The sequence below is a fragment of the Corapipo altera genome, unplaced genomic scaffold, assembly GCF_003945725.1.
Source record: "Corapipo altera isolate COAL_440 unplaced genomic scaffold, ASM394572v1 23, whole genome shotgun sequence".
Taxonomy (NCBI): domain Eukaryota; kingdom Metazoa; phylum Chordata; class Aves; order Passeriformes; family Pipridae; genus Corapipo; species Corapipo altera.
Window position 1 is genome coordinate 363,121 of NW_020884878.1, and position 71,460 is coordinate 434,580.

General features: G+C 41.5%; 2 protein-coding genes and 1 long non-coding RNA gene across 12 annotated transcripts in view; 1 reads left to right on the forward strand and 2 right to left on the reverse strand.

Annotated features, from left to right (window-relative positions):
- Window positions 1-21,460: 21,460 nt before the first annotated feature.
- LOC113944612 lies at window positions 21,461-27,128 on the reverse strand. The gene is made up of 3 exons (XR_003526730.1): window positions 26,994-27,128; window positions 25,434-25,468; window positions 21,461-22,367 (listed from the first exon to the last, which is right to left on the reverse strand). It is a non-coding gene; the product is annotated as an uncharacterized LOC113944612 (long non-coding RNA).
- Window positions 27,129-37,977: 10,849 nt separating this feature from the next.
- PCNX4 (pecanex 4) lies at window positions 37,978-54,586 on the forward strand. 9 transcript variants are annotated; one of them, XM_027637974.1, is made up of 13 exons: window positions 37,978-38,564; window positions 39,029-39,191; window positions 41,121-41,173; window positions 41,815-42,541; window positions 44,182-44,361; window positions 44,450-44,964; window positions 45,784-45,884; window positions 46,033-46,155; window positions 46,396-46,759; window positions 49,943-50,046; window positions 50,500-51,536; window positions 52,068-52,254; window positions 52,607-54,586. In XM_027637974.1, the coding sequence occupies exons 4-13, from the start codon at window positions 41,853-41,855 to the stop codon at window positions 52,856-52,858; spliced, it is 3,552 nt and encodes a 1,183-aa protein (XP_027493775.1). In that variant the 5' UTR covers window positions 37,978-38,564; window positions 39,029-39,191; window positions 41,121-41,173; window positions 41,815-41,852; the 3' UTR covers window positions 52,859-54,586. The 9 variants fall into 9 exon arrangements, with proteins under 9 accessions (XP_027493775.1, XP_027493774.1, XP_027493778.1 ...); XM_027637973.1 differs by lacking the exon at window positions 39,029-39,191; XM_027637977.1 differs by lacking the exons at window positions 39,029-39,191; window positions 41,121-41,173 and adding an exon at window positions 41,210-41,314.
- A 1,866-nt stretch (window positions 54,587-56,452) lies between these two features.
- Window positions 56,453-71,460, reverse strand: part of DHRS7 (dehydrogenase/reductase 7) — an 18,233-nt gene continuing 3,225 nt past the window's right edge. The window contains exons 1-7 of one of the 2 annotated variants that reach the window (XM_027637967.1): window positions 70,650-70,695; window positions 69,658-69,810; window positions 63,942-64,048; window positions 63,385-63,624; window positions 59,008-59,130; window positions 57,383-57,598; window positions 56,453-56,666 (exon numbers count right to left, since the gene is read on the reverse strand). In XM_027637967.1, coding sequence (XP_027493768.1) covers window positions 56,631-56,666; window positions 57,383-57,598; window positions 59,008-59,130; window positions 63,385-63,624; window positions 63,942-64,048; window positions 69,658-69,810; window positions 70,650-70,680 — 906 coding nt within the window. In that variant the 5' untranslated portion in view covers window positions 70,681-70,695 and the 3' untranslated portion in view covers window positions 56,453-56,630. Of the gene's footprint in view, window positions 56,667-57,382; window positions 57,599-59,007; window positions 59,131-63,384; window positions 63,625-63,941; window positions 64,049-69,657; window positions 69,811-70,649; window positions 70,696-71,460 lie in introns of those variants that run through there. The other variant, XM_027637966.1, reaches the window with a different exon arrangement.

Below are 71,460 nucleotides of genomic sequence, written 5' to 3' on the forward strand. Positions count from 1 at the left end.
CCCATCAAATTTCTGCTGACATTTTTAGCTTTCATTTTCAGAAATCTGTGCTTCTAACAACTGTTTAATTCTCAGCACTATCATTTTTCCTATTTTTCATTCGCTTCTTCTGTAGTGGAATAAAAGGGCCACCGAGTAGGACTCACGAATACTTGCTTTAATCTGTAAACTTAAAGGGGTGAAAATTTATTTTAGTGTAAATGGAACAGTGTGTATCCACAAAGCATTTAGTGCTTGACTTTCTGTGTCTTTAAACATCTCCTAAATAGCCTTCCCATTTTTTTGATCAAGTTTTTGTGTCGCTCATTTTGCTCATGCCTGCTTTCAGCACACAAAAAATTTCCTTTTTAAGACACCAAGGCTGTGCAATGCACTTGCTTATGAAATAGACCTGCTTGTTCTTTTAAAGGCAAGACCAAGTCCTAAATCTACTTGCTTCATTTAAGGATTCCAGGAATCCTAAATGTTCTGGAAGTGTTTCAAAGGAGAGTGTCAGTGAAGCTTCAAGAATACTGAGCAATTTTTTAAAGACCAAGGACGTTGGTGGCAAGGGTAGTGACAGAGCCAGAGTGATCCAGGAAATTGCAGCCAGCTACTTTGCATTCTCCTTGTGATCAGCAGAGATTGGCCCTGTGAATTTTTCATTAGAAAATTCAGTAGCTATGCTTAGTTTATTTACTCTGCCAATTCGGAACGCAACATTTTTCCAGATGTCACAAAAGTATAATGTTGAAACACGTTGAAACATTCATTCTTCCAGTAAATTTATAAACATAAATTCAGCAACACAGTTTTCTAATACTGACCCTTCAAATATACCCTGCCCTAAAATTTAGAGGCTTAGGCATATTGCATGTCCAAAGCCAAATGAGCTTTGTGCATATTAAACTCTCTACACTAATCCATTTCTTGTGATCAGGCAGGATTAAAATTTCACAGAGTTCTACTAAATACCCATATGAAAAACAGATTGCAAGAATAGAGCCAGTAGGTCTGATTTCAAGCCAGCAAACTTTGAGTACAACCCTTTGAGCATTATGTCTCATCTTGAAAGACCACCTAAAATTATGAAGTAATTAAGCGGTCAGTGATGAGCAGCAGGACTGAGGGAAATTGGTTTGTCTTAGGGAAGAGCCTTGTCTTTGGGTTATGCAGTGCTTAATTAGGTGTGAACTCTCAGAGTTTCTCAGATCAATCAGGACAGGTCTCTCCTGGATCCTCAAGTGTTGTGCATTGTAGCTGAGCCGATATTGCAGCTGTTCCTTAACTGGGATCATCGGTTTGTAACTCTAATTCAGCTGCTCACTTTCATAGAATTTGTGTGAAGTCAGGGAGTGCTGGTCTGAAAAATTGGGCCAAAACTCATCAAAAGGTTTAAAAATCAGTGGTAAGGCTAGCAGATGGATATAGAGACGGCACAATCCCATTAGCCTTGTTTCCTTAGGAAAGGGACCTAGCAAAAGGCCACAAGACCCAGTGGAGGAAGATCCAAGGTCGTCCTAACCTGTTCTGATCCATCAGCTGAAATCATGTTAATCTGCCCAGTATGAAAGGTTAAAAGCTCCTCTGTCAGTTCAATTTGTTATTGGAATACAGAATAGCTAGAGGAAAACACGTTTCTGCTGATAACTGTAGCATTTCATTCTGTGTACATTAGGGAATTCATGTTTAGAAAAATTGCCAGGAAAATTAATGCTTTAGCATATGTCATAAATGTTTTGTGACATCAGAGAGAAGGGATTCATAAAGGGTACAATAAACACTTCGGGAAAATAAAATAATACAGCCAGAAAATGCTCTTCAGTTATCACCAAAGCCAACCTAATGGTACTGATTATTTAAGTGATTTTTGTAGAGACAACCTAGATACAATACTGGATTTGGGTCCCTACAATACAATTTTAATGTTTTGATTGGGACTCTGATCTTTTCTCAGCTCTACAATGATTGTTAACACATCACAGTATTATGGAAAATAGAGAGTCATAGTCATACAGATTATAGACAGGATCCCTGACAGCCCTTGCAGGAAGCTTGCTGCCATGTCCCCAAAGTCAGAGCCTTTCTAAGAAACACATTTCACAGCAAGGACAGCAAAATACATGTTTGGTATTGACATTTATTTGTTTCTGCTCATATTTGTCTTTTTTTGCTTAATTCAGAGCTCTGGATCTGGTATTAGCAGACCAGTTTAGAGATGTCTGCAGCATGAATTTACAGAACAACAATCTCCTGTCTTTCAGTGATTTAATCTTCTTCCTAATGCCAAGGGGGGTTTGTGACACAGTCTTCTATTTTTTTTTTGTAATAATACTAATGATAAACTAATTTTCTTTGATGGAAAATGGTCTTTAATCTCCCTTAATACCCTGTTGTTTGTGGGTTTTTGTAACAAGAGCAATCAATCAGCACCAAGCTGATTGCAGCCACAGTTTCCATTTTACGGTAGTGTTGCAGTAATCTGATCCAAAATCAGTGAATTGCACCAAACTTTTTTAAACTGCCCAATCATCTGTCTAAAGATCAAACTCCCGAATCAGAAAAATGTAATTGGCAGTTTTGCTAATGTGTTAGCAGAGGAACACTCTGTTTGATTAATCACGTTTCCTCTTTACATGTATTATGGCTGAGCTACAGTCAGATTGAATCAATAGTGCCTGGACAAAAGCCCCCAAATCAGGGAACAAAGAGGCAGCAGCTGTACTGAGGGGTGGCCTTGTGGCTACAGACAGCAAGGATGTGCCAAAGGAAGCTTTTAAAACATACTTTTATTTCTCCTGTACTCCACTGAGTAGGAAGGAGGTGCCTTCAGTGTCAGCAGCTTTGCATCTCCCTTTTTTACCTCCTCCCAGCTTGAAGAAACCCAGTACATTGGTGTTCTTGTTTGTTTGTTTGCTTGTTTTGCACACAATGTGGTACGTTTGGCATCATCTTGTTGGCTTTTCTTAGCTGAGTTCTTTGTGAGCAACTTGTTAGGCCACTTCTTCATCAAAGCAACTATGCCAGGCTGCTGCCATCTGCTCTTTGGACCTTATTGGTGGTCAGGCTACACGGAAATGTTTTCACCTTCCTGTAAAGAATTTAATTCTGAGCAAGGGAGCCACCTGCCTGTCTCTGCTGGTTTGATCTGGGAGAGTGTGTACATGTATCTCTGATCAGATTGATCATTGATATTCTGTTTTCATTCTTAAATTTGTACAGCGTTACACAACAAAATTCTAGGAATATATTCAGACAGTGAGAAATATATTGAGATAGTATTTCAGTCCCTTGAGCCTGACCTGTGAAAATTCAGCTGTCTTGCAGCTGTATATGTATAATGTTCTGATGGCAGTCACAACCCCTTGTTAGAATCATTGAGTTCAGTCAGTTCAGATTACTGCACCTTTTATAAGCATAAAGAAGGCTTTTCTATGTTCATCCAGAGTTCTTCTGCAGCGCTGTGTGTAGTCTGAGCAATCATTCATCCTGCCATTGAACCTCCTTTCCTTTGCTCATTTCATAAGTGATATTCTTTTCATCATCCTCTGAAGAAGACAGTTGTACTCCTTTCTTCTTCTTTTTGCCATCAACATTAGATCAGCCTGTGTCCTAAAAAGCATTTTCAAATCACCTTTCAGTTTACATTTCTCATCTGTGCACTTTTTCAGGACTGAAACTTCCTGGACCTGTCAGGACTCATTTACTCATTTCTGCATATATAAAGCAACATCCATTGTCAAATTCAGTTTTGTCTTCTCAGACAAGTCTTGCAAAGTCACCATGCAAGAATTCCCTCTATACATTGAATTCCCTCTATACATTGGTCAAGTTTTGTAGAAACAGCAGAGACAGAGCATGGGAGAATCCCTCAGAACCTTGTTACCGTGTGCATCCTTCTCAAGACTTCACCCAGCTCTTCTTGCCTTCATGTTCAGCACCTGGAGCGTGGGAAAAACGTGAATTTGTTTTCAGATTTTCTGGGGGAAAGGGACATTGGCAGAAGAACACATAGAAAAGGGATGTCTGTGAATTCATCATAATGTCATAAATTTCTGTGCTCATTTTGCTTATCTGCTTCCTCATGGGACATGAACATTCTTTGCACAGACTGGGGGTTCAGAAATTACTTGAGTAGGAATGCCCCTCTTGATCATGGGAGGGGATTTTTTTTTTACTCCAATGCCTTCCAGCTTCGTCTCCTTTTCTTTTTTAAATAATGAGAGATTTTACCTTTCCTGAATGCCCCTGAAACTTGGCTGATGATCCCAAATATTAGTGTAAGTCAACATAAATATTCCACGATGTTTCTCAGACTGCTTTTTTGAATGTGACCTACTCAGAGTCACTGATTAGAACATGTCAGATTCTTGCTCAGTAGCTGCTACTTAACAACTTAAAAGTCAACACTGAAATGGAAATTATTTTATTATTACTGTGTGATATGAATAAGACTGGTTTTTTTACCCCCAAAATGCAGCACAAAAGTATTTAGCAAACAATTATGCTTCATTTCAGGTTTATTGGTAATGCTACCATCTTCAGTTAGTAATGATGCAGTGACATCGTCAAGATTACTTCTGCCATTGATACACTTTCAAACTGTTTCTCACTGTCCCCTTTTCTGCATTGGCTCTTTTCATCAGTTTTTGGAAGCTTTTACTTCTTATTTTCCATTCTTTTTGCCCTCTTCTCTATTTTTCAATTTCCTACTAAGTTGGTACTGTCTTCTTAACAGCTGTTGACTTCTTCCTCGGTTGTGAGATATTCTAGGAACAAAAATGTTCTTAAGCACTCTCCAGAACCTCTTGACAGTGTCTCCAGAAATTGAATTAGTTCTTAATTTTTGCAGCTTTGTGAGATAAGCCTGCATAAAGCATAGAGTATGCATAGTACATATTTACACATCTTAACACAAATTAATATTGCATATTAACAAACAGTTTGGATATTGTTTTGTTTGCAATGTATGAATGTAATCAATTCTTGTCCACTACCTGCTCAGCAGTCACCAATATTTAAGGGGTTTGTGGAAACTGAGGTTGCCAAGGCCATTGTTTCATTAGCTGGGACAAAAGGAAGAAGCAAAGTTAAAATGAGGTCTCTTGTTTTTTCTTCTCTTTATTATTAATCTATTCACCCATGCTACCTAATTACAGGTCAGGCATAACAGAAAGGAAGTTTTGACAAGGAGATTAAGGGAAGAATGCTTGTGGATTTATTCTGTCATTCAAGTGTTGTGAGAACACACACAAAGGTCACCTTATCAGTCCCTTCCAACCCAAACTATTCCATGAGCCCATGATAAGTATTTTACTAAATTAAACAGCAGTTAAAAGACGTTTTCTCTTCATGTCCTCTGACTTCTGTGAGCAGAGGAGTGGGTTTATTTATTTGCTTGATTTTCATTGTCTGGATCCCAAAAATTCAACCCAGCTTCAACAGAGTGGAGGGGTATATATTTCCACCTCCAAGTAATAGATTTGTTTCATTTTTCAACACATTTCTTTTATCATATACAGGTTTAATTCCTGTGAAACCTGCTGCAGTGATTGGTGATGTTGCAGTCATACCTATGTACTCTTCATAATTAAATATATAAGAAATACCTATGATGATGACAGACCTAGGTTTTGTTTCTCAAGATGCCCACATTTTACTTAGGAAGATTTTTTGCTTTAAATGGAGATGATAGATAAGTAGATAGATAGATAGATAGATAGACAGACAGATAGATAGATAGATAGATAGATAGATAGACAGATGAAATCAAACACACTGTCTCACACTGTCTTCCACTGTCACTGAAGTGGTCCAAAACAATGCACAGAAGGTGGCACTTAGTTGCCATGTGGGGTTAAACCATGACAATATGTCACGTGGAACAGAAGGAGCAGAAATAACCATATTTTCACAAGGTATTTTTGTCAGATATTTTTTTATACAAGTTTCAGAGGAACCTAATTCTCTTACCTGTTAATGTTACTACATAATACAGGTTTCCAGCAGTGCCGTGTCAATGTTTGAAACTGTATTTTCAAGGTGCAATACTGTTAAAGCTTCTCTGTCCAACTATCATTAAATGGGGATCCAATGTATCTTCTTTACGACAGTCACCTACATAATTATTTTCAGCTGCAATTTGATAATGCAAGAACATATTGTCTTGTCTATCTAAAGATACTAAAGATACTCTCTCATCCAATCTGTATCCACTGGAAATACTTTCAACAGGTAATAGTCTTCATTTATTGCTTTTATTGCTGGTTTGTTTTAGCTCTCACTGTCCTTTCTCATCAAAGTACTTGTGGTTCAGTCCTGCCTATCCCCATCCTTCTTGCTGAGAGGTCGTGTCTTACCTATGCCTTGAGATGCAATTGTGTACCTTGAGCTACTGGTCATCAACATCCTTTTTGCCATATTTCTACCTTTGCCACTCCTGTTGAGAAGGGGTCCCCCTGGACAAGCTACCTTGTTGTTCTCCTCCAGATCTTGCCCTGAAATCCCCACTGACAGTGAAACCAAAAGAAAGCTTCCCAACAGCTGGGCATCTGCTGTGATCACTGCCTGTCACACTGACCAATTTCATTGCTCATTTTCTTGTGCTCACCCATCTGTCAGTCTGTCTGCATTCATTGGGTGTCTCTCATCTCATTTTACAGTACAAATTCACTGGAATGGAGATTTTTAGTAGGATTCACTGTTAGGTTTCCCAAACACAAGAATAACAACAAGAGCAAGGAGTCAGAGAGGAGGCCAGCCCAGCACGTGTCTCCTATGAACAGAAGGGTCATTGTCTCTGTAGCCTCGTTTATCACTAAGACCCCACTGAATGAAAGAGTTTATTGTCCCACTGCAGACCTGTGTGTTCTCTATCACAGCATGAAACTTCTCTGGAGATTTGTTTGATGAACTGAATTCCTTCCTGCCAGCTCAAAAGCTGGCAATATTCGTTTTAACCACCGATTTCCACAGGAGAGGAAACAGAGTAACAAGGAGATCTAGAGTGTGTTGCCACTCTTGTGTTCTGCAAGCCAGTTCTCTCCTTATGTCTCAGTTTCACATTTATGAAGCACAGAAACAGTTCTTTTACACATCTGAAACACAAGTACTAAGGATGATGACAAGAACCTGTATAATCAGTTTTATTCTCACATCCTCATGAACCTGTTCGGCTTTTCCTCACACCTCTTTGCTTTATAGATAAAGCTGATGCCAATATAAGATATATCTGTATCTACAGATATAAATACAAGCTGAAAGAGGGCAGGTTTAGATTGGACATTAGGAAGAAAATCTCCCCTGTGAGGGTGAAGGCACTGGCACAGGTTGCCCAGAGAAGCTGTGGATGCCCCTTCCCTGGAAGTGTTCAAGGCCAGGTTGGATGGGGCTTGGAGCAGCCTGGTCTAGTGGGAGGTATCACTCCCATAGCAGAGGGTTGGAAGTAGATGGTCTTTAAGGTCCCTTCCAACCCAAACCATTCTTGGATTCTGTGATTCTGTGATAAGAAGCTCTACCAGTAGGCACCTGCATCACAAGGATATTCTACCCCAATTGTCTCCTTAAATTTTTTACAGCCAGGATGCTGTCATCATGCCCAACCACATCTAAACTGTTGCTGAGCTGCAAACACTACTTGCAGCACCGAACCTCTTTTGCTAATATCTTATACTTCTCACACCTATGGGTTTTTGTCCTTATTGAATCCTTGTATAAATTTCTTGGCATAAATATTTTACTATCTAAATAAAGCCCTTAAGTAGGATACTACCTTCTAGGTCCTGCCAGAATAAATGCTATCATTCAATACTATCTTCACTGCTTTGCCAAATCTCAGTGTTCACATTGATAGCAGGTTGCTGCTGAAACCAGGTAGGTTAAAATTCATGTACACTCAGGTTCTGTTTCAGAACTTCATCTGTCAAAAATGTGTTATCACAGATCTCTGTCTGGCTACATTAATATTTCTGTTCTCAAACTCGGGGCCTTCATAAGCTGGTGAAACACATTTTCCCACTTGAAACCACAATGCCTGTATACAGAGTTCAAAGTACTTTTGGATTGAGTCAATTCACGTGTAAATGTTCTATTTCAAAACTGACCTGTGCTTTTATTCATTGGACATCACTTAAATAAAAACATGGCAGAATAAACAGAAGCATGTCAAGACTATATCTTCAGACAAATATCTGGTTTATATTCAGGTTCAATGAAGATGTTATACCTCATTAGCTACAACAGAACTGAGCCATTTTCTCATTAGATCATCCAAGTGGAACAACACAAAAGATTTTTCAAGTTTGTCAGTTGCATTTTAGTTGTGCTTTTTAAAGTGCTTGTTCGAAAGCAAGAATTGAAACCGTATGGTGTTGCTTAAGCTTAAAAAGTGCTTTTGATCTTAAACTTCAAAAGAGATTTTCCCAGCATTAAGTAGGCTGGCACTTTATTCGGTACTGGTTTAGGTAGACACCAGAACACTCTGTACATAATAATATTTTCTTGTTTCATGCTATTGATTAAATCTCTTTTAATGTTGTCACTGCTAAATTTGAGACGATTTACAGTTCTTTACTCACAAGAAGTTGATCATTACTCTTTATATTACTGCAAAGCCAAAAAGATATTTCTATCATGAAGACTAAGATATAAACTCTTAATTTTATTTTTTTTCTTGTCTTATGAAGTGTTTTCCAGTTGCAAACTCTCCAGAGGACTCCGGATTTCCTGAATTGACAGCAAACTTTACAAGACATAACCCTCTCAGAAGAACACATGGGAAGCTGAATGAAAACAGTAAGCATTTATTGGGCTCTGATCTTATATTTGGCCAGGAATTTGGAGAGCCTCTACCGAATAAGTCAAATGAAAGTGAACATAAACACATGGGATTACGAATTCCTGAATACTTGACACAGTTACAGCCCTTCATGCTATACTCCTTCATCACCCATCCCCATCCCTGGAAGTGTTCAAGGCCAGGTTGGATGGGCTTGGAGCAACCTGGGCTAGTGGAAGGTGTCCCTGCCCATGGTAGGGGTTTGGAACTGGATGGTCTTTAAGGTCCCTTCCAACCCAGACCATTCTAGGATTCTATGATATTCCTGACACTTAACATAATTATACTCCTTCATGCTGCATATTACATGGTCACATAGAGCATTTTTAACATGGACATCTTTGTCTTTCCTGGATATCTTGCAAATCCGTAACTTTTACACAACATCCCGAGAGCTGGCAAATGTTTTCCTGGAGGAATACATGTCTTTGTCAGTTCTTCACCTTTGGATAGATATTCAGATTCAGTATGAACCACTGACAGAAGAATTAGCCTTTCAGTGCTTCCAAAAGCTTTGGTTTTTTGTTTGTTTTTTTTTGTTGTTGTTCGGGTTCTTTCTTAATTTATTAACCAATTTCAGACTGTAAATTAAAGTTTTAACTGCGATAGGAACTGAAAAGAAGTGATGTAACATTGTTCTGGAGAGGAAAATTAAGAAGAAAAGAAGAAGGAGTGCAGTACTTGGTGACTGGCAGCTGGGGAGGCCGTGTAGGGATAATATCCATGTGCACTTTGTGTTACAGATAAGCCTAAGAACACGGGAATTACAACAAATAATCTTTGAAGCATCCATGCAGAAAGAGCTCTTGGGCAAGCCAAAGGAGCAGCAACTAATCTTCTAAACCATTTGGTGCATCACAGTGCTGCTCCTGCTTGAACCAGCCAACTGCACCAGGGCCACACAGAAAATCCAGGCAGGTGAGGCTCCTTCCAGCCCAAAACACTCTGGTTTCTTTCCATTTTGGGGTTTTTTTGGTGGGTAGGGGCTACAGGCAAAGCACTTCTCTTCAAACATTACTTTTCTTTCTCTGTTTTCTTTATCTCAGTTTCCAGATCCGCCGAAGATGTGTTTTGTCTCTTTCTTCTGATAAAACTTGTAGTGCATTTAAGAAAATATTTAAATGACAATTTAAAATTTTGAAATTAAAATGATGACTGTACTATAAAATGGAACCAGCTGTTTAACTGAAATAAGCTCATATCTTCCAAATCCACGCTTAATCCTGTTCTATCCCTAACTCAAGACTTTGCTTCGTTTGTTTGTTTGTTTTCTCTTGCATGGAGTCTGGTTTTGCTTAGTAATTAAAAATATTAAGTATGGAAGCAGAAATGCAAGGGTAAAGCTGTTACTGTCATTAAATATATCTAATAATTATGATATAAACAGCAATATCTTGCTATTACTGACTGTCAACAGCTGCAATGAGACAGTGTGTGACTGAATGCTACACCAACTTCTTAACACACCAAATACTTCTCCACAACAGGGAAGTGAACAAACCTGGAACTTGGACTTTTACATTTCCATCTTGATTATTAATATTTACTCCCTAAAGAGATTCCCTCAAAATCAGCTGTGTAAGCCAGTGAGCTGATTCTTTCTGGAATCAGTCTGCATAGTTGCTTTTTGTGTAAGATTAATCTCAAAAAAGCGATTTTTCTCAGGCATTTTTCGTACATTATTCCATCTATACACCATGGTATAACCTGTGAATTTTCCTTGCTAGAAAGATGTTTAAAAGCTGCAGGTCATATTTGCCAATGAAAAAGTGCTAATTAAGGGCTTGTTCCCAAAGGTATTTCTCCACAACCATCTTCAGACAGTATTTATTTACATAAGCACAGTGGTGATGGGAGCAGTTTCCAAAGGAACACGTATTTCTGGTGACTGGTACCACCAAACCTCTAGAGAGGAAACACTTTAAATAAACCTTATTTAAACAAAGCAGTCCTGTGCTGACTCAGATGTGGCAGATGAGAAAGCAGTGGTCAGAGGAAGCGATGTTACTCAGCGTGACCAATTTATACAGAACTCAATTCCCCACAGCCTTGACCTCAGGTGGTCTCTTCACAGGGCTGGGTTCTATCTTTCCTTGATCCTGGTACAGGTACTTCTCTCAAGTATTTAAAATGTGGGCTTTTCTGGCTTAAAGTTCTGTAGGACTTTTTCCCTATGTTGTAGATTGATCCTCACACATTAAAAAAAACCCCAACATATGAATTTTGAAGTAGATGAGCTGATGTAGGAACCATCCTCTATCAGCAGTAGCTTTATTTGAATTTCCTCACATGGCACATGTGCTCTTTGATCTTCTCCCATATCTCTCAGCCTGCTGTAACATTACAACACTGTGCTCAGTGTCTGGGTGTTTCCACTTTAACTGTGCTTTTTATTAAATCCAGCACGCTAAAATTAGGAGAACACCACAAAGGCACCTAGAGAGTAAAAAAACCACCAAAAAACCCCACCAGAAATGTTTGCCTTTGATTAAGCAACACTAGTCACATCAGGTAAAGTGATGTTTCAGGACAATTCAGACCTTTTTTAACTTTTCCCCTCTTGGCATGTCTTCAGGCAGAGATAAACCTATTCAGGTGTCTTAACAGCCTAATTCTTACCTTGCCATGGTTAAATTTATTTGAAGTACTATGTTCCCTACAGTTCTTAACTGAAATTATATTTGTAGCGTCTTTCAGTATTTTACAGTTGCTTCTGATGTTTACTTACTAATTTCTATTTTAATTTTGGGTTTTTTTAATAATGATAAATCTTGCACACAACCCTAAAGTAAAAATTAAACAAGAATGTTGTTATGTAATACTTTTCATAATTTCTCTTTATAGGATCTGTCTTTAAGCAGTACTTATTTTTTGTACTCCTGATACATCAAAGTAGGAAGACTACAGTAATCATTTAAGCTAAATTTACACTTTCATTCCATCCCCAGAAACCAAACAAACCCATGCATTTCTCTTTTATTCTTTGATAGTCACAGAGTTATTTTGCATGGTAATGCAAGTTCAACTGTGACTGTGTATTCTCTGTAGGGAGGGAGATCCCAGTTTTCTGAGTCCAAAAAGTTTTCAGGTTGCTTCTGGTCTTTTGCCCACTCTCTTCCAGTGCCCAAAGTCAATTCAGTGTCCTTTGCTCCATTGATACTCAAAGTACCATGCAGCCATGAGGTTTCCTAGGACAGGAAGCATCCAATTAACAACTTTATGCTACTAGCATAAAACACTTGGAAATATCACATGAAAATTAGCAGTGGAAGCCACAGCAGGAGTGGTTGATGGATGCATCCTAAGAAAGTCACCCTTTGGAGTTTACTGAATTTTTATCCTAGGTTTATGTGTGACCTAATTAACTATAACACATGTATATTATTTGAATTAGTAACTTAAATTTACTGCAGACTAATTTATACAAGTGCATTCTATGTATAATATATAGATTTCCCTTGAAAGTTTGAAGTGCATGTATTTTTCCTTTGCCATGATCAGAAGAAGAAACAACTCACATGGGAAGGCTAAGCTCATTGTACTTCAAAAAGTAACAAATGGATTTGCTTGAATTTCCTCATTCTATTAGAGAGATGGAAATGAGCTGTTTAATGTACAAAGGCATGCACTGTTTAATGTACAAGAGAAGGAGTCTGGATCCTTGCTCAATATGGAAAACAACTTTGTTTTACCACTGGAGTCTTCCCTGCTTAAAAGAGAACGTCATGTGTGTCCGACTTTCTGAATATTAAGACCTTCCAGGTTTCGTTTTGTTCAGTTTTAAATATTTTAGTTGTGAAGTATATTTCAATAGAAGGCAAATTCTAGCAAAAAGAGATGTTTTTTTAAAAGGATAATTTGGACTCAAATGGAAACACCTGTGTTTGAAGAGTGTTGGGGTTTTATCCTTCAATGACACCAAGCAGTAGTCTTGGAGTAAGTCATTCCACCCACCTGCTGCCTGTAGATGAGAGTGATAATGAGATAATATGTTATTACCTGACATGTTCTTTCAGGTCACCTTCTGGGACACATGTGCTCAAGTACCAGGTCAGTGCTGGTTTCATGTTATCACAACTGGAACAGGGTTAAAAGCTTTCTCTTTACCCAGAGAAACCAAAACATTAGAGTGCAGCTAAAAGATGCAACGGGATGTTTATGAACCACTAAGGGCACATTTCCCTGCTTGTTACTTGTGAATGACCTGTTCCTATGGGGAATATGATGGTTGATTTTCAGTAGAATTAGAACTAGTAAGATATTGAGGCCTTGAAGGGCTATCAGAGCAACACCTGGGTATGTTTATAAATCTGATCCTAAGGGAATTCAGTATTTCACAGAATCGTAGAATCACAGAATGGTTTGGGTTGGAAGGTTCCAACCTCGCTGCCATGGGCAGGGACACCTTCCACTGAACCAGGCTGCTCAGAGCCTCATCCAGCCTGGCCTTGATCACTTCCAGGGATGGGGCATCCACAGCTTCTCTGGGCAACCTGTGCCAGGGCCTCAGCACTCTCACAGTTATTAATTGCTTCCTAATATCTAATCCAACCCTGCCCTCCTTCAGCTTAAGGTCATTCCCCCTCATCTGTTTACTACATGCCCTTGTAAACAGTTCCTCTTCAAATTTCTTGTAGCCCCTTTAGGTACTGAAAATTTCATCTTCTTTGTAAACAATCTCTTCTTTATAAAACAAAAAAAGTTCTAAAAATACTTGTAGAGGGATGTACTGAAGTAGATGGTGAAACCTTGGCTTGTCTGCATTAGCAGTAGAGCTCCAAGTTAATTAAGCAAAGTTCTGATTTCATCCGTGAAGGGAACATTATAAAGTTATTGTCATGGGGGTACATGATAGTACTGAATGTCATGTTACTAATGTATTAAATACATATTATTATGATTATTGCTTCTCTAAATTCATGGATTTTTTAAAAACACAGTCTCTGTGGTTTGATGTGGAATTGTTTCCAGCATCCCCACCTAAATCAACCCTAAGAGTCAAAAGAACTGCAAAAATTAGAGAAATTCTAGAGGAAAAAAAAAATCTTCCTGATGATTGCTCCACAGACTTAAGTGGTGTTACCAAAGGGAGAATTTGGGCATTTGTACTTTCATTTTAATACAGTGATTGTGAATGTATAATGAATAAGCAATATCAATTATGTAATGAAATTATTTAATTCAGTGAAGCAACCATTTATGCATACACAGAATACCTGTGAGGCACAGAGATCCCTTTGGTTTGTTCTATTTTCACTCACCCTGGTAGAAATCAGCAATAAAATCTCAGAATTTAGTTTACAGTAAGTCTAAACTAATATTATTTCCTCTGATTTGCACTGGAAAAACGAGAAGGCAGAATTTGATCCCCCCAATTTTACTACATAGTCAGTTGGTCTATTTTCCAAGAGCTTCATGATCTTAATTTCTCATATTTACTGAACTGGGAAAATACCATGTGAATTTTCATGCAAAGGTGAGGAAGAAAGAAAAACATTGCTACACACCAGCTCAAGGTTTTATGCTGGTACATTCACTGTGCAAGATCTTCTTTTGCTGTTCAGAAACAGTTTAATCACAAAAATTGCCACTTTGTTACACTAGATGATTCTTGACTCTATCTGCAGAGCCTTTCTCAGATATATATATGTGTGTGAACTGACAGAAGGAAGGTCAATGAAACTACATCAGAATGTAATTATGGACTTTATTATTCCACTATTTAAAAAAAATAAATTTCACTTTTCAAATTATTTTTTTTTTTAAAATAGTGTTTGGGGTACAGTGTATAGGATTATGGGGGGGGTTAACAAATATACTGGTATACAAAGCTATAAGTTTGTATCTGCTGATTTCTAATAAAATTATAAGTAGTTTAAAAGCAAACATTGATAACTTACTTTGTTATAAAGTTCCTAGAAGTTCTTAGTTCTTAGAAAACTTTAGAGGACTATCTCTAAAATAAAAGCTTGCTTCTAGGCGTGATAAATATTTCATAGCATTCCCTTCGCCTATCAGGTCAAATTAAATTACTAGTGGAATTATTGAGAGGGTTTTTTAATTTAATAATTTGAGTTCCCATGCTAATTTGGAAGCCATCATCAAATTTCTTTGGATTATATTATTTAATTTTTACAATTCAGATAACGTGCTCAATTTATTCGAATTAAGTTTTGTTTCTCCTAAGTGACTTGAACCAGGGGTTGGTATTAATTCTACTTACAAGTAGCTGTAGGCAGGAAGTGTGAAGATTGGTACCAGAGCAGACACTCCCCTTTCTGGCTGGTGAGTTCTTTGTCTTGTGTGTGGTTTGCAGGGCAGCCACGAGGTGTCTTTGTTGCACCACTGAATTTCTACATCAGGGATACCAACACACGCTAAGAGCACACTGGGGAACAAGGACTCTCCCCTCACTTCAGCCGGGTTATGGCAGATTTGCACCAGATGTTTGGACCCCATTCTTGCAATTTTGGGGTTGTTTTGGTACAGACAACTTGAATCACATTGGTCACTCCTGTGAACAGTCAGGTGTGTTCACTGAGCCAGAAGGACCCAAAAAAGGACACAGTAGTGTCAGGGAAAACAGTTTGTACCTCTAAGGTGAGCCAAAAGGAGGGAGAATCACGAGTGTAGCTGAAGCAGAGGAACAACATAAATCAGAAGACAGTCCCTTATAGTGAACTGGTTTTAAAAATACAAAGTGGAGGAAAAAGAAGAGTAGAACTGCTTGTGCAGCATATGGTATCCATGGCCTTGTGTTACTGATCTCTGCACAAGGTCAGTCGCAGTCCCCTTAGGTAACAATGGGATTTTAAGGCAAGATTTAACAACTGGCCTTAGGTGGGATAAGGGGAGAGGAAAGGGCTGAGTGAGCTCAAATAGTTCTCTGCAGAGATTGCTTGGAGCAGCTCTTTGCTCTTGTGCTGTTTGTGTAATTCTGACCCCTACAGAAAGCCCCTCGTATAATCCTCAGTAGAACTATTCTGTGCCTTAAAGAAGCCAAAGTTTCCTAAAGGTCTTGGAGCTTGGAGCCTGCTGCCTCCACTGCTCTGTCAGCCTGTTCCAGGTGAAGAGCTCTCATCTCTGTAGGCTGCAAAAGCACAATGTGGCAAACATGAAATCTCAAATACGCCTGTACCCCCTATAGCTTGGCTTCTTTTTATTTATCTGAACTTAGCTAGGCTTTAATTCTCTTGAACTTATCTATGCTGCAAAATACTCTTTCAATTTTCCATCTCTGCCTATTGCCAGGGCTTCTTTAAGTGCAGAATTTTATAATGGAAGCCTATTTCTGTTGGGAGAGCTAACTGCACTCCATTTAAACACACTTTCAGTCCCTCCTGGTTTAGCAAAAGAACATTTCCTTTGCAAATAACAGTGTCATCAAAAAAACAGTTAAATGCAGAAGCACCATAAATATACAGGGTACTCACATTATAAAGCTTTTAGAAGAGACGTCTGTGTGTCTAGAAGACAAAGTTACAACACTGGATCTGGTATGTGAGTTCCAGGAAACACAGATTCAAGATGTGAGAAGTTTCTTAGCTCTTGGCTGTTGTTTCCCAAATTAAGTTGAAAGACTGAAAGAAAGGAAATGGTGGGCTTGGCAGTGATGGGTTAGTGGTTGTACTCAATGTCCTTAAAGGTCTTTTCACCCTAAAATATTCTATGATTCTATGTTTTAATAGCATTTTGTTTGTTTTTGATTCACCCTCCTTGCACACAAAGAGTAGCAGTGTGGCAGAGGGGTTGCAGCAGGACACAGACAGAAGCCTTGTGGCTGTGGTCCTATTTCTGTGCTTCTGCCTTATTAAACAGGTATAAAATCCAACGTTATTATAAGATTCTGTAACTGATGTTGGAGCACACAGGATGATGGAGGTTTTCTCACCCCAGCTGACCTGCTTGAGTTCAGGACAAGCAGCTCCACCACAGCCTCTGCAGTGCACAGCATTAGTGGGGTACCACCACCTCTGAAGCTGACAGTGCAGACCAAGACATAAGTGGCCAAACAGCCTGCAGACAGTTCAGCAGGCAAACTATCATTAGCTGACTGACAAGAAAAGGGATAAACCTTCAAGTAAAATCCCAGACAAGGATTTAAAGGCTCGCAACAGGGACATGATCAGTTCTTTGGCTGGGTTCAGCCAGGATTGTCTGCGTTTACTCATCAATCTCTTCTGAGGGAAGAATCTCAGAAGAAACAAAATGTTCTCAGAGCATCATTGTTGAACTTCACTCAGAGCTTACTTCCTGCTGGGAATGGAAGTGTCTCTGCACACAGCAGTAGAGTTTGGGCCCATGAACTGTACTGGGGCTACAGCAGAGTTTTGATCCCATACATGCATTGAAACCAACAAATGCTTTGATAAAAGAATGCAGGAGTGGCCCTCGTTTTTTCTGTGACCCCTGACTCCAAAGAGCAGCAAAGTCTCTCTTTAGTACAAACACATTGTCATCCAGACTTGCTGCATACACTCCCTGTAAGATACAAAATGAGAGCTTAGAGCCTGCAGAGCACAGACAGATCTGCTACAGAGGCCTTGCTTCTCAGCTGTCCCCTGGGCAGAACTGGAAATGCTGGAGTCTGTGTCTATTGCCACCTTCTTTAATTCTGTATAAAGTTGATTGTCAAAAAAAAGCAAACTAAACTTTGACTCTCCCCATCTGTGCATGCACACAGACATTTAGAGAGTCCTGGTACTGCACCATTTCAATAGCTTTTGCCTGCAAAGTGTCACGCTTTTCATCTACCATTTAATTCTCCTAAATGGATGTTACTCTTCTCCCCATTATGGATCTCCATTGCTTCCATGAAACATTATTTGCATAAAAGGAACTGAATAATTGATAGAGGATGTGAGCAAGAGCCAGCAGACAGCTTGGTAGGGGTTTGCTGGTAATCCCAGCGAGTCCAACACGTAGCTCATGGCTCGTTTAATGGGATGGAAGCTGACAGGGTTTCCTTGTAGCTCTGCCACAGAACTCAGCACTGCTGCATGACCTCCTTGTACTCAGCTACTTTGCTTGTTGATCTCACTGCTCTTTCCCTCCATTAACAGGAGAATTCTTAAAGCAAGTGATACAGTCTGCTACAGTCTGCTACAGTCTGTGCTCACGTACACCATCAGACGCTGCTGCAGCCGAGGTCTGGAGCGTTTATTCTACTGCTTTTATAAAATAAAAATTAAATTCATCATATTATTAAAGGCAAAGCCTGGGAATGGTTGTTATTTACAACTTTTTTTTTTATTCTGAATTCAAATCTAAGTTTGATTTCAGGGCTCAGTAGGTTTGGCTTTTCAATATTAAGATTTGGGGTTTTTTTAAACAGTCCTTTAAAACTGTAAAACTCACCCTATGCAGATTTTTTCGCTCCTGTTCTGCAACATAAGTCTTTTACTGAAAGTCTTCTGCATTTTAGATGCCTCCACTTAGTGAGATGACTGTCAGAATGAATATCTAAATTTCTGAAAAGAGAAAAAGCCATAGAAGTAATACATCTTGTAAATAAAACATGTTTGGCAGCTGTCTGAAAAAAAAATCTAAAAATAAACTAAAATCAAATTATTTTTCTTTTAGAGCTTTCCACATTTCTATAAAGTCTGTACTTTTTAATGATAAGCAGTAGTATTAGGAGAGCCTGGAAACAGCTGGAACTATTAGTATTTTGTTTGGTGAGGAGCTGCCTCAGCTGCTCTGACAAGCAAGCTGCCATTTTCAGTGTAATCACTTTTGATTCTAAAGCACTTGCTTTGCTTTTAACTTTGTGCAAATCCCTCTTGATATTTCTCTTTTTAAAGCAGATGCATTTCCATATGTCCATAAAAGTTTCCCTGACAATTCAGCCCAGTGTTCAGAATGACTTCCCTGATTCCTGGTGGGGGACTCGTGAAATGAGGCTGCTTTGTTCATTAAGGATATGCGCACATAATGTAAAACATACTTTATATCCTTGACCACTGCACAGATGTTTTTGTTCTGAAAGGCACTCAAAGTTTCACTGACTTAATTAAGCTTTTTTTTACCAATTTGTAGAGCAATATATTACGAACTCCTCCTATTCCTGATGAATATGCTATTCCGTGGTTCAAATGTTACTCTTAAAGAAAGACTTTACAGTATTCTTTGAAGAGAAATATTTGAGAGTAAAAAATATTTTTTACAACAGAAAATCATGAAAATAACTAATCCAAATACTTCTGTTCATCCTGTAATTTTCTCTCTTCAGAACTGTGCCTGATGTTTTTTTGGAGAAAAGGCTTTCTGCAACAACAAGCCACTGCACAACACATCTTGTTAACGTCTCAATATTTTATTCCTCAAAATGTTTTACACATGCTTTTTCTATTCTTATAAAGACAACTCGCAACAAAATACATATCAGTAGCATTTTTAAATTTCAGTTCTTCTTCCCTCCCATCAATTTGGCTGAAAACAGGTATTTGCAAACACTGGTAGCCTAATTTCTTATGGCCTTTCATTTTTTATGAAGTGTTTTCAAAAGACTTCAATCAACCTTAATGGTGCGTTTTTAGTTAAGGAAACAGAATGGAGAGAAGTCAATTTAAGCTCCCCAATGAACAAGTGTGTACAGAAGAAAAAGCCATAAATGGGTTTAGAAAACAGAGCCAGTACAAGCAAAATGCAGCAAGCAGAGCGCTCAGGGAAGCCAAGATATAATGGAAAGAGTAAAATACTGCAGAGCTTTTTAAACTATATACAATTGGAACAATGGGCTGGACCCAGACATCCATGTTAAACTGTTAGGAGATAGGTGAAAAGCAAGCTGCAATTCTGTTAGCAGGGCTGGAGAATATGAGAATGAAAGGGTTTAAAGCTGAAGCAAATGAATGTGGGGTAGTTTAGCAGCATAGAAATCAAGTCAAAATTGGCATATTTCACTGTTTAATGTACCATGTGAAGAACCATCTTCTGGCTTTCTGTATTAAAGGACTATTAGTACCAGGCTCCCTAATGAAGCTGCTTTTATGCCACTTGTGAAATAATAATATCTTTTTTTGCACGCTTATTTTTACCAAAATTCTGTAAAAGCACGGGGTAATTAAGTAATGTAGCCTCTGTGAGAACACAGTACAGATCTACAAAATATATAAACCAGAAATACACCCGGGAAACTATCACCCAGCGATCATTTAATTGTCTCTCATTATTTAAACATGGCATTAATAATACATAGAACATATTTTCTCAAGGCATCACAACCGCACCGGTAAAAGGGTAACTACATAAATATTAAAAATCCAGAGACTGAAATAATTCAGTCCTGCTAAACCAGAGTGATGCACTCTGTCTGGGCCCCACCACTGCTTTCAAACAAACTCCCGTACAGGGTCCCAGCGATTATCACCCCTTGTAGCGCAGCGTATCGGGTTATACGTGGCTTTAATGCATCTCACAGCTGAGTGCAGTTGTTTTCAGTGTCTGCCTCACTGTAGGATTCAATCCATTTGGGTGGCTTAATGCAAAGATTTCGTAATGTACACAGGGATGAGCAGCGCTAAGGCAACGAACATCGTACTCATTATTCTTTTAACGGGAATGTCAACAAGGAGAGGAATTAGAGAGGAAATCGTTGTAACTCCAAAAGAACATCTGACTAACCACTACAGATGACATGTTTTTTCCCTTTTTATCCTCTTCATGATCCATAAAGCAGGATTTTTCCAAAACAATTAATTTGGTTGCCAAACCCTTCTTAATTCTAAGGAGATTTAAAACTCATCTACTTGGAGTCTGTCTCATGGAGTTAGACACAACCGGATTACAAGCTATTCCATCATATGGCTGGTGTTAGCCCAGTTGCTGCTATGTGGTACATAATTGGACTGTTTAAAAAAAAAAAAAAAGAAGGAAGACATATAAACCTCCAAGTCTTCTTTACACTAAGCCCATGCATCTCTGCATTTTATTATTTGTGTTACTTTCTCCTCAAAATAAAAGCTCAGCAGCCTGAAAGAGCGAGCTTCCAAGAACTTCTGAGTAATCTTGATATCCAGCTCCCACAATTAATTTGCTTTAAATTAAAGGAGCCAATCAACAGCACTGGGCTTTCCAATCCTACAGCAAAAACGGAGGTTTAAGTGGTAAAATGGTCCTTCTTTGTGTCTAGTGTTGGAGAGCATATGGCAAATTTCCACCTAACAACAGCCTTGGTTTGCAACACAAACTAATTCCCATGTTAATTCTTTTAATTATTGTGTGTGTGTGTTTGTGCACACAAGAGTCTCTGTGTTGTTTTGTTTCTTTAAAGGGAATCAGTGACCTTAAAAAAGCCAAGGCAGACTTAAATCTCAATTCACCCCTTTGTACCATCACTGACTTAGGGCTGGGGTCATGGTGGTGGCTTTGTCCTCTCTGCTGGTGGTGCACAATGTTCTGTGCTTGATCTTTGTGAGGCAAGATAGGGCCAACAGTTAGATAATGTCTATACTGGGTGCTGTGGCCTTGGGCCTCTGATGATCCAAACATGCTGAATACAACATGACCCTCATCTTGCCTTTATGTGGGAACTGTAGTGCCCAGGGAATATGGAAGAATATCCTGAAGTCTTGACCTGAGATGGCACTAGAAACATTGTCCCTTTAGTGCACCAAAAGAGACAAACCCAGCAATAAATCAGTGCTCTTACTTGGTAACAGTTTTCTGATTTATCAAACCTAAACCAATTCCAAAAACTAGAAGCTCGTGCCCTTTATCATTCCCTTCAATCATCCTGTCCCCTCCTAACTCTGTGACTGGACATGATATTGACTGCACTGGATGCATCCTCCCTTCTTTTTTTGGTGTTGGCTTTTTTATGTCTGTTATTCCCAGGGTTAAATATAAACTGAATTCATAGGAGTAACACAAACAAAAGCAACCTGGAATGACCTGATTGCTTAATATGCATCACACTGGCAAAAAGACATGAAGCAGCCAAAGAATTTGAGAGAAATAATGAATCAATTACAGAGAATGGAGTAGAAGAGGTGTTTGACTTGCAGTTTGAACTGATTATTCGAAGATCGAATATGGTGCAGTCCAGACAAAGTATCTGCCTGGGAAAACCCTACCCATTTTGCAAACAGAAGGGATGAAATATTGTAAGTAAAGGGATGCTGATGCATGTGAGGACAAACCATTCAAATGCCAACAGAGCAGCTGAATTTTTACATGCTCTTGAATCATCTGTTTAGTTTGTTGTGCAAGGAAATAAACTGCTTAAAGCTAGATATTTAAATTTAGATAAGCTCTTTTAAACTATTTTATAAAAAAAAAAATGCACTGGTAACAGATTTCCACCTTTGGGTTTCAGTTTTCCAGCTTGTAATAAAAGCTCGAGTTCTCCTGTGTCTACCCTTGTCCCAGGAAAGGAATTGTCCCATAGTGCCTCTACCCCGATGCTGATCCTCCTGGGAGAAGAAGGCTGAAGTGTGAGTTTATGATGAATTCCAGTCCCTGAATCCAAGGTGAGATTTTTCTTCCCCATCTCCAATGTGCAGCTTTGACACTTCCTCTGCTGCTCTGCTCAGCAGAGATCTGTTTTGCCCTGACACAGAAAGACACAGGGAAATTCTATTATCATTTGTCATCCTCACTCTCTCCAGGGCTCAGAGGGAATGCCCCTTCCTCACTTCCTTCTTTTTGTGCAGCTCAAGCCACATTTACCAAGAATAAATAACAATACCCCTTCCCATCACTGGTTTGTTCAGTGGGTTACATCACCCAGAACCAAACAAACTGCGGCATTTCCTAAAACATAAATTGTTTTTAAAAAATTCAGGCTGGCCAGCTGTTTGGAATCTCTCAGCTAGGAATGCTGCCTTCAGAACCCACACTTGATGCTCCAGCACGGTCTCTGTGTTGCTCACCCATCTGTCCATCTGTCTGCATGGCGTGTCGCCAGCTCTTAAGTTGGCCCGATCTTTATCCAGGGTACCAAAGCAACACGGATTTGGACTGACAGCCTCAGTAACTGCAAGTGTCACTTCTTGTGCTCAAAGTCCCTCTGCAGTGACAGCACTGCCTTCCTTGCTAGACTGCTATCTCAGGTTGGTATTCTGCTCCCGTTGGCCTTTCTGCTCTGTTTCAGAGAACGGCAGAGAGATATGAATGCAGAGCCATAGAGCTACTAGTGAATATAAACCAATAGACCCTGCATTTTTATATACATCATTTTTATGTATATAAATATGTTTCTTACACTTACGAGTTACACATTTGAGGTACCTGGACATGTAAGAAAATTCAATTGTTGTATAATATGAAAACTCAGTCAAAAAACTCCCATCGGTTTTATTGTGACAAGAATTTGCCCCTAAGGGGTAATTTTGCTAAAGCTGTTTTAAATCAAGCAGGTTAGGACCCAAATTTGCAGTCATTAGTTGAGTAGTACCACGCTCCAAGGAAGTCCCACCAAAATAAATGAATTTCTGCTAGAAACATTATCCATTGTGGTTCTGGGAAACGGGTTAAGGTTCTGAGTGCAGTGAGTGTGGTTTTGCAGTATTTTTCTTTCTTCTGTATAGTTCAATACGTGAATGATCTTGTTGGAGTTGCAAAAGGCTTCTTGTCAGGACGATCACAATTTATAACTAACTTCTAAAATCCCTGGCTCAGAAGCAGCTTGTTTTCTTTACAAATTCCTCTTAATTTCAGTGGGTATATTTGCTCTGCAACCCTCACAAAGCAACAAAGCACTGCTTTTTTCGTCTGAGATCTGAGCAATTTATGTCTTGGGTTAAAGAGAGCACGTACCAGATTGTCACTGTAACTGTAATTTATCTCTCAGACAATTGTTATACAGTGAAACATAAAAGTTTAAATCTTTAATCTGGAAATAACTGATTTAGGTCCTTGTTTGCTATGATGACCTGATTTATGCAGAGTCAATTGTATCTGAGTGGAGAGATCTCACACTAAATTTCTATCAATTAGCATTATAATTGAACATTTACATTTAGAGCCTTTTTCATTAAAATAAAAATCTTTAAAAGGAAGAAGTGCCCCGTGGAAAGAAAACAGTAAGATAAGATAATTCCATGGGAAAATTGCTGTCAGGGAAAGCTTCCATCACTTCTGTGGATGTACCACAGCCCCTCCATCTTACAGCTTTCATGACACTGAGCAGAGGAGTCAGGGCTGGTTCAGGGAAGGTTTGTTGGGCACCACACGGGCAGTCAGATGGAGTGCAGGGTCCCCCTGTGTCTCTCTGCACTCCAACCTGTGCTGGGGAACAGCAGCAGCTGGGCCAGTGTTCTCTACCCAGACAGGAGCCAGAGATGAGGGTAGGGCTCATTCCCAGGCACCATCACTTACTCTGGCAAACCAAACCAGCTACAAGAGCTCTGCAAGCTCACTGTACTCCTGTCTGTGGGAAGAAGGCTACAAAAGTGAGACCACCTCAGCACTTCAGGACCGAAACCTTCCCGAGCCTAACAGAAAGTTCTTTAAAAAGTATCACTGGTGAGTTGTGCTTTCTGCAGAGGGACAGGGTTATAATTAGACCTGGATAACTATTTCCAAATTTCCCTATTTTCATTCTTTCCATTTTTATGTCTTTGTTTTTATTTTCAGCTTGCTTGAATGCTCTGTTCTTTTGTTAGCACAGGGTCTCGCTGAGATTCCTCATCAGATTAAGCTTTAAGAGAAAACACATGCACAGCGTAGCTCACAGTGTCTCTGCTGTTTCTGTAGAGGAACAACACAAAATCTGCAGCGGCACAGAGCCATCCTCAACCACCCTCGTCCTCACGCCGGCATTCAGGCTCTGTCAGTCTCCTTCAGGGGCAGTAATAACGTTATAATGGGACCCGGAGACAAAACTGTCAAATTCTTTCCAAGACAATCTTCCAGGCTCATCAGCATAGACAATCATTCCTTTCACTTCTGGAGTAATAGGAAGATTTTAAGCAATATCTTTTGATTTGAGTTGGAGTTGAAAAAATGACATAGCTGGGGGCCTTATTTGAAAATGCAATGAGACTGAAATGTAAAGTGCAATTTCCCATGCAGTCTGCTGGGAGAATGAGGCACTTGTCCCAGTTCTCTTAATTGTCTCTGATTGCTGTTTGTGTAGCACAGTCACTTCCTCGTCTTCAAAATCACCTTCAAGGGCTCCAACATTTTTCACTTCACTGTTTTAAATCAAGGAGGGCTAAACGCCCTCAACCATTATGGCTCTTTTATGTTATTTGTGTGGTTTATGCTATTAGGCTTTAAAATTTTGTTTATTTAATTGGCCTTAACAAGTACTTAAGTAACAGGTTTGAGGACACATCAGTGGGACTCAGCACATGTTGATTAAGGTGTGCTTAACCTGACAGTTAATACTTTGTACCATTTTCCCAGCAGCCTGTTACTGTTATGGAAGAAGTGCTAATTTTCCAAAAATGGTTAGACCTTGATTATTATGTTGGTTCTTTATTCACATGACTGCATTATTTTGTTGGCTCTGCTCTGTGAGAGATGAAGTAGTGCTATTATTTCTACTCCCAGCTCCTTTCAGTCTCTTGCAATCATTTAGGCACACGTGTGACATTACTCAGATAAGCAATTCTGTTTGCCTTCAGTGAGAGTGGGCAGATGAAATCACTCTGTAAAATGAGCTGCTTACCTTCAGGGCTGACCACAGGATTTTCTGGCGTACACCTGGGAATGAAAACAAGAAACAGTAAAAATCACAGTTGTATGTCCCACCAAATCTTCTGTGTTTAAGCAAAGAGCTTTCATTCACAAGAGATGTTCTGTCAGCTGGAAGCTCTAGAGCCTCTTTCATGTTTTGGGGAGCCTGAAGCAGCCAGGTAGTTAAAGGAGGAAAAAAGGTAAGGTATTCACAATGAGTGGAAGCCAGAGAGGCCACTTTGGTCTCTAAAACTGGAAAGTCTGTTTCAGTCTGTGGCTGGAATATTAGAAGCTGGTACTTCCAAGTTAACCGACACAGCAGAAATCCAACTTAGCTTTTTACATCAAATTATTCATGAAAGTCAGCAGGAGCTGGAGATAAACTATTCATTCTGTGCATATCTATGTGAAAGGGACTCTCAGGAGAGCTCCTCAAGGTCCTGCCAAGAAAACAAGTGAAAACATTTTAAGAATGGGAAGAAACATTTATAATTGAAATCACCAACAGCGTACTTTGATTAGTTAATTCTACCAGAATAAAGATGCCACCTTTCCTTAGATGAGGGGGTGGCACAAAGGAGAGCAGAGGAGGGTATGAGGGCAGGAGGAAATGTGGCTGTCACCCCAACATATTCTGCCAGCCTGCTTTTAAACATGACACCACAGGACCTCTGTGACCCTGATGCTCAAATCCTGACCAGAGAGTACCCAGGTACACCTGCCACCTCCCTCCTTCACTTCTTCCCTCGCTGTCAGATAATACTATAATGTCATCACACCACTGTCAGCATCACATGGAGATGCATCTTATCCAGCAACTCCTACCACCTCATACTCCAAAGAGTTTCCAAAATCATGTATTAAGTAGCCTCTGATTCCATAACAGCACAGTTGCAAATGAAAGGCAACACTGCAGACAGAAGCCATCTCCTTTTTGTCCTTCTTTGCTGGAGAATTAAAAAGTGGAAATGGTGATTCAATGTTGCCTTATTTTTCTATGGCTTTTTGTTATTATTATTCCAATTACCATAGCAATTCTGTCCGATCATGGCTCTGAAGGAGCTGACAACAACAGGGAGAAACTACAGATGGGCAAAGCCCAGCAGACCACAGGGAAGGAAATAATAAAATAAGCCTGGTTAGCACGTGTTTGGGGAGACTCAGAACACCTGCACTTTCACCTTAAAGAAAATAAAACTTCATTAGTATTAAAGACAGTGCCAGTTTCAGATCACTTAAGCTAGCTTTGTTTTTTCCCCACAAAAAGAAAGTTAATGCCACATAAAATGTGAATTTTCTTTAAAGCCCCTAGTCTAGCAACAAGGAAAGTGAATAAAGATATGTTTAAAATGAAAGCTTTTGCTCTAAACACAGCATTCAAAATGAAAAGTATTAACTGGTTTTTTTCCTTTGTCTTAAATAACATGTTAAGGTGTTTCTTAGCAGTATTGGTGGCAATGGGAAGAAGTCAGGGTTAACTTGGCAGAAACCCCAACCCACACTTAGCTGTTCCCTTTTGTAACAGTGAACAAAGGTTTTATTAACATCTTACCCCTTGTTGGGCTCAAAAGTCCCTTTTCAACAAAACAGGAGCCTTGAGTCTTCAATTTGCAGTTCTGTGGAGGGGATCTGTGCCTTCAGAATCGGCATGTTGTTCAGCATTTGCTTACATTTATCCCCTTCAAAAGTTATCCATGAGAAGCAGAGACTTTTTTTAAAATCTGTATTTTTAAATAAATCATAGTATACCCACAGCATGCTCTTCTCTAAAACTGGATGTCCTTGCCCCAAACTCTAAGCCTGAACCCTATCCCAGTCCAAACCCAAACTGATTAATTCACTGCCTCTTGAGGACCCACCATATTGCCAGTCCTTGCTCCTTGCTGGATTTAAGATGAGGCATTTTTGGAAGGATAATCTGCTGTCACCTGGCAAGAGATATTTCAAGACTGAGCATCTAATAGTCACTTTTACAGAGAATCCTGCAGTTTGCAGTCCTTCACAGTGAGGTGGTGATGACATTAAAGGCATTCAGACCTCCCTCGCAAGCACAATACCCTCTGTTTGACTCGAGCCCTAAGGTCAGCCTTTCTCATGTGTCAAGGTTTCCTAATCCACTTTAATATCCAAACACGTCAGCATTTCCTGATGCATTTTGTGCTTTGCTTCAAGGGCACAAAAGCATGTTGTGGGAAATGTGTTCCCTTCCTTCATGGAAACAGCCTTTAACCTTGTTCATGCTCCAAGGAAATGCACCTTTGTGGCCTCAGGGCACTGTGAAGAAGCACCCCCTGTGCTTTTTGCATCCTTTTGAGTGCTTGATCTCACAGAAAAGATGGGAACAAACAGACTGGTGTGCTTTTTTAAATGGGAATCAAAAAAATCCCACTTATTTTGCAAGGATTTTTAGCAAATTTAATCTTTTTTTCAAAGCAAATAGCAATTTCTCAGCTTCTTCACCGAGGTCTGTGCTTCCAGCTTGTGTTCCAGCTGCTGTAAAACAGGGAATAGAAGGGGCTGCTCTCCTACCTCGAGAGGGCACCACGAGACAGTTGAAAAAAGGAATGGAAGCAAACAAGCTTTACCTCAGGCACCAAATATTCCTGTCATGAGGATGTTCAATTACAGTAATTAGCAACAATCACATAAGCAACAGGATCTTCCCTTACCTCCCTTCACCCCTCGGAAGAATGGAGTCTGCTTCATTAAAACCTCCGCTTCCTCCTTAATCCCAGGAACCCGTTCATGGGGGCTTCCTTCAGAGGGAAGGAAGGAAGGAAGGAAGGAAAGAAAACTGGAGGACCTGGATTCACCAACCCAGCTTCCCAGTGCTGCTGCCAAGACGCCGGGTCAATGTGTTAACTGCAAATGGAAAAGAAAAAAAAAAAACGTATTAAGAATCATCTGACTTCAAAATGGAAGCTTTAGAAGAGGGGAAAACTGTTGAACATTAAGAGGATCTATTAAACACACCGTGTGACTGCGGCTACGCTTTCTGTAACGACTCTGACCCACTTACAAGAGATGAGCTCTGTCTATAAAGCAGGATTCGGGGTTTTTTTATAAATAATTTTGTGTTTTCCTTCCTACCACCTGGTATCCAACCAGCTTAGCTGGACAGTACCTAATTTGCAGGGGGAAAGCTGAAGTTTTGGCAGATTCACTGAAGGTCACATGAAACCACATATGTTTAAAGAAAGGAATTTTTGACTTTTTTAGCTTGGGCACATCTCAATCCAGCATCTTAAACTCAAGGCCATTCTTCCACCCTCCAAATCAAAGTGTCCCGATGGGAAGGTGCAGGAACTTGCAGGGAATAAGGACAGAAAGGCAGCCCCAGGCAAGGCTGGGCTGTGTCCAGACACACAAGGAATGGAGCTGAGGGGTTCAAATCTGCAACCCAGATCTCCATGAACCCAAAGTGAGTCATACTACCATGCCATGAAGACTTTCTGCCCTGATTTGCTTCAACAGTGAAGTTAGGAGTGAGCACATTGTAAATACCCTAAATGAATTTCAGCAACATTTCTACTTTTTCTTTGCTACATCCCTTTATAAAGTTATTCTAGTTGTACACCCTCTTGAAAAATCTAATTTTTGGTGCTATTAATAAATTTGCAGCATAAAACCTGAAAGAAAACCAAGAAATTTCAAACCAAAGGAAGTAAATTAAATAAAGTAAGTAAACTATGTTAATTACTCTGTGAGTCTGGGTAAAGAAAGGTAGCTAGAAGGTTTTGCACGTGCTTAAATTTCTCTGCGTGGATGAAAGAACAAGCCTGGATTGTCCTATCTCCAAACATTTGAAAATAAAGGCTGCCTCCAACACAAAGGCATTTTCCTTACTCACTTCCAAGAAACCAGGATTGTTCTCTTAATGTCCTTAGTTCATTGTCTGAGACATCCAATATAGAGACTGGAAAGTTTGGATTCAAGGTAAAGCCCAAAGTAAAAAATTTCACAGTTGGGTGTAAATCCCTGTTGTGAATCAGTGACTGTCCCGTGAGAGTGGCAAAAGTAAAGGAAAAAAACAGGAGTTCTCAGACAGCTCCATTAGGCTCCAGGTCCCTTCTATCCCCAAAATAACATGCAACAGGATAAAGACAAAGAAAAAATTGGACCTATTTAGGACATTTGGCAATTTGATGGCGATTCCAGTTGGTGACATTTCACAGCCAGGATTTTGCTGTATCCTCTGTACTCAGGACACCACATGGACACTCTACTTCTCACCACTGGTGAGCTGAGGGCAGAGGCAGTGAGGCCTTGTTGTTGGAAAGAACAACCATGCAGAAAAAAACCAGAATACAGAGGAAACCGTGAATTTCAGTCATATAAATATACAGAAAATAAGTAGTTCATTCATAACCATGAGGATTCCATTCACACATGTTGCTTTTGGGGCAGAATTACTGTGATTGAAACAGAAGTGCTATAAATACAACATTTTAAGACTCAAATTGCAACACAGAGAATTAAATAACTGCAGTTGCTCGTTTCTGTACAGATTAAAACAGGTAACACATGTATGGATTGCTTTTGTCCTCGTTTCAGATTTCTGACATCCTCCAGAGCTCTGGATGATGATACGGTCTTACAGATGTGAGGGTCATGAAGTTAAAAAACTAGACAACTAATTATGTGTGCATTTTGTGGGGACCTCAGATACTTCAATCTCCATCCCTCCAGCTCTGTCCCAAGCAGTTCTTTATAAAGATTTCCAAACGGCAAACAGCAATCTCATCAAGGGCAACTCAGAGAATTGCAAAGTCCTGCACACAGAGATTAATAATCCCAAGTACCAGCAGAGGATGAGGCCAACTAGTTGAAAAGGAGCTTTGCAAGGAAGGCTCTGGGGATCCTGGTGTTCAACAAGCTGCCCACGAGCCAGCAATGTGACCTGGCAGCAAAGAGGGACAACAGCCTCCAGGCTGCATTAGGAAAAATACCTACAGCAGGTCAAGGGAAGTGATCCTTCTCCTCTCCCCAACACTAGTGGGGGTCACATCTCCAGAGCTGGGTCCAGTCCTCAGCTTTCCAGCACAAAAGATACATAAACATACTGGAATGAGTCCAGCAAAGGGCCATGATGATGGTTAAGGGACTGGAGAATCTGTTATATAAGGAGAGACTGAAGGAGCTGGGACTGCTTGGTCTGGAGAAAGACAAGAGAATCATATCAATGTATATAAACACATGATGTGAAAGAGTAAGAAGAGACAAACTCTCCACTGTGGTGCCCAGTGAGAAGACAATGGAAATGCAATAGACACACATTGCAATAGAGGAAACTCCACTTAAATATGAGAAGTTTATCCTGAGACGGAAGTCAAACACTGGAAAAGGTTGCCCAGAGAGGTTGTGGAGTCTCCCTCCTTGATGATACTCAAAATCTGACTGGACACAGCCCTGAGAAACCTGCTGTAGTTGACTCTGCTCTGAGCAGTACTTGGACTACACAACCTTCAAAGGTCCCTTCCAGCCTCAACACTTCTGTGATTCTGTGACTGCCTAGCCAGTTTTTTTTTCCCAAGTTATTGATGTGTTTTGAAACAGGAAGAGCCACAAGCTGTATAAACAAACTTTTGTGCCTGGAAAAGCTGAATTAATTGCTAGAATCACACCAGTCAGCTGGAGAGAACGCAAGTTTCTGTTCCATGGCCTGCCAACATAAACATTATTGTTGCAGAATCTGAGCTGTAGCCGTGGGCCGTACGCCAGATTTCTTGATGTGTCTCCTGAACATCGACATTGTGAACCACAGTATCAGCTCCCTGATAAAGAGCTGCATGGGATAGCAATGGGAGAGGCTGAAATGGGGATTGAGCCCGTGCCACCAGTTCTCCTGCACCAAAAGGGGTACAGATGCCTTAGCCTGGCCAGAAAATCACCCCGTGGCAAACAAGTGCCAGACACGGGAAAGAACTATGGAGATGGTTCCAGAGCACCCAACAGAGACACCTGGCAGAGCTGGCCTTCTTGTACTCTGGGGAAAACTGCCAGCAGCCCCCAGACCCTCCTGTTCATTTCTAGTCTTCCACCCAGCCCCTGGATGAGAAGCATTTCATGACCATTCATTTCAGCAGAAATATCGTGCTATTCGGTGACTGTAGTTGGAGTGGGAGCAATGGCCAGGCACCAGAGCAGGAAGAGGGATGAGCAAGACTGAACAGTTCTAGAAGGGGTGGGCTGGCAGTCACATGTATATTTGCTGTGGCAGGAGAGGGCGAGGATGAAGAGTTGGCTCTCGTTAGCACCACGTGGTGCCATGGGCGTGAGGGACAGCGTCCTGGGGACATCCACACTGTGGTGCAGCCATTCCCACCACCGTCAGGGCGGAACCATCCAAACCTCTTCACGGATGGAAAACAGGAATGGAGAAAGAACGGTCCCTCCCTTCCATTTCCTGGTTAAATGATGAGCTGTTTGGTCACAATGAGGGAGATTCTGTTGCCAGCTTTACTTGTTTGGCAGAGGGCTTTTTAAAGCTGCAGTTCCTGGAATAAATTTAAGCTTCTATTTTTTTTCAGGCCTAATGATTTCAGAAAAAGCAATCTAAATATAATTCCTGGAGACACACAGCTGAGAAGCAAAACTCTTCACATCTCAAAATCGTTCAGCCTAGTTTTTAAATCCATCATGTAAGTTAGGGGAGGAGGTCTACCTAATTATTTCATCTGCAAAGACAGATGAAAATACTATTCTAAAGTACGTGCAGTGTATTCCAAAGCCCAATTTTAGGTCTAATAGTGTGGTCTGTTACATCAATCATTGTACAGCTGTAGGTTCCATAGATTCAATTGCAATGCTTATCTGCCCCCTTCTATAATGATGACACGAAATGAAACAAACTGGAGATAGATACTAAGGAATCGTTTGTTTTGAAAAATGATTGCACATTTTTAATCATGTTTGCCATGGTTAGTTAAGTGGACTCGTTCAGGAACAAAATTAATTTTAAGACTGGCTTTATTTTTCACTTTGTAATATACTATGTTTCTAAATGTTGAACTATAATTTATTTCTAACCACGGTGGTGTTTTTGTAGTGCACATGATAGACATCCAACAAAGCACGTCCTCTGCATTTTCTTACTGCTTAAGCAATTTTCACTTCAAACCATGTTATTCTTTACTCTTTGCTTTCTTGTCCAGTTCTGCACATCAGATGTCTATAATTGCCATCCTCCGAATTGCAAACACAGCCTGTTTATTTCTCACATCCAAAAGAGAAGCACAAGAATAAAGGTTGACTAGCACAACTATAATTGTTTCTCACTAGAACAATCCGCCGAGATGCAAACCTAGCAAAGTTTGTAAGCATATATTTGATTTAAAACATGTTGGTATTTCCATTGCCTTTGAAACAATATGGTTTTTGTTAAGGCTTCTCTGTAGAAATTCTCACACTTGAATTACACACAGGCTTAAAAACCTTCACTGGATTGAGGTCTGAGCACCTCACAAACTGAGCAGACCCACTTGCACAGAAATTAAATTCCTTTATTGTCTTTACATTGTAATAGACTCAAACTCCAATCTAAGTTTTAAAGTGGAGAATAGAAATATGACATACACGTTAAGTGAAATTTCAGATATAAGGGTTTCTAACCTGCAAAAAGCCTCACTGGAAGTGGTTTGTTCTTAGCAAATTACCTGTGACAAGTCAGGATTTCACTGATCAACCTCTCAAATATTCAGTGTCTGTTCAGAGGAGTATCTTAAAAGTCATCATGCCCAGTCCTTGACGAGGAACAAGAATTCAATTCAAACTGAAAAGAGGCAGTGCTGGAAGAGGTTCTGACATTCAGAAAGGGTAGGAGGATAAAAGAGAGAGAAAAATGACAGACTCAGTCTGCACCATTACTAAAATTAGATCACTTCTTTTGTTCTCCTGAACCTTCTGCTCTATTTGCCAGGAATCATATTAGCAACAGAAACTGTGAGAATCTGTCCAACCTTATTAGAGAAGCTGGACATAAAGAAATTATGAAAATCTTTTCTAGATGTACTTGCACATAAAAAGAAAAAAGGCAGAGTTTTAGACTGCAAGATTAGATCAAAACCCCACGTCGGAAAAACTGGACATCAAACTAACGAAGCTTAATTAATAGTATTGCAGTGTGCTAAGCACCAGCACGGCACAGGACTTTACCACTTGTCTCTCTATATATTGTTTTACTACTTAGGACAGACCTGGACAGCCCTAATCAGAGGCTGAGCTCTTCTCAAGAGCAACCAGTTCACCCAAAATGTTGCTCTCCTGTCTAAGCATACTGTACAATACTGCCACCCGAGAGAACTGTGAAGGGCCAGTTCTGCTCCTGGGAAGTATTGGGATGGTTGGCAGTGAATCCTTTCTCCAAGTGGATCCTAAGAGTCTGTGATGCTGTAGGGGCAAGAGATGACCCTGGTGTATACCAAGGCATCAGAGCTGAACTCCTTGATATTGTGGGAATTTCACCAGAGAATCCTCACACTGAGATCTTCCCTTGCTGCCCTGCTTTCTTGAAGACATAATTAAAAGCAACAGGTAAGGACTAATTAATACTTTAAGTCAGGCACACAAGGGAAATGTTTGTCCTTTGTTGATGGGATCAGACTCCTTCTCTAGTCTGATTGACTAGAATAGTAGACAATGGCTCTTCCATAGTCTCGTCTGTAGCTTCATGGTTCGGACATCTTTTAGGAACAGCACAGTGAGCTAAGAAGGTCCTTGGCCTCCTTCCTCTTGGGGTGGGCAGACACCAGCCCCCCTCACACAAAGCAGTTCCTGGCACCACACCACTGCTTTTTAGTATCTGTTAAGCAGGCACCAGCCCTACCAGGGGCATCCCTGCTCTGAGTGGATCAAGGCACTTCATGTACCATCACAAAACAGCTGCACTAAGACAGCAGCTCAGACCTGCTCCTGCAGAGATGTTCCCTAGTGACCCACATGGCAGCTCTCCACTCAGCAGGCATCCAGCTCCCTCCAGAGACACCTCCTTCACTCCATTCCCAATACTGCACAAAGCCCAAATGTCTTACTGAGATCTCTGAATTTTCTTGGTCAAGAATATTTTTAAGTTGTTGCGAAGTTGGATGCCTTACGGTGGTGACCCAGACCTGGTCTTCAACAAGTAGCACCTGTGTGTGTGACCATTTTTAATTGGGTGAAGTGCTCAAGGACACAGGACACGCTGCCTCGTAGGTGATACAAACATTCCTACTGCAATGGAAGCTACAAACTGTCCTGGAGCTCCAGCAGTAAAGGTTTGGGTGTCGCTGGAGCAGAGTGTCTCACACACGATCTGTCTCCGTTTATAACCACAACATCCGTGTGGCCATGGATTGTGGTGTAAATGACAACTGTGAAGGCTGCATGGCCACAGGACTGTTGCACCCTGTCAAACTGAAGATGCAGAATATCTCATAGTCAATCCTGGGCTGTCACTTACGATTCCAGTAGTACCACAAATCTGCAATTTGTAATTCTCTCTCTGTCCCTTTCTCCTGAGATCAGTGACAGATTCTCAAAACACAGCAATTGAAAGAGACTTCCATGGGAAGCGAGTCTTTCCCAAAACATAAAATATTTAACTAGGTTGCTTCCAGAATCGAGATGTTTTCAGCACTAGATGCAAAGAGGGGAAAAAAAGGAAAACCTTGTTGTGTCAAACAACAAAAAGAATTCCGCTCCCAGATTCTGATTTTAAGAATATCCCACACAAACTGAAAGGAAATCTGCAAACTCAGGCTGCTTTATCCTTCACCGGGAAGAATACAGTTCTCATAAAATCCAAACCATGTTATACACAAAATTAAATTTATAAGAAACACATTCATATTTTAATATTGTAAAAAATAGCTAGATAGCAATTCTGAAATGACTTGAAGCATATGCTTAGCTGCCAAACAGGGAGGGCAGCTGAATGGGAGCTGACACTTCAGTTGACAAAACTCATTACATGGATGTTCCCCTTGAACTCTTAGTGGTCAGTCTTGAAAGTCATCAAAAGCCTTTGCCTTTGGGAAAACACAGGTATCTTCCATGTGTAGGAAAGGGGTACCTTTCCATAAAGTTTATTTTAAAGGGATAAAGTCACCCAGAAAGAAGCGAGCTCCTTTGCATGTTTTTCTGCCAGCCTAAGGCCACGTGTCAAAAGGCATTACTTCCAAGGGAGCCACAGGAAAGTAGTCATGGATAACATATATCCAGCACATGCAGCTTTCCACAGCTACACAGACAGATACATCCCTGTAGGATGCGGGACAAATAGATTGAGTAAAACATTGAGTCAGACTTCACTCTGACATCTCCTGTTTGGGAATGCCAGCCTACAGATTGCAGTATAACAATAATTAATTTGGGGCATCAGGAAAAAGAGAATAAACAATTCCATGATCTCATGTAAAAGTCAACTTTTTTTTTACCTAGCACTAATTATCTTTAAAAAATAATTTCCTACAAGCTCTCTCTTCCTTAATAATCAACAAAAGCAAGAAAGCATCTGTTTCTCTTACCCCTATAGCTGCACACAAAGATGTATTCCAAACAGAAATCACTTTTTCTGTTTACCTTTAAAGAGAAGACAGGTCAGCAAAAAAAATATTTACACCTGCACTCATCACTCTAAACAAAGTAAACATTAAAAATATGGAAATGTGCATATTATTATTATTTGGCGAGTCAGAACTAATAGCTTTTTCACAAACTAAAAATAAGCAAGCCAAAAACAAAGTCCCAAATCCGGAAATAATTGCGTCATAACCAGCAAAGGACAGCTGGAGTTTGGCAAAATTCACCTAAAACAGTTTACTCTGTTTTAGCAGGTTTTATCTTATTTTATATGACCAAGAAAATTCTTAGAAGTCTTAAGAGAAATAAATTACTAAGCTCCATTCACCACTAAATATCTTGGAGTTTGCACTGACTGAAATTCTGATTTATTCTTTTGAGCAAGAGTGAAATCACAGAAAATGATTTCTCAGAGTTTTGAAGAAGCTTTCTCTGAGTTCTGAAGCACGAGTGACAGAACTGGCAAAGAAACAAATACAATGTCTGCCTCCCCCTGCTAAAAGTGTTATTTAGGCTTTACATATTCCAGAAAGGAATCATCATCTTTACAAAACTGTAACTGAACTGGGAAACTGGGACAGGATGAAACTTGCCAACCAAAAAGTAAATACCTGCTACCAGCCTTTAGGGAATCGCACAGAGATGCTATTTAATGCTTGGAATACCTGTGAGATGTACAAATAATTTCAATAGGATAGTAACAGATACATTTGAAAGACAGGGTGAATAAATATTACATCGAAAATACTGAAAAAAAACTTGCATTTTTTTAGATACCTTTATTTGTCTTCCAAAAGGAATCATTTGTACCACTGAACTGCATTTAAAAGAAATTCAGTAGAGATAAATGAGCATTTTTCTTTCGTGGTGTTTCCAAGGTCTTACACTGAATATCCCAATCTAACTGCCTTTTTATTATCTCTGAAGAATAAAGATATATAGACCTACAAAAAGGTTATGATGTTTCTGATAAGACCTGATTTAGTGAATCCTTTGTCTATCTAAAATCGCAAGCACATGCCTTGTGTGTTAAATTACGGATTCACATTAAAGTGGATATAACTTTTATAACAATTTGTATGGTGATTTTTTAACAGGTATTAAGGTAGATATGAATGCCCTGGTGTTCTAATGAATACAGTCAGTTATACATTTTAGTATTATTGGATGTAAATTATATTAAGCATGATGACTCCATTAAATATTCCTAATGTTTAAAAGGTATAATTTGAAATAGTAAGTAGCATTGCAGTATTGGGATTTATATTTCAATTTCCCAGAGAGTGCTCACGTTTTAATTAACCTAGAAGAAAACTGAGAATGCATTTTGTTCTACCTGAGGCTAAAACCAGTGTCCTTATCTTGAACTAGTTAGACATAAAGGAAGGTCATTAATAGCCAAGATTAAGGGAACTGTTAAGTATTTTGATATTATGTCAGAATGCTATGGATTGAGTATTTGTGTTTAATATTTTAGTATCATATTAGAATGTTGCGTATTGGATCTTAAATGTTGCAATAATTAAAGAAAAAACTAATGTGGTTGGGTTTGCACTTTTGTTAATGTGGGAAGATTATGAATAGGATCAAAAAGGTGATGAAAAATAAAGGCTCCAACACTTCCACACCAACTTTCAGCGGGTCGGAAAGACACTTGAGGAAACCCAAGCTGCCTGGGTGACAAATTATTCACTGAGGGGGTTCCTCTGCCCTTCTCTCCGCTCCGGGAGCTGCTGCTCCGGCACAGCTACAGAGACGCCTCTCGCCGCATTTTACAGCACAGGGACGATGGGTGTGTGTGGAAGCCGAGCTGCGAACGCCCCACCTGGAGGGGGCTGGAGCACAGGTCCCGTGAGGAGCGGCTGAGGGAGCCGGGGGGGCTCAGCCTGGAGAAAAGGAGGCTCGGGGGGGACCTCGTCGCTCTCTGCAGCTCCCTGACAGGAGGTTGTAGCAAGGTGCAGGTAGGGCTCTGCTCCCAGGGAACAGTGACAGAACCAGAGGACATCGTCTTAAACTGAGCTAGTGGAGGTTTAGGTTGGGCATTAGGAGGAATTTCTTCACAGAAAGGGCGATCCGCCACACCCAGGGAGGTGGCGGAGCCGCGGTCCCTGGAGGTGTTTAAGGCGCGACTGGATGTGGCGCTCAGTGCCACGGTCTGGTTGGCACGGTGGTGTTGGGTCACAGGTTGGACTGGATGATCTCAGTGGTCTTTTCCAACCTAATTAATTCTGTGATGCCGCCGCGGGACGCGCGGGGCGGCAGCGGGCTCGGGGCACAGCCCGCTGTGAGGGGGCTGGAAGGCGATCGCCCCTCACCGCCCCCGGGCCGACCCTGCCGAGGAGCCGCAGCCCCGACGGCCCCGCGAACCGGAGCCATTTCCCGCAGGCAGCGAGTCCGCGCCGGGTGCCTCAGGCGGGCAAAATGGCGGCGGCAGCTGAGGGGAGGGAGAAGGGGCGGGGAGAGCACGGCCGCGCTCCGCCATCCTCCTCCTCATCCTCCTCCTCCCGCCGCCGGCTCGGCCCGGTCCCTGCTCCCCCTGCCCCGCTCCGAGCCCCGGCCACAGGTAGGTGCCCGCCTCGCTGAGGTTCTTTGTCGCGGGTTTCCTCCCCCCCCCCCCGGCCTGCTGCCCGGCGACCCATCCTCTCCGGAGCTGAGACCGCATAGGTGTTTTTTGTGGTCGCTTGGTTGGGTCTTTTAATTTATGTGCCATCCGCAGATGAGGTGAGAGCGAGGTGGGTGGGTGGGAAGAGTGGCGGCTGCGCTGGGAGCCCCCCTGGTCAAGGGCAGAGGTGCTTCGGGAGGAGGTGGCCTGTGACCTTTCCCGAAGGTGGTCCTGGGATGCTCATCCCAAAGCTGGATGGGGAATGTTGTCCCAAAATGCTGCGTCCCCAGCCTCACTGGGGGGTGGCATCAGCGCTGCTGAGCAGAGGGCCCCAGCCTGCTGTGGCTGGCTCCTGGCTGGAAGTTGGCCTGTGGAATCGTTAACCAGGGATGTCCAACCAGTGGAATCTCTGACCGGGGGTGCAGGTGTCCGGGCACACAGGTGGGCACAGGGTGTGTCTGGGTTTGCCTGGACAGGGGATGCCACAAACTCTTCTTTATTTTCCACCACCGTCCACCCAACTGTGCTAGCAGGGGGTTTGTAAATCCTCACTTACCCTCACGTGAAAACACCTGGAAGACCACTGAGGTAAGTATTTTTAAGACTTACGTGTTTCAGCTGCTTAGGTGGCAGTCAGCTGTACACGTATTCTATAACCTGCTGGAAATAAACCCAAACCAAACTGAACTGACCCACCACCAGTGTACATGAAGGATGATGTTCATTTAGACCAAAATTCATGCCCTCCTGTGAATTTCTACCTAAATTTGAGGCAAGATTTGCTTTGTTTCCTTCTGTAATAGGGACGCAGAGAGGATATTGCAGGGGAGAACTGGTTAAGTGACTTCATGGTGTTGAAGCCCTTTTGCCATCCTTGTTTGTGGCAGTATCCAAGTCGCATGGATCCCCGCTGGTGATGACAGACTGTTGTGTGAATTGTTTGGGTAACCAGGCGAGTTGTCAAAGTGGGACCAGGCCCGTATGTCAGGAATGTATATTGAAGCCAGGTCCTGTAAACACTCACTGATCTGTGGAGTCTTGTTGCTAGGGCTTTGCTCTGGAATAAAGAGACACATACAGTCCCTCTTTGAAGTCCTCATGTGCTACCTGACTGTTTGGAAGCCAGGAGGATGGTTGTGGGTAGAGTTTCCATAGTTTGTGAGCTTCAGTCTCAGGATTTTCATTTATAAATAAATTCACGTCTTTCCGTGGCTCGTTTTGGAGTGGAGCCAAGCAGAACTATATTGTTTATGTGTGTAGATTTTTGTGTCTCACACAAAGATGCCCATTGTTTACCCAGAAACTGTAAGAGGAATGTTTTGTTAACATTCAGTTAGCAATATAAACTGACAAACACAAGCGCAGACCAGAAATCAAAACAAAAATAGCCCTTCTTGGAACAGAAAAACACAGCTGCCTGAAAACTGTTTTTTCAAGGAAAACTATATACCTATTGGTGCCAGGTTTGTTTTAAAACTCAGGTTCTGTCATTTATGTGCCTATAAAACTTCAGTTGCCTTTAACTTTCACAGCAGCTTAGTCTCATACCCATGTACCCTCTAAACAATGCTTATTTTTCTAAAGAAGATTGGCTGAATTGTGATTATTTTTTTTAAATTACACTTGAAATTTGTTTTTAGTTGGGTGTGTCACTGTTACATTTTCAAATTCCTGAGCTGACTGGGATGAATTCCTCTCTCCATTGTCAACATGTGTCTTTTCCATTAGGACTTGCTGCCTTCTCCTTACTTTAAGAAACTTTCAGTGGCTTGAAATAATACGACCAAAAAATCCCTGTGTTTTAAATATTTTATATTTTTAAAAAAAATAAATTCCACATCCTACGTGGAGAGTAGTTACAGAGCCCATGGGGTCCTGCTTTTCATGGTGGAGTGTATTGAATTAGTGGACCCTGAATACAAATTTCCAGTAGTGATAATGGCTGTGAATGACCTTTAATCTCTCAGTTGTGCTGTTTCTGGCTTCATTCCGTGATGACCAGCATCTACCTACAGTCAAGTGATTGATACCTGTTTAAATAAAAGGGGTAAATTGTTCTTAGAAGAACCCAGAAGCATTTGGTATTTTAGAAAGAAGGGATCACAGCAGTTTGGCAACTCCGTGGCAGCAGGGTGTTCAATTTTTAATGCCATGATGGCAATAGGTGTTCATCAGACTGCACAGGTCCAGTGGAAGAAAGTCAGAATTTCAGAACTTGCACATCTAATGCACACCAACATCTCTTTTTTTAGAATTATTTTTAATGAACTGCTTTGGCACTGCATTTCTGTGCTGGTTTTTTCACCCTATTTCTTAGCTTGAGTATTTCTACCTGTCATTCATAGACTCTTGCTTTCATGACTAGTAGCATAGAATTATATTTTAATATCATTGGTACCACCTTACATTCATTATTTCTACACTGCCTGATCCTCTCTAAATGAGTATTTGTACCCAATTCCAGTTTGACAGGTCATTGTAAGTGTTTACAGATTATCTTCTGTTTCCTTTTTTCAGCTTTCTCCACTGACATACAGAAGAATATATGCTGACTCTGCTACAAACCACAAGTACTGTGTTTAATTTTTTAATTTTATGTATTTTAGGAAGCAGAAAGCAAACTCTTTAGTTCATTGTACTGCTGAGTACAGTGAGATCCTGTTCTGCAACTGGGCTGTGTAGGGAGGACACTAACAATGCTGATGTGGAAAGTAATTTTTAATGCTTCTACTAATACTTTCCTACATTGAGTTTATTACATAAGGCTTTGATTTTTACAGGGACCTCTGTGTGCCTGTACCCTTGCACTTATGTGGCTACTCACTGAAATCCCTGACCCTTCTGTTTGTGTAAGGAGATCCTTAACAGGATTATTTGGAATTAGACGTCTGTGGCAAGACACAATTGGAATCAGACCAGGTGGGGAAAAGTGTCAGTTTTAGGAAGGTGTTCTGGTGTGGAAATGAGCTGCTTTTATCATCTCCCAAGAACAGGTTATTTGTTTTATTCGTTGCCTAAAGCTTCAGATTAAAGAATATGTTCACGTTTCAAAATAGGTGTTTGCTCAGTAGTCGTATTCTGGCAGATTCTAACCCTGACATGTCAGAATTCCACTGTAACTCGGTAAATAAAAATAAGACACGGGAATCCCCTGGGTTCTGAGCTGCAGAATCAGTAATGTTTCCGTATTTTCCTTTCTGTTCTCTCACAGGAAGGATGGCACTCAGCCAGCATTCCTGAGTCACAAGGATGGGGCCAGATGTACCTCTGCTCAACGATTACAAACAGGAGTTCTTCTTGAAGCGCTTTCCTCAGACTGTGCTGGGAGGTCCCCGGCTCAAATTAGGCTATTGTGCCCCTCCCTACATATATGTGAACCAGATCATTCTCTTTCTGACCCCATGGGTTTGGGGAGGAATAGGAACACTCTTGTACCAGCTGGGAGTCATGAAGGACTATTGCACTGCAGCACTGTCGGGAGGACTGATGTTTGTCACTGCACTTGCTCTCCAGATGACAAATCTACATGCAAAGCAGCAAACAGTGACAGTAGAGAGAATGCAAATTCAGAATACCCTGACAGATGAAGATGAGTTTGAATTTTCCAGCTGTGTAGGTTCAGAGACAGTAAAATTTATTATTCCTGGCAAGAAGTATATAATCAACACTGTATTCCATTCCCTTCTGGCAGGGGTATTGTGTGGGCTGGGAACTTGGTATTTGCTGCCAAACAGAATAACCTTGTTATATAGCAACATTGGAGGAACTGTTGTGATCTTTGTATTTGGATGGGTGACCATATGTATAGGAGAGTATTCATTAATCATAAACACAGCTACTGAAACAGCCACTTTCCAAGCACTGGATACTTATGAAATCACTGCTCTGATGAGACCTTTCTACATTTTTGTCTTTATTGCAGTGGATCTTGCACACAGGTAAACCTAATAATGCATTCAGCTAATTTAAGTAGTGGTTATTCTGTGTATTTTTTTATGAGAGAGATGAAATTATTCTTCTGAGGAAAATTTATTTTGGGATTGTAATCAACTGTAGAAACTTCAAAGAAAGAAGACAGATAATGTATATGGTAAAAATTGAGGCTCTGTGCTGTGTACAAAAGGTTCCTAAATTTTTACAGCATTCCATGTAAATTAGGGAGAACAGTTAAAGCAGTTTGTACATATGATACAGGTAAAATTGTCTTCTGCCATGTAGTTTTTAGTATTTTTGTACCAGGGCATTTCCATCACTATCCTTTTAAAAAATGTGTTTTGAAAACACATGTTTCTCACCTGGAATTGTAGATCTACACACTGCAGACTTCAGGAATATTGGATTTATGTCCAGATTTCATCCTGGAATATATTTTCATTTAATCTCTGCAAAACAATTGCAGAGTGTTTTAGACAACAGGCAAAAAAAAAAAAGGTCTCTGAATTTGGTTTTAGTGAGTGGATAAGCAAACGTGAGCATTGCTATATCTTGGTTGTGTGGATTTTGAACTTGAATTTTTAAATGCTCTTGTAATACAAAAGAGCTACAAATAGGAGACTTCTATATTTCTGTTTTTCAGATGGGTTTTTCTTAACAAGTATTTGCAGAATCTCTTAAAGCAAGATGCTTTTAGATTTACTCCATGCATTCATTCTCCCTGTTGAGTGATATTTATATCACTTTGTCACATGTACATATTTTATGGTTGGGGTACTTCAGATGCATTAAAAAAAAAAAAAGCATGTTTGATTTTACTAGTTTTGCACTTGGAGATGTCTGTGTTAAAGATTTACCCTCATTTCCACTTCAGTTAAGTTAGGAGAATTATACTCCAAATTCTTCTTTTAATTTCCTGAGGAGAAGATTCAGACATTGTCTGAATTCCTGTTAAAATTCCTTTGAGGCTTAGTTGCTTATTCATTAAAAAGTAGAGAGAAACCAAATATCTTGGCAGTCCACCTTTAACTGAATTAGCTAGCTGGTGACCTACATATGACATAGAATTTATGCAGATTTCTGACACTGATCTTTGTATTTTTACAGGACGATTTTGACACTTTTATATAGAAAATAATATTTTATATTCCTAAAGAGAGTTTAGGTGTACAGGCAACATGCCAGTTCTTCCAGTGTTAAGACTTAACCTCTTGGGTCTTGGAATGGCATAAAATTTTGCTTTTGTGATTCTGAAAAAATACTTTGCATTTTTTTTGTTAAACTATTGAGGTTTTGGAGCCTGTGGACCTTTCTTTTTGCACAAGTATTTCTTCAGTGTGTTATCACAGTGGTATTCAAACAACTGGGATAATTGCATCACTGGATTCATCTGCATAATCCAAAGACTTCAGATCTCTTAAATGGAAAATTAGGCTGTGTTCTGATGCTCTAATTAATGTGTTACTGCCCCAAGCATAAATCTATGTCCTTATTTTTCCCTTTAAAACATCATAATTGAGGTTTTGTAGGTTGAATATGTAATGGTTTTGCTTTGGGATTTGCTGTGTATTTAAACGAAAAGTCTTCCCACACATAAGTTACCCTTTCCTTCACAGAAGTCAAATCCATTTCTTCTTTTATCCAGGTTTGCTGTCAACACACCCATTCTAGAACAGACAAACCAGATTTTGCACATCCTGTTTCTTTTCCTGCCATTCTTGTGGGCAATGGGAATTCTGCCCCCGCTTGACGCACTTTTTCTGTGGGGAATGGAACAACTGTTGGAGTTTGGACTAGGAGGTTCACCTATGTCAAGTAACACAAAGTAAATGTTTATATGATTGTAAAATATATCAGTATTGTTCATAACCTTTTTCTTTTCAAGCAAATCTTTTTTATTTTCTCCTTCACAGGTTATTAGTAATGTTTCTCATTTCTGCTGGAACAGCAATAGCATCGTATTTCATTCCCAGCACTCTCGGTGTGATCCTCTTCATGACTGGATTTGGGTTCATACTGAGTCTTAACCTAAGCGAGATTGGTTTTGCCTTCAAACACACCATGATCAGCCATTTAGCCTCCAGCAAACCTAAAAATATGCACAGAGGTCTTAGGATGCAATTTGGGTGGAGGGAATTTCTTTTCTATTTGACTGTGTTGACATTTGCCCTCACGGAAGCGAGTCTGCTGCACCGGTTTGCAGGCTCTTCATCCTTCTCCCAGGCCAGTCCTCAGGCCATAGCAAGTTACATTCTGATCCTATTACTTATAATGATGTGGATTCTTAGAGAGATTCAGAGAGTGTACTTGTTTGGAGTCTTCCGAAACCCCTTTTACCCAAAGGATGTCAGGACTGTGACTGTGTTCATGGAGAAGCAAAGAAGGCTAATGAAAGTTGGTGTTGTCAGGAGGATTTTACTAACACTAGGTAGGAATACCCACTGTCTGTTGTTTGTTAGATGATGCTTGTAGGGAGATTGAAACAACACTAGAACTGCTATGTTAGATTCTATAAATGAACTAAAAAACCAAATAGCTTGAAATACTTTTTGATGTCTTGGTAAATTGTGCATTGAGGTCAAAGTTACTGGTCCAGAATATTTGAAAGTGATTTTATTTATTTCTTTTTTTTTTCAGGGGTGAACCTAAAAAGTTCAGCTTTTTAAAAGCCCAGCTCAGAAAGCAAGGCCTTTTAAAGGATTTTAGTTATGACTTAAGTCCTCACTTTTGAAAAAAATGGCACTTGCAGATTTTTTAAAAGGTTCTCACAACAAAGTGATCTAAGGGTCTTCAAGCTGACTAAATATTTGGTTGTTACAACTTGCTAGGAAAGGGAACCTCCTTTCTGGTAGGTCAGGGAGAAATGCATCTGCTTTGAGGGAATAAAAATTCGATTTAAACTATTTCATAAAGAAGCATTAGTTCGTGAAAGTGGATTGATGACTGCTATTCCATGTTTATTTTTACTTATTTGAGTATTCCCATTCTCTTGGAGAAACAAATAAAGGCCAGAAAAACTGTAATAGCAAGTAACAACTGAGCACTGATGTAAATGTTTGCTGTCCTGGGCCATTAGTGCAAACAAGCTGTTCGATATCCTGAGAGGGTAACACAAAGAGGAGTTTGATAATGAAGGGAAGAGGTTTTTTTTTATTAATATTTCCATTCTGCAATAAGACTGCTTACCTCTGTAGACTTTTATTATGTTTCTGAAAGGAAATCAATGATTCTTTTATTTCAATTCCAGTGTCTCCGTTTGCTATGATAGCGTTCCTGTCACTAGACCGTTCGCTACAAAACCTTCATTCTGTGTCTGTTTGCATTGGATTCACGAGAATATTTAGGATGGTAATTTGAATTTTCAATCTGTTAGCCTAAGAAATGCTCTTCTGCGTGATTTAAGTATTAAGGTGGCTTGGAAGAAATGTTCCAGGTCATGAAAGCAGAGATAAATAGATACATTTTTAAATGTGTGTCTGACATATCTCTGTTTTAGGTCTGGCAGAATACAGAAAATGCCTTATTGGACATTGTGATTGTGTCAATAGCACAAATGTTGCTGTTTAATCCAGACCTCTGGTGGAACAGAAGCCTTGATACAGGAATCAGACTCTTGCTGGTAATTGTCATAATGTAAATTTAAGCAGGTAGTTGTCACTTAAAGTCCTTATTTCCTTGCTTTCTCCTATTAGAGAATTACAGAGCCCAGAAGCTAAAAACTGTGTACTAAGATAAATAGTAACACCAATCAACGATAGCCATGCTTAATTTTCATAAAATCATTGTAGCCAAGGCAGCTCTGGCAGTGCTGAATATGACACAGGCAACAAATGACATACTTGTTGTGTGTACCCCGCAGGTTGGTCTCCTGCGGGATCGGCTGCTGCAGTTTGTGTCCAAGCTGCAGTTTGCCTTGGCCATCCTCTTGACGTCGTGGACAGAGAAGAAGCAGCGCCGGAAATCCACCGCCACCCTGATCGCCCTCAACGTGGTTTTCTTCCCCATCCTGCTGACCCTCATCGCCATCTCCGCCCTCCTTTCCTCCCCGTTGCTGCCGCTCTTCACGCTGCCCGTGTTCCTGGTCGGGTTTCCCAGGCCCGTCCGGAGCTGGCCGGGACCTGTGGGTGCCACGGCCTGTGTGTGCCCCGACACCGTGTACTACCAGCAGCTGGTGCCCAGCCTGGCTGTGGCCCTGCAGTCTGCACTGGCCACTGGGAGCCTGGGTAGGTGCACAGCAACACTGATGAAGATAAATACCTTAGGAAAGGTGATTTTGCTGGAGAATGGGAGAACCGTGGTTTAAACCGCGTTTCACGGCGCGGGTTAAATCTGATGCTCAGAGATTGTTCAGCTGAGGAAAAAGTGGGTGTACTTTGATCCTTCTTGTACAGTCAGCCAGCGATAGGACGAAGGGAAACGGCCTCAGGTTGCACCAGGGGAGGTTTAGGTTGGATATTAGGAAAAATTTGTTCACCATAAAGATTGTCAAGCTTTGGAACAGGCTGCCCAGGGAAGTGGTGGAGTCACCATCCCTGGGGGCATTCAGAAAATGAGTAGTGTGGCACTTGGTGCTCTGGTTTTAGTGGGACATTGTGGTGTTCAGCCAGAGGTTGGCCTCTGATGATCTTGGAGGTCTCTTCCAACCCTAATGGTTCTATGATCTCTAGTTGTTACATTCTGATAAAAAAATAACTGTGGTTTGTTCCCTTTAAGGAGAAATTAGATGGTGATGAAACAGTCTCAATCCTAATGTTTTTATACTGAACAAAAAGGATGGAATGCGTTCATCCCACCTAATTGGAGGCAATAAATTGAGTTCTCTTGCCAGAGAGCACAGAGGAGGATGTGTGTCAAACTGCTCTCTGTGGCTGTGTCTTTCTCTGCATCAATCCCATTGCTCAGGATCCAGAAGCTGGCTTTGCTGATTTGGTTCTGTTATCTGGTTATTGTGAATATGGACTGGATGTTTGTAAAATACATGATGTAGCACAACTAGCAGTATTCAGTTGAGAACAGAACCAGCTGATAAGACTTAATGTCATATCTTGTGCAGGCTGTCAGGGTAGGATTGTAAGAGCACTTGTGGGTTTACAGCCTGTGAAAGGCATCGTGAGGGGGATTTCACAGAATTACAGAAACAGAGGTGAAGAAATGCCTGGTCTTTTTCCCAGCTGGAGACAGGATAACTGTTAAAATTGCAAGCTCGTTGCCTCGAGGAACAGCCTTTGTGTAACCTAAATAATCAGAAGATTGCTGCCCTTAGACAAGAGGCAAGTATTTACATAAGCCTCTTAGAAAATGGCTTATGATTAGACAAAAGGGACTAATATTTGAAGGCAGTGGAAGTTAGCCTTAATCATGCTTTTTTGAAGAATATAACCAAGTGCTTTACTTTTACATTTGCTGCACTGTTAGTACTGATTAGAGGGAGGTATTAAACTAGGAAGTGTTTTTCCTCTAGAGAGAGATACTTCAGTTTGCCTACAGCATCAACCCATCTGTGTTTTATATATACAATAGATATATTTATATAATATATATATATTTATATCTCTCTTCTGTGTTATGTCTATGCGTATTTTTATAGGGTTTTTTTTCCCCTTTGCCATAATGACTGTGATGGCATGTCTGCCTCAGAATAAATAATTTAAAAGACTAGTCTTGAGGGGGGAGAAAAAGTCTCTTCTTTAATGGGAAAATCTGTGAATGAATGTCTTCAAGCAAGAAAAAATGTGGTGTTCTCAGATGAGTTCAAAATGAAGCAGTACCACTTTGTGTGTCACTAATTTAAACCCATACTTTTTCTCTGTGTAGAGGAGTTTTAGTAGCTTTAACAGCTAGCAAGAAAGGAATTAAAATCTTTGCAAAATGTTAGCAAGAAAATGCACTTCATTAGCTCAGTGGGATAGAAAAGGTTACTTAAATTTTAACTACAGCTTAATGGTTGGTTTCACTCATTTCATCTTACAACGTTCTAAAACTAAAATTCTCTGTGCAAGTGAGTGGTCACTGGTCATGAGTGACAGCAGAAGCAGGTCATAAACTGGCAGCAAACTCATGCTTAAGGCTAGAACAATTGTTTTAGGAAAGTTGACATTAGGCTATAATTCAAATACAGTATAACAACCAGTTCTTAGAAAGTTTGGCCTTGCACTTTTTATTGAAATAGGTAGAAAAGAGAAAAGGTACCTTTTGTGTGGCTTTTTTGGACACAAGTGTCATTAATTTTTGCAGTGGGTTTTTTGAGTACTGACTGCTTTGATGTCGTTCAGAACCCTATTTTCAAATTCCAGTTTATTTTGTGTGTCTGTGTTTTTGGCAATGTCAAGCTTAATACAGTGGGCTCAGATTTATTTATGCACAGACACACAAAGGTGTTTCAGAATGACTGCAGATGGTTTCCTCTGTATCTGCTCTTCGTGCTCAATGTGTCTGATGTTGATTCACAAATATTTAAGGATGAGCAGGTGCTCTTGCCCTGCCTCTATTTATGTGTCAGTAATATGGGTGTGGTGTTGTGTCACTGGTGAGCTGACACTTGGCAGAATCATTTACACTCTGGATTTCACATTGTAGGAGATATTTTAGGAAGAAATATAGAAGATACTTCAGCATATTAGGAAGAAATTCTCGCCTGTGAGGGTGGTGAGGCCCTGGCACAGGTTGCCCAGAGAAGCTCTGGTTGCCCCATCCCTGGAAGTGTTCAAGGTCAGGTTGGCTGGGGCTTGGAGCAGCCTGGTCTGGTGGAAGGTGTCCCTGCCCATGGCAGGGGGTTGGAACTGGATGATCTTTAAGGTCTCTTCCAACCCAAACCATTCTGTGATTCTGTGATTTCCTCATAATGCTGGAATACAGACAATCAGTTTAGGAACTGGTGCTGTAGGTAACAAATCCTAATTAGTTATGTATTTATTTCTCCCATAACAAATAAACTTCTTACTCCACAGCAAATTGGGCCATTAGGGTACTCATGTGCTGTATCATGATTCTTTAATCCATTCAGTCATAAGAATTTTAGGTCTCCAGAGAACATCAGTGGGAACTGAGTGGTTGGAAACGCAGCCAAAGATGACCTTTAATCATGAAAATCATCTCTACAAAGGGAATTAAGAGTGGAGTGGCTTAACCCTAGTGCAGTATTAATATTGTAGCCTGCAGTTGTGTGAGGGTTTCCCAGTTTTCCACAGCTTTTTTCAAAGTTAACACTGCAGTTTCAAGATCCAGCTTTGGAGCTGGTTTCTTTAGGATTCTAAGGTCCTAGTTAGCCAGTTTTAACTGGTTGTGGTGTTGATACAGAAATATTTTGTGTTTGCAGTTGAATCCTTTCATTGGCAGGGAGAAAAGGTTTTCATCACTATGATACCAAAGTAATACATAGTTTTTGTTGTGTTTTTTCCCTTGTCTAGGTCTCTCTCTACCTGGATCACATTACTTGTGCCGCTTTCAGGACAGACTGATGTGGATATTGGTGCTGGAAAAAGGCTTCACCTACTGTGGTGTTAACATTAAGGTAACTGTATGCTGAGCACTGAGATATTCATGTTTGGAAATCATGAATACATCCTGCTGTGTAGCATTTCATCAGTGTAACTGATTTACCTGATGCTATAGGTAATTTTTTAAGATGAGGGTGATACTAGCCAGTCATGTGTAGCAGATGTGGAATTTATCATCCAGCTTGTGACACAGTACCTTCAGTAGAATGGCTAATAAGATCTGCATGGGGCAAAGATTCATTTAAGACATTGATCTGTGTCTAGTATTGCAGTGAGTGCTCTGTTATTGCATCTGCTCATCTAGCTGTTCTCTCCAGTTAGATTTATAGGTTCAGTGCTGGAAAGTATTGACAACAGAACATGTATTTTTATTCAGAAAAAATGCTGTTGGAAGCAAACAGCTTGCTAGCATATAAAGACATGTCCTGGTGAAGACTAAGAGAAAGTTGTTTTCATGTGTGCTTTAGGGGCTAGAACTGCAGGAAACATCCTGTCACGCTGCTGAAGCTCACAGAGTTGACGAAATTTTTGAAATGGCCTTTGAACATCAGGAGTGCAGGAAGATTCTCTCTCCCAATCCCCATTTTGGACACATCCTGACTCCTTGTACTGTGGTACCTGTGCGGCTGTACTCCGATGCCAGGAATGTGTTATCTGGAATCATTGACTCTCATGAGAATTTAAAGCACCTGAAAGATGATTTCGTTAAAGTGCTTGTGTGGATGCTTGTCCAGTATTGTTATAAAAAATCAAAGATGTGGGAAAGCCCAGGCAGTGCCAACAAGAACAAACAAGGCTCATTTCCAGAAAATCAGCACAGCAGTGCAGTAGGAAGATCCAGGGCTCCAAGGGAAGATGACAGCTTTAGTATGGATACAGTGGAGGACTGGACTGATGATAGTGACATTTTTGATTTTGAACCCAGTGGCAGAACAAAAGACAGAAAAGAACCTGGGCAGTTGGGACTGACACCAAAAGTGCACCTGTCCATTCCAGGGTCTGTGGAAACACAGAGCCAAGACTTCACAGAAGAAATGTCACCAGAAGATAAATTGTACAGGGCTGTGGTGCTTGGGCTGCCTGCTGTAGACAAAGGGAAACAGCCAGAGGTGTTGCCTCGGGTTGAATTTAGTTGCTCTTACTCGGAGCTGTTGAGCATCCCTGAGGAATGGAGAACAGCACCGGTACCGCCTTCCAAAGTCAGTGAGATGAGGCAGAGGTTTCCAGAGGAATGGTACCACTTCGTTCTGAGTCAGCTGGACTTTTTCCATCTGAAAGAAAAGCCTTGCAATTTACTTGCAGACCTCATGGAAGATAGAGCTTTGAAGGACCTGTACATCCAGGGAGTGCTGTCGTGTTGCTTTGGTCTGTTTGGCCTGGATAACGCTGTGCCTGCCCCGAGCCACGTGTTCAGGGCCTACACTGGGGGCATTCCCTGGTCTGTGGGTTTGGACTGGCTAACAGGCAAACCAGAGCTATTCCAGCTGGCATTAAAAGCCTTCAGGTAAAAGAAAAACATTCCCTCGTATGTATGAAAAAATTAGAGAGTCCTGTGCTTTGGAAGTGAATACCACTTCATTGAAGTTGTGTTTAACCCGTGTCATTTAAATGTATTTGTAGCTTCTCCCTACATAACTGTTGCCTGTGACCCCTGGCAGTGAAGCCTGTGGTATGGAATTTTCTTCTTTCCTCCCTTCCCCACAGCAGCTGTCTCCAATCTGCTGTGTTAAGTGGGGAAAAAACAACCCATTTTCATTGTCCCCATATCTAAGAGAGTTGTGATGGATTTAGATTTTGGCATTTTCCATTATCAGGCAGCAGGAACGGTGTTGGAGGGGAATGAGAGAAGCTTAAGCTGATGTGTTTTAGATCTGGGTGGGCTAAAAGCACAGCCAGACCGACTGGCCGTGGCTCAGCTGACACGGGTAACTGACGGGGTTTGGTGGAGCCTTCTTCCACCTTCTGTGGCCTGAAGAGCCTTTCTCCCTCCTGTCTTTGCTGCACAAGTGACCATGTGGTGTTCTGCACCTTTCAGATACACTTTTAAACTTATGGTGGACAAAGCCAGCCTGGGTCCGGTGGAGAACTTTGAAGAGCTGGTGAATTATCTGGAGGAATATGACAGCGATTGGTACATTGGGCTGGTGTCAGACCTGGAGTGGCAGCAGGCAGTTCTGCAGGAAAAGCCATACCTTTTCTCACTGGGGCATGACCCAAGCATGGTAAGAAGAAAAATTACTAGTGATCAAGATCTAAGTTTGGTTTTCTTTTCCACTGCTCTTTCTTTTCCCTTTGTAATTGTGTTCCCTGAGGGCTGTGCAAAGTTTATGTTTGTACTAGAGAGGAACTGACACCACTGTTGTTGAAAATCACACCACAGATGCAGCTGCATTTCCTGATTGTCTCCCTAGATGGAAGAGTCAAAACCAGGAGACTGGTTTATATACTTTGCTGTGTTTAAAGGGATGATATTCGTGGCATGTAGCCCCAAGGTTTCACTGAGCTTTGTAACCAAACTGCTCGTGTCTCGTCTCAGAGAACGCGCTGGACACCGTGACCTGTTTGTTCTCACAGGGAATTTACACCGGGCGAGTCCTCACCCTTCAGGAATTGCTGGTGCAAGTGGGGAAGCTGAATGCTGAGGCTGTCCGAGGTCAGTGGGCCAACCTGTCCTGGGAGCTGCTCTATGCCACCAACGACGACGAGGAGCGGTACAGCATCCAGGCACACCCGGTGCTGCTGCGCAACCTGACGGTGCAGGCTGCCGACCCGCCCCTGGGCTACCCCGTGTACTCCTCAGAGCTCCTGCAGCTCCCTCTGCTCTAGAATGTCCTTTTCTTTTTTTTATTATGACTGTTGGTATTTTGTATTTTTCACCTGCATGTTGGGAATCAAATGCTCGTGCTCCATTTGTGCACTGCAGGTCAGGTTTTTCTCTCGGTGGCAGTGCCAGGCCGGCACGTGTCCTTGGCACAGAGATGGTGCTGGCCAGAACCTTCAGCAGGCAGGAAGCTTGAAGGAATTGTTTTCCTGTTGCTGGAATGTGAGACACCATTGCCTGTGTGGCTGACGAGCCAGGTGCTGAAATTCTCTTCTCCAGTTTAGAGAGGAGCAGCACGACTCTGATCATTAACTATTTTTGGTGCATTTTTACTTTTTTTTTTTTCTTGGACAGGTGACTTGCACTGCCAGTCAGGTTACAGCTCCCTGTAGTACTGTCTACCCCAGAGTTGGCAACCAAAGTGTACATAGGACTATTTATATGAGGGGTTTTTTATTCTGGCCATTTTTTATTGGACTGAGTTCAGTTCTAGCATTTGTTATATGACTTAAACTGATATTCCGTAGTTGTTTTAAGTTCTCAGCCATGCTTTAACAAAAGTGAGTTCCAAGGGACAATTTTTACAAAAGTATTTGTTTTGGTAAAGAGAATTTCTATAAAACAGTGTGTGCTCTGACACACTGATAACCTGTGTGACCTACTGATGAAAGAAGTAAATGTGTGTAATTAGGAGAGTACAAATGGAATAAATTTCATCTCCTTCTTCCAGTATCCATATGTATGATGTATATTATATATATTATGTTATTTGCAACCTATACCCACCTCACTAACCAGTCTTCCACAAATACAGTGAGAGCTTGATGATGGAGGGGGGGGGGTGGAAATCCAACTGTCTATGCCAGAAGTAATTTATTTTTTTTAACCTTACCACAGGCTGGAACAGACTTTGGCAGCTGGTTTGCAATATTAGTCTCCTCGAAAGCAGGTCTGGGTCCAATCTCCAGTGGCTCATTGATCCTGTTCACTACCACCACTTAGAACATAAATGTGCTTTCTCTGTAGGTCAGTAGTTACAATATAGGTACTGCTGGCAGATGCTGAGCAGGGAGTAGGTAATTATATTTCCTTAACCTATAGAATGAATTTAAATCAGACCTGCTCCTTAACTGAAGTAGAACTGGTTTAGAACACCCAGCCTAGTCTGATTTGAAGCAGGCTTATTACTTCTACTCCTCATTGTCACAAGCAGTGTAACTTGGGTGCTGGCTGTTTCTTCTGATCAGTGACTATAAATGATTTTTAAAAACTATGCACGTGGTGTAGTGGAATTCCAAAGCAGTCAGGAGACACCTGTTTGGTGCCATGCTCGGCCCTGAGCTGCATCTGGAAATTCAGAGCCATGGAAGAGATCTGGAAGGGGCTTGTAGAGAGAACCTATTTCAGCTCCCTCAGAAGGAACTACCCTGGCAAATGTTTACTCTGATTTAAAACTTCCAATACCAGGAGTGCCACGAACCCCTCAAGTAGTTCACTCCAGTTCTCTGCTGTTCTTGCAGCAATTGGAAAGTTGGGAGTTATTTCCTGAATCCAGTTAACCCTCCCTGCCTCATTGTAAACCTCTTAATACTTGTCTTCCGTACGGTCACAGAAAATTCAATGACCTTTTTTTTTTTTTTTTTGCAGCAATCTTTTATTCAGAGATAGCTGTGATTTCTGCCCTCATTCTTTGTCTTTTGTAAACTGAATAAAGTAGTTGAGAAGAAAAATGAGAGCTGTGATGCTTTTCCCTTGGTTTCCTCGGGTTCTCTCCATATGGTACCCAGCCTTCTTGAGGAGTGTTGCTGGTAACCAGCCCCAGAGTTCCAGCAGAGATCCTGATTGGTACCAGATGGAGGAGCACAATTAGTGAGGGGCAGAATTCCTGTTTGAGCACAGGAATGTGGGGCTGGGCTGTAATGCCCTGCAACATCCTGTCCCCTGCTATCACAGGCAGCGTGTCCCACGCCCCTCACTCACTGCTGCACGGAGCCATTGGCCCATCCCAGCATTTTTTGCAGCAGTGTGATCCCAGTTCCCGATGCCCTTTCCTGTTACACTCCTTTATATTCTTTTTTGGCAGAAACAAAGGTTACAGCCTCTTGTTCTGTGCAGCCGACTGCCCCTGTGCAGTGTGTGGGTTTGTTTGCGTGCTCTTGAACCGTGTCCTGTTTGGTTTGGAGCATTTCTTTGATTTACCAGGAATTCAGGAATCAGGGCACCTTCCAGCCTGGCCCCATCTGTGTGCACAGGCTCCTTTTGAGGTTACCACTGTACTGCACTCAGGATGCAGGACTGGGCTTGGCACAGGCCACCCCACCACTTCCCCCTGTGACCCCTGAGAGCTGCTCTGCTTTGTAACCACGTGTGTGCACCAGCTGTACTCAACTCCAACCAACAGCTCCTTGCTTTACAGGCTGTGATGTTCAGCACACAAAGGTAAGACACCTTCATTGTGGCTTTGCAGAACCTTTATTTAAATGAGATCAGTTTTACATCCTTACTAGAGGCTTCTCATCCCCTTTTTTGAGGGGGAAGAGAAGGTGGGAGGGAGGTGGGAGGTGAGGTGTGAGGTGGGAGCTGGTGTGTGGCAAGTGGAATGAACCCTCCATCAAGACATTTGCCATTTGAGTAGGGGTTTTGGTTTGGGTTTTTCTTCCTAGACAGTACTTTCCATCTTTGCCACGGCATAAACATGATTTGCTCTGGTTGGAAACTTCCCATAATTTACAAGTGGGTTGTTATTCCTTTATTATCACTCAGTGAAGTAAGGATTTTTCTTACCTGGATAGTGTGTGGCCAGAGGTACATCCAGAGATTACTGAGGGGTTTGTCAACAGCAAGGTCACCAAGGGTATAAGAGCAGGTGAGTTAACCAATGCAGAGGAGTGGTAACTTAGCCAAGGGCTGAATTGGTGTCAGTGCCACGGTAAACATTTGAAAAGTGCAGTTCTTGCTTCCTCATGGCTGCTGCTGCCCAATGCACCACCAGATCTGCTGAGATTGGCCTCTGCTCTGTACAGGAACTAGAATTCAGCTTCTATTTCACACTGTAATTGCCAGAGGCTGTTCTGCTGCAGGAACATTCCCCGCTCCTCTCTCCTGCTGCTCTGTAGTTTTAACAAGTGCCAGGTTTATCACAGGGCTAAGCACAGCCTAAAATGGGTTGCAAGAACAGCATTGCTCCCTCCCTTCCCCACTGCCCCATCCACTGTTAGCCTTCACCAAAAGCCACAGGACTGAGGCCTGTGGACCCTGGAGGGATGCCAAGACCCAAAGATAAAGTAACTTCTAAACAATTGTTTCTGAACTTCAGGGATTTAGCCCTCAATACACATTTTGCTCAAGGAACACTTCACAAGCACAGACCAGACATCCCAACCTACAGCAACCTACTTGAGGGTTTGTTTTTTTTGCTCAACAAGAATCAGGAATGAAAGTGAGAGAAACAGGATCCTGGGGTATATAATTTTTAGGCTGCTCACCAGGTATTTGCCAATGTCATAGCAGCAGAAAAACAGCATCACAGCAGCCCAGCCTCTCATGTGTCTCAGTGCTTGTAAGCTTAAAAATTCAGCCTGTGGGAATTTTGACACAGGTGTGTTTAGAAAGAGATTTTTATTTATTCAAGTGTGGCATCAGCTTGATAGATTTGTCAAGATACAGGATGATAAAGATATAACAAAAAAAAAAAAAAAGCTGTTGCTTGCAGTCACGCAGTATGAAAAGTTTCTCAGCCTTAGCACAAGAACAGCACAGTGTTGTACAGGCCCATCCTTATTTATTCTTTCTTGTGTAAGAGGCATCAGCATCCTGAAGGGAGAAGACATTAAATCAGTATTTCACCCTCCACTTTCTGCTCTGTTAAAGTCCTTCACTCACAGTGTTTTTTCTTTGAAAGAGCTTGTGACAGGGGGCAGTTAGACTGTGGAAGTAGGAAGTTTCATTTTTGCATTTCCTGCTTTTGGAGTACTTTTAATGTGGGGTTTTTTTGTGCCAAGTTCAACAAAAACAGAGTAATAATAAATAGCATCTACCAAGCAAGTACTGCAGGGACAGGAGGCAGCACATCTGTCCCCGGGGCTGCCAGTGTGGGTGAAGAGCCCTGACAGACAATAGCACTGTGTCACACCCTCCTGGGAGGTGCTCAGGTTACTGCCTGACACAAAAACTAGACACGACCAAGGGAGATTTTTTCCACAGTCCCAATTCCAAGCTGCATTAAACAATTTACACCAGTGACTTATAACTCTGCGTTAAGGGTGAGTCCTGAACTTGCAGCCCGTGTGATGGAGATCAGAGCAAGGCCTGGGGCACTACAAGACCGTGCTGACTTTGCTGTGCTGTGACCACACCGTGTAACTCTACACTAGCAGGCTGCAGGGATGGACTCTGGCCAGGCATCAGCTGCTAGGGAAGCGAGGAGGGAAACAAAAAAAACAACAAACAAACCAGCAACAGATCCAAAATGGGTGGATCCAAAATGCAATCCCAACGTTCCCTTGGCGAAAGAGTCAGTCAGCACTTACCACTCCGCTCTTGAAGTTCTGTATCCTCCTCTTGCCCATCCTGTTCATGAGCCACCAGGCCCAGGTGGGTGCATACTGCCACAGGTAGCACACGGCCAGGTAGGGGTGGTCGCTGATCCAGGCCTCCTTCAGGTCGTTGGCCATGCTCACCAGGGTGAGCCGCGCGCAGCGGTCAGTGGGCATCTTGTGGGACTGGTCACCGCTGCTCTCCAGGGACTGGGCGGGAGAGAGGGCGAGCAGGGATTAGAGCTGGATCCCAGGGAATGACACAGGCCAAGCTCTGGGTGACAGGCATACTCCTCCCAGCCTCCCCAGCCAGTACGGCAGAGGCTGGGGCTGGTCTTCACTGTGGGAATGCTTCCCACCTTCCTTTGGCTTAATTAAAGCACCCTTTTAATTAATGCCTTGATTGATGGGTCAAGGGTTTAAAAAAAAAAAAAAGATGGATCTCCAAGTTCTGCCCTGCTTCAGCACAGCTTCTACTTGATGGTGACACAGATTATTGGAACAGGTTACCCCCATTCCTGCAGCTCCGGGAAATGGGAACACCCCATGGGAAATGGGAGCATTCCCAGCTTTCTGCCCCCTTCTATGCTACAAGTTACTCAGTAAGCAAGTTAGCTGATGAGGACACATTCCCCATTAACTTAAATATTCCTGCCAACTCTCCCTCCATGGGCAATCTCAGCCAAGGGAAAAGCAGGAGGCTGCCTTGGAGCAGGGATGTCTACCCCAGGTCTTGTCCCCCTGTATCACTGAGTGAACATAAACCACCCCTCTGACCTTACACGCATTTCACTGCAGCACAAACACACTGCTCTAGCAATCTGTTCTTGTTTCCCAGGGCAGAAGCAGTTCTGGTCTAGATTTGCTCTTCCTCCCTGGTCTTCTGCCACACTGAAATCTGAGGAATGTGTTTTGCAAGCTTTCCCCATTGCTCAGAGTACATCTTTTCTTTCACGCAGTTATCAAGCTTTGCAAGCCAAAAATCCTTCCAGAACTGGATTCAGCAATGGGAGAACCCCTCCCCCTCACTGGTGGGTTATCCTGAGCTTCAGATTGATTGAATTTAGGGCAGATTACAGTTTGATGTATCACAGTGGCAGTTTTTTGCCAGCTGCTTTGTTAGGACAGCCTTTATTAAAAGCCATTGTGCAGTTGGAAGGTTTTGCTTTTCCTCCTGGAACAATCCCTAACAGGAAAGGAATGCACAGCTCCTGTCAGCTGAGCTGAGGCTGTGCCAGCAGCAGCGTCACCCACCAGGGCACAGCGTGACCAGGGCAAACAAAACCCAACCTGTGCCCAAGGACAGTGTTCTGCAGGCAGAGCTGAGCTGTGTCCAGAAAAGCCTGGACTTTCCCCCAGAACTGCAGCACAGTGGCTGTACAGTAAATTTGACCAGAATTGGGTTGTATGTGTTGGAAGAGAGAAGGCATAAAACAATTATCAAACTCAATTTTTTTCTTTTATCATACAGACTTGACAGTTCTGTACCACTCAAAGCACTTCTTGGTAAAAAGATGAGGTCAGTGTTGGCTGGGAGGAGAAAAAGAAAAGAAAACCACGAAAGGATCACTGGCCCTGCAGCAAAAGTTGGATTTATAACAAGAGAACTGAGTTCTTACCTTTCCAAGATTCTCTGTAAAGACATTTTGGATAATCTTGGACTGCACAGGCCCTGGGCAGATGTTGATGATGCTGATCTCAGGGTAGTCAGTCAGCTCAGTCCGTAGGGAATTAAAAAATCCCTAGAAGAAAAGAATATAATGAAATCTTCCTTTTACCATGTTTTTGCAAGGTTTAACTGACTACATCTTTTCATACTAATTCACGCTGTAAAAATTTAACAGTATTCCACTAAAATTCCTCCTACTTTCTTTGACTTTCCACAATCAATGGCTAATTTAACATTTTATCAGCAATTACAGACATTGACATACAAACCAGTGTGCAGTGTATTGTCTATTTGGGAAGACAAGGATAATTTTGCTGAACTACATCCAGATTCTGCTGTCCCTGTACTGAGGATGAGCTTTTCAGTAGTGGAAATGCCACCAATTCTAAGAACTACAATATCATGGAAGTTACCTTTTCTAGGTGATTTGCTCTTTATGGTGAGATTAAAGGTTTTATATGGTTTCTATCAGTTAAGTGGCTTTACTGAGTAAGTGGCTGGTTTTATGTCAGAGAAGGAGGAAAACTTTTCAGCACAGCAAGTCAAAGGTGCACCCTCACAAATTTAGAGGGGGCAATTCTGTACACCACTGAATTCACTGCAAACTTTGAAATCTGCATCCACACAGATTTAAACCTTATTTCAGCTCAGGAATACGACACCAGTGTATCCAAGTTAAACTGTAATTACAAAAAACTGCAAGTAGTTCTTTTCTTTAAGCTAACAGGATACAAGTTTTCTGAATCTGGGTAACATTTCACATTTACATGGCAACTGTTATGGGAAACACCAGCAATTCTGGAGGGCACTGGTCAGGCACTGGTCAAGTAGTGATGATTTAGCCAACACCCCATCATGTCTCATCTTTGATCTGCACAGTAACAGTTCCCTGTATTTATTCCAACATGAAAGTTTGTGTCACAGCAGAGACAGAGAGTGAGCACAGGCTGATAAACTCCCACTGTAGTAAAATTTTATCACTTGTACTCCCCTCCAGCTTGGGAAGAGGGCTGGCTGACCCAGAGCTCCTCACTGAATAGCAATACAGGGCTAAAACCAGTCAGATACGAGCCTGTGATGGCACAGCACCATCAGCTGGGACAAGCCACAGAAGCTCCTGCACACTCTGACCAAGAACATGAGCTCCAATTTCCCAATTGCTTGTGGCTAATTCCAGTTTATGGACTGCACACAGGCTTTGCAGTTCAGTTCCCTAAAAACCCTGACAGCATATTTAAATTCATAAGTACCTGCAGGCCCCAGAGCTGGTATCAGACCTTCCTTCACAGCATGGCAGCAAAGCCTTCAGAGGACTAAGTTCTAATGTTAAAGAGAGAAATCTGCCCATAAATCTGCTCCTGGACCACAGGAATCTGCCAGCCACCCAGATTTTTTGGATTAAAAAGCCAGGCCCTCCCTTGGATTACCTCCTGCCCTGAGAGGAGCCTCCTCCAGCCCACTGAGCACCTTCAGATGTGGCACCAAGACAGCTGTGAAAACCAGAATCTTACATGTACTCAATCCCCTCTGGAGGCTCTATATACAGCTTGTACATGCTCTCTAATTCCAGCACTTATCTTTGATATCCAAAGATAGCTGGTATGAAATTCCTCCACTTCCTCCCAGGAGACAAGCTTTAACTTCCTAAGAAAGAAAAGCAGTTGCTCTCTTTGAATTCAGGCAGGGACAGACCCAGATTTGGGAGCAGTAGAGGAACTCAAGTGCAAGAGGAAGAACCTGAGTGTCTCCACCAAGCCCAGACTGCAGCCAGCTCTGCCACACAGACACAGGGTGTGTGGGACAGGAACTGCTCCCAGGCATCCCTGGGCCTTTCCAGCTTGGTAAACAAATCCCAGAAGATGCTGAAGAAGGCAAGGCTGAAATGACTCCTATGACAGAAACATTTACAAATTCCACTGATGACCAGAGAATTGAACAAAAAGAGGAGTTTTTGCTGCTCAGTGCAGTCCATGGACTTATTAGGCAAGTTCCTGATGAAGGGACATTTTGAAGGCCACTCCACACTGATCCACTCCACATTCCACCAATTAGATGAATTATAGCTGGATGAATGGCACAGGATCTCCATGAGCATCATCTCACCAAGAGAGAAACTGCATCAGTCAGATGCAGACTCCCATGGACTCAACTCACACTCTTACAGCATTGAAACAAAGGATAATTTCATCACTAGAACATTGTTATGAAGAATTCCAGTTGGCATGAATCAAAGCGTGATTGTTTCAAGAACAAATTCTAATTCTAAGCAGAATTCCTTCCTTCCTTCCTCCTCCAACTGCCATTTAAAAGAATTTAAAAAACAAAAACAAAACAAAACCAGCAAAAGGAGGGACTTTTCCACAAAATGTATGATTAAGATTGTAGCATTAAGGGTGTCAGCTGTGATGGACTCCAAGGCATGAATTAAAAAAAAACAAAACAAAACCCATAACAGATGAATTCATGTGAGACAGGCTCACATACTTAATAACTGGTGGCCAAAATGCAACCTTCATTTCAAGAAGGTCTTAAAATACAGGTGGATACATGCTGGGAAAACACAACAGGAAGAGCATCACTTTAAGCTTTGTCTTATTTTTCCCCTCCCTTCTCTCCAGCTTTGTGGGTCCCTTCCAACTCAGAACATTCTGTGATATCTGTGATTTCTTCTTGGTCACCATCAGAGATGGGCTACAGGGCTATCTGAAGAGGGCTGCCACTCTTGCAGACTCCCCTTACCTGAACTGTACTGGTGAAGTTCAATATTCAAAAAAAGCTTTTCCTAGTTTTTGGGGCTTCCTGCCCTCACTTAGCCATAGCTCCAGACCAGGAGAGACTCTCAGACACAGTCTTTTTGAAATCTATGCTGCAAATCACAAGTTTCAACACCTGCAATTGGTATTTGTAGAATTACTGTGAAAGAAACAAGAATGGAGGTTAAAGCCTGGCCTGGTTATTGAGCAGAGGGAGAAGCTAACGAAGATATAAGCAGTTCAGAGAGCGTATTTTAATTAATTTTAGAAATCTATCTCTTTAAAGCTCTGTCCACGCTCTCAATCTTAACATGAGATTCAGAATTCAAAGTATTTTTAAAGCAGCACATGAATTCCTTGTGCTCTGCAATTAATTAGCCACGCTTAGCCCAACTGCACCACACCCAGAGATAATTCAAGCAAAAAAACCATTTAGTAAATAAAGGAGCATGAAGGGGATCCAGGCTTCTGCTCACTGCATTCTTCTAATTTAAATCTAGTAGACTTAACCCAAAAGTTGGCCTCTAATGGGCAATTTCAGCACTGCTACTCCAGTGAAGAGCAGCAGATCCCTCCCCACCACTAAGTGAAAACTTTGTCAGCAGAGACCTGTCACCATTGTCTACACCTCCATTCTTTCACGTGGCTTTGCAGTGTCAGCCACTTGTGACATTTTTGTTGTTGTTAGTCAAATTATCAAAAAGATATTGATCCCCCAGCTTAAGCAGTTATTTACTCTGTTGACATGCTTAAATGCAGCAGGGAGGGCAAAGGTGCCAGTTATTTAAACCACCACTGAGCACAGCTGAAGTTTGTTTGACTGAGACCAAAATGTACATTAGCAGGAAGACAAACAGTGGTGAAAGACGAATATGTCTAAACAAATTTACCAGTTAAACAAATGACTCCTCAACGATACAGGCAGATACTCTTCTGAGCTCCTCTTTTATGTTTTTCCACTCAAGTGACACTACTTTCAAAACCCCCTTCCAAGCAATACTGAAAGTTAAGTGTTAGGCAGAAGAAACTTCCTAGGACACTGTGAGCTGCAAGTTCTTCACACCAGAACAACATTCAGAACTGTTGGGAAGATTTGTTCAGATATTCCCAGATAGATCAAAAAAATTCTCCTTTCCCTGAGTAGTTTGCTTTACCACTCACTGTTCTCACTTCACTGTCCTAAAGGCTTCCTGTAGTCTTAAACCTCTCACCAGTGACTTTTCCTCCTTCACTGAGCTGAGAACTTCTATACAGAATAATCCTCCTCTTTAGGTATTCCCTCATCTGAAGGCCAGAGGCCAAGGTCTTGTGTTTCACATTGGAATTTTACCCAGGTAGTGGTTAGAACCAACTAAGATGGCACTTGAATTCTAGTCAGAAAATAGATCTATACTGGGAGCCGAGATATTTTGCATTTCAGAGCAAATTAATTTCAGGACTTTCAATACCTGAGGATGCTGTGTTTAATTTCCTGGGAGATTTGTGTTTTCTGCACAGAATAAAATCCTTTGCCATAGCACTGATGCTGGTCTATTACACAGCAAGACTTAATTAACTTCCAAAGTTTAACTTACCTGCAGAGCGTGCTTGCTGGCACAGTACCCAGTGGCAAGAGGAGCTCCCATGATACCCATCACACTGCTCACAGTAACAATCTTTCCTCTTTTCCTCTGGATCATGTGATTCAGGACATACTTTGTTAAAGAGATTGTACCTAGGTAGTTGAGTTCTATGATGGCATTGTAGACATCCAGGTTTGTATCCACAAACAAGGAGCGCTGGGAGCGTCCTCCATTGTTGACCAAAACATCAATCTTGGGAAAGATAAAGATAAATTAATATAATTTATTTCCTTTAGTTCTTGTGCTTCCTCAGCCAACTCAGTGACACCAAATTAGTTTTCAGTTATGCCCAGGGATTATTTGTTTGTTGTTGCATCTCTGCAAAGCCTGCTGAAACCCAGAAGGGATAAAAATTCAAGGACTTTTTGGCAAGTTTAATACTGATACTGAATAAAGATGTAGACACCAGTGAATTTATCATATAATAAAATAAAAGTAGAATAAGAACATAAATGCAGGTCTAGGAGGTAGAGAAGAAAAAGCAGTTTAACCCCAGAAGCATGCCTTACCTTGCCAAAATGCTTAAGAACACTGTTGGTTGCAGCTTCATGAGAGGATCTGTCAGTCAAGTCAAGACGCAGAACAAGGATATCTTTTTCACTCAAGCTGCTGATCTCTAAAAACAACCATGGAGTGAATGGGAACCAGTAAGAAACTGCTAATGTAACAACTGTAGGAAGTGTAACACACTTTTAAACACCACATTTTCATGAAAAAGGCACCAAGAAACTGTAACACCAAGTTGGAAACTAAATGCTTGCTTTGTTTTCATTTTTATTTCCACCAAGAATCCATTTTTAACCTGTTCCTACCAGGTCCTTCTTTTCTCATCATTATGCTTTTGTACACGAAAAACTTGACTTTATCAAAACAGGCCTGTGTAGCTCCATACAGACAAATCAATTCTCCAAATAAACTGCAACAGTTGGGAGTAACGTGCATCCAAATTTTTCTCTGAGCCAGTCAGAAGCACAGCACATTGGCAGCCCTGACATTCTGCTTGGATGTTAGCAGGTCAAGCACGTTTATTCCTGATAACAGGACTAGTACAACTTAGAGCCAAACCACAACATCCATACCTGAGGAGCTATGAGGCCAAGTCTAGAGGAGCTGGATTATTGGGGCATTACTGGAGGAAGAAGGAGGGTTTTGTTTAACTGGCAGTTTTAACACATCCATCTCCTGAAATAAAAGTCAGCTGCCATCAAGTTCCAGCCCTCATGCTGAGTGCTTCTACCACTGTCTCTTCAGAACAACTGACCTCTTCCATAGAAAGCATTTCTTGAGAACTGATTTGTTACCCCGGGTTTTTGGGACAGATAACTCACAAAAACAAAATCTTTGTCACTTCACTTTTTTTAACTACACATAGCATGATTTTTTGTTTTATTTATATCAGCTTGATAGTGCCATTTTTGTTTCTAAATCATTTCCCAGCCACAACTAAGTGTACCTGCTCCCCTTTAAGCAGCTGAACTCTACAGAGAGCCTCAGGCCTTGATTTTTTAGTTACTACTTCTTGCATACACATGGAAGGTTAAACTTTGTCTTAACAGTGATGAAGAAATAAAGAGGTTACTTAAATCCACCAGTTGCCTCTGTTCAAAGGTCATCAGTACTTAAGCCACTGGTTAAAACAAACCCATCTGTCTGGTTTAACGCTTCAAGTATTTCCATTTATTGCTCCCTCCAACCCCTCCATGTGTATTTTCCCTTCAGTTTCTTCCAGAAATACAGCAGTAAAATCCATGTAGTTTAAGCTGCCCTCTCAGAGACACAGCTCCACCTCACGCTGCCTCAAGCAGATTTGCAGGGCTGAAACCTGTCGGGGTGTGGAGTGTTTCTGCCTTGGATTAACAAGACCACACACTCAACCCAGCCACAAAAACTACAGGAGGAGAAAGAAAAGAGCAGAGGAAGAGACACAGACTGCTGATAAGGAAGGAAGTGCTCTTTTATAAGATGTGAGAAACTTTTGACATCAGGGAATTTCAAACAAGAAACCTTGTTTTGGAGCAATCCAGGGTCCAGTTTGATTTCCACTCCCCAAAGCACTCAAATTGTATCTCTCTAGCAGCTTCCTTAATTCTTTTCTAGGGTGAGGAATCCTTACTCTAGGCACTCCTCATAGACAGCTTTCACAAAACTTCAAAAACATTCCTGTTCCCATTTTTCTAAACTGCTTCTCCCATTCACTCATCCCATTTTTTTTCTGGCTGGGCACAGCACTGTGCCCAGTGCCAAAGGCACGGGCATGTCCCAGTTTATACACTGCCAGAATGATGTTCTTCATTGCTTTTACTAATAACTCCCAACATTCCACTGCCTTTTTTTGCCTGCTACCAAACTGATGTGTTTAAGGGAACAATAACGACACCCAGAAAAACACTTGGTGCCAAGTGGGAGATCTTAGTTCAGAGTTCATTGTTCAGGTTTCAGATCAATGACTCTTTTCAATACATGTGAACCCCAGATCTCAGTTTCTCATAACATGATAGACACTACTGCTCAGTGCAGTGTTTTCCAGCTCTTCAGCATTTCCTCTTCTTTTATTTCTCCCTTGTGTGATGCCATTAGACAGAAGTTGAGCTTTTAGCAGAGGCTGATCCATGTGACCTCCTGGGGTCCATTCCCCAACCTCCATTACTGCACAATTCTTGAACTCACAGATTGCCTGTCACTCATTTGGCCTATCCATACTTAAATCATATTTGAGCTCTGTCAAGCCAGGAAACATCCCAGTTACTTGCATTCTTTTTAGGGCTTTTGAGAGAAAGCAACCTCCAACATTTCTGATAAAATTCAGCTCATGTTGCAGAGAGTGGTTGGGGGGAATAGAGCAGCCACTTGCAGGAGCCTTGTGAGTTATACAAGTTGTTTTCTCTCCCTCCTGCACAAGTGCAATGAAGTGTTGAGTTGGCATATGCATGACTCAACAGGTATTACCATAGCTCTTACAGGGCTTTCCTTCTCTCTCTCCCTCAGCTTTTAGGCAGTGTAGAGTGCATAAACATGTATCACAGGGTGGTGTCACTAACTTCTGAACGAGATACATGTGCTTGTTTCTGACACCCAGTTCAGTTGCTGCTGTGTACAGCCTCTCCAGCAGCCATGTCACAGCCCATTAGCTCCAATTATGCCCCATAATTCAGACAAATTCACGTTGATGTTACATGTTGCAGCTCAATCCTAATCCACCCCACGCTACTCAAACCTTGCAGAACAGTCTTGAACTCAACTGCAAAGAGAAAACACGCAGGTGGAAGCAGGGACAAGCCACCCAGGAAGCACATGGACCCACTGCCCAAGCATGCAGGGATGGAATCAGGAAGATCAACAACCAGGTGGAGTTGAAACTGGTGAGGAGTGTGAAAGGCAACAAAGGTTTCACAGGCACAGCAGCAACAGAGAGGAAACCAAAGACACAGTGAGCTCACTGCTGAGCAGGGATGGTGAGGGGGAAGTGAGGAAGGGCACAGAAAAATGTCAGGTACTTATTGCCTTCCTTGCCTTAGTCTTCTCTGGCAAGATCTCCTCTCAAGTCTCCCACACTCCTGAGGCTAAACTCTGGGGGAAATAAATACTAACAGAGTCAGAGGAAGACAAATTAGGGACAAACTGCACATATAAGCAGGGCAATATATACATCCAAGATTTACAAGAGCTGACTGATATCACTTGTCTTTGGGAGGTCCTTGGTAAGTGCAGTAACTCCCCAGTGACTGGAGAAAATGAAGTGTCACACTGCCTAACCTCAGCCCTTGGGAAAGTTATGTGGCAATTCCTCCTGAAAGCAATTTCCAAGTACATGAAGGAGAAGCAGGTACATGGGAAAAGCCTGCATGGATCTAGCATGGCCATATACTGCCTGACCAACTTAATTGCTTTTTGTGATCTGTGGTATCCCTCCCTGATCAATATATTTTAGCATCTTCATTAATGATCCAGAGGATGGGACAAAACACAGGTTTTGAGAAAATTTTCAGTTAACATCAAGGTCAGAGGAGCAGTTGCTCTGCTGCAGAGCAGGACTGCCATGGAGAGACATCTTTATAAGCCCTAAAAACAGTCTGACAAACTTCATTAAGCTCAGTAAAGTCAAATGCCAAACTTCCCACCTGGGTCAGCACAATGCTCTGCAGTACTGCAGGCCAACATCCAGCTGGTTACAGATCAGCTCCCCAAACAAGACCTGAGGTCCTGATGAAAGGACAACAGCAAGCTGAGAGTAAGTCAGCAACTGGTTCTGGTAATTACAAATGCTAATGGGCTGCACTAACAAAAGCAGACTGAGGAAAAGTGATTTTTAAGAGCCTCTACACAGCATTCTCAGACTGCATCTAAAGTGCTGTGTCCAGTCTTGGACCCCTCTAGTTCAAAAAAAAATACACATACACCAGAGATAGTGTAGAATAGGGCCACTAAGATGGTCAAGGAAAGGGGTAGTAGCTGGATTCACGTGGCCTTGAGAAGCAAAGGATGAGAGTGAAGTGGGATCAATTAGTCTGGAAGGCTGGCGATAGAAAACATGAAGTAACTGTCATAGAATCATAGAGAATGGTTTGGGTTGGAAGGGAACTTAAACATCATCCAGTTCCAACCCTCTGCCACTGGTAGGGACACCTTCCACTAGACCAGGTTCTCCAAGCCCCATCCAACCTGGCCTTGAATACTTCTGGGGATGGGACAGCCACAGCTTCTCTGGGCAACCTGTGCCAGGGCCTCACAGGGAATAATTTCTTCCACATATCTAATCTAAACATGTCCTCTGTCAGATTAAAGCCATTCCCCCTTGTTCTATCACTTTATGCCCCTGTTATGTTTCTGTGTTACTGAAGAGTTTCCAATATTCCTGTTAATCAGACCTTTAGTTAAAGGTTAAAGTTTAGCAGCAAATATTTGCAAAGCACAGGGCTACACAAGACTTTACAGCTCACACATAGCACAGCTCAGACATTCACAGGGTCACTTAAAAGTTGGCAGAAGCAGAAATCATCTCAGATAAGTCTGTACTCTTGGTGCACGTGAATTGAAATAATATTTCTGAATATTCCCTTGACACATAACCCTCTCATACAAGTATTTCCTGAAAATGCCTATCCAGGATTAGAGCTCCTGCCAGCCCATCTTGTGTTATCAGTTGTGCAATGATAAGAAACAGCCACAGATGCAGATGTAGTTGCAGACTTCTCCTGATCACTAAACACAGCACTGACATTCTGTCACGACTGCCACCCTGTCATCACATGTCCCCTGCTTCTTTTTAAATGTTAAGCTCTAAGTGGCTGCTTTTTGGAACCATCAGTAAACAAAACTAAGGAGTTGTGCATTTTTGAAAGTTCCTTGAGAGATTTTCTGAGTAGGCTGCTGCAGCTTTTAGCTTTCTAGAAATGTTTAGGTGCTAACCCAAGAAAAACATTTCAGTGTTCCCTAGCACACGTTCCAAGTAGACTGTAGACATTCTGCCAACATTACTAGGAAGGAACTGCTGGTGTGATAACAGATTCCCTATAAAACACTGCATCCTGAGCTGTAGAGGATAAACAGCCTGAAAGAGGTGTATCATTAACCATGTTCAAAACCTCTGTCAGCGTGAATTAACTGTATATCCCTCTTGCTGCCAAAACAGAAAACAGGAGGGAAAAAGAGAAACAGGAGAAATGAAACCAGACTACTGACTCCACAGGCATATGAAAGATAAATGGAATAGTTAAACATTCCACTTCACATTTGCTCCTTTTGATCTACAGGAGATCCTTTTTCTTGCACATTCTTAGAACAACTTCTCCTGAACATTTCTACTCGTTCCTGTTCTAAAGAGCAAAGTCAGTCATCGCTCTGCCTGTAACACACACAAACATGAAGAAAGATTTCTCAGCAGGGTGCACCTACATGCTTTGGTTCTTTACAGGATGATACCCCTGAGATTGTTTCCTCCACTCCCCACAGTATTTATTGCATTTCTTAATCTAGTATCTTACAAGACCACTTTCAGTTGATAAGGAGATTTTTAGAGGCTTATGAAGGAACTTGTAATGCAAGTCCACATAAAGGCTTCTCACTCAAAAAAAAAGAAAATACCAGCTTCAAAGGTACAGTGAAGCCCTGTATAAAGCTGACTTTCACCATTAAATTTATTCCTATGACATGTGGGTTAGTGTTTCTGTGGCAATTCCACCACAGTAAGAGTGGAGCTGTTTGCATGAAGTAGTAAGTTGTACTTACCAAGACATTTCTTTTTCACTCTCTCCAGCTCATCCTCCCTTCTTGCAGAGATGGCAAGCAGGGCTCCTATCTTTGCCAGCTGGTAAGTCAGTTCTTCTCCGATTCCACTTGAAGCTCCTGTCACCCAGACAACTTTGCCACGCAGCTCATTTTCTGCCAAAGGAATCAAGACAGCAGTTTACACATTGCCAATGCCAGGATAAACATCTAACTCACTGCAGGAGTACAGTCTGATACTGTTTTTAAGAGATATGCTCCAGTTTGAGGGCATTACAAAATCCTGACTTCTTTATTTTTTAGTCACATGAAGTTGTGAAATTGTTCATAGTTGTCCTGTTGCCATTTGAACTTTGTCCCAAGGGTAATCTGAATAAACATGGATTATTTACCTGATGGAAGAAATTTGATTGCATTTCTGCAAGCCATCCACACATAGCAGCTCCACTAACCTCATCAAACAGAACTTCAGAGGAAAAGGGGGAAGAGAATTCTTGGAAGTGACAGGAAACAGTTACTGTATTGCAAATCCAAAGAAAAGCCTAAGCAAACCCTTCCAAATAATGTTTCATCCCAATAACGTTCCTAAGTAACTGCTGACAGAACAGAATCCTCTGAACAAAGACAGCAGATCATAAAAACCCAAATGGGTGTTAATTCACTTTGTTTTGTATCTGATGCAGGTTAATTCCTGCATTGGCCAAAGCACAGCACAAAGAGTTCCCAAGGTGTAAGTTCACGTGTGAATTCCCCACGTAGTCACAGTTCCTGCCCTGACACGCTTTTTTAACCTGTAGCAAAAATAAGAACATCTTACTCCTTTGCTGATAGGCCTGTTCCCCCTTGTTTACAGTCATTCCCATTCCATGGTACACCTGGGTACTGGGAAAAGGCTCAGCTTTCCAGACATGTATCCAAAACCATCAAGTACAACAGACGGCTGAAAATCACCCATTTAATTCTAGAATGTGATTTAAGGATGGATGATCACTCACTAATATCACAGCACTTTCCAGAATGTACCATTGCCTGACACTTGTCTGTGTTCTCCAAGATCAGTTTTAGTGAATAGTAGTCTTGGGGAAGATCTGTCTCACTCAGAGCACTGCTGACAGGAGCTCCTCCTTCTCTTTCTCAAGTTCATGGAGTATTTCAACATCTTGCCAACCAATAAGGTGTCATGGCATAATTCAAACAGCAGAGCCAAAAGCAGTTCCTGAGACTTTAGGCCAGTTCCACTCTGAAAAGGGCCACAGTAGCATTTTTCAGCTTTTTAAGCTGAAACTTACCCATCATTTAATTTAGCAAAAGTACTTCTTGTTCACGGCAGCTGGTGGCTGGCACTGCTTTTACTTCCTGCTTACTCCAGGGATTCATTTCCTGGTTTTCTCTACACCACACTGTGTTTCAAATTTCTACTTTTGGAGTCTTAACGACACAAAACCCACAAAGACATCAGCACCAAGACCTTCTACTCTTTTGACAAGAGCAGAGAGCACTCAAGACTGACTGCTTGAGTCCCACAAACTCAGCTTGAGTTTGTGGGACTGGCAGTGAGTGGTATTTGTCTTTTTTTAAGCTGACTGTATTTTAGCCAAAGAAAAATCCCTCATAAAAAACAAGCTTTTGTGGTTTGGTTTTTTTGTTTGTTTCTAAAAACACTAACAACAGCAACAAGAGTCACTTCCCAAAGGAGAGATGTATTCTAAGGTTATGAGCTTGGGAGGTGGAAAGAGAAGTTGCAGGAATATCCACTGTATTCATGATTATATCAAATGGCTGCTGCCTGTAAAGCTTATTCACACC

What these genes read in the sequence shown, in the direction of transcription:
- PCNX4 (XM_027637974.1), top strand. Translation starts at nt 41,853, where the DNA reads ATGGGGCCAGATGTACCTCTGCTCAACGATTACAAACAGGAGTTCTTC. An exon ending in CCTATGTCAAGTAACACAAA is followed by an intron (nt 44,362 to 44,449) that starts GTAAATGTTTAT and finishes TCTCCTTCACAG; the next exon opens with GTTATTAGTAATGTTTCTCA. An exon ending in TCACGAGAATATTTAGGATG is followed by an intron (nt 45,885 to 46,032) that starts GTAATTTGAATT and finishes TCTCTGTTTTAG; the next exon opens with GTCTGGCAGAATACAGAAAA.